General features: G+C 44.8%; 1 protein-coding gene across 2 annotated transcripts; it reads right to left on the reverse strand.

The window, feature by feature from the left end:
* Nucleotides 1-526: 526 nt before the first annotated feature.
* On the reverse strand, nt 527-56701 carry LOC144133510 (retinol dehydrogenase 11-like). Of its 2 annotated transcripts, none has more exons than XM_077666657.1 (7): nt 55265-56701; nt 21543-21750; nt 17630-17866; nt 11292-11384; nt 10581-10772; nt 5313-5422; nt 527-3562 (listed from the first exon to the last, which is right to left on the reverse strand). In XM_077666657.1, exons 1-7 carry the CDS (start codon nt 55337-55339, stop codon nt 3383-3385), a joined length of 1095 nt encoding a protein of 364 aa, XP_077522783.1. In that variant the 5' UTR covers nt 55340-56701; the 3' UTR covers nt 527-3382. The 2 variants fall into 2 exon arrangements, with proteins under 2 accessions (XP_077522783.1, XP_077522784.1); XM_077666658.1 differs by having other exon boundaries at nt 538-3562; nt 10587-10772; nt 55265-55479.
* Between the last annotated feature and the right edge of the window lie 15388 nt (nt 56702-72089).

Genomic DNA, 72089 nt, shown 5'->3' on the forward strand with positions numbered 1-72089 from the left:
AGAAATTAAATAAGCAGACGAGAGCAGGTTTGCAGAATGAATGCTTTAGAAGGGACAGACAATGGGGTTCGCTACTGTGTTCCGTGACGTGGTTTCAAGTTAGGAGCTTTTGCGTAAGAAATCTAGTCATGCGGTCTCTGCTAATGGAATCTTCAAACAATTGAAATGGGCCGGCGGGGACCGTGGGGATAAAAGATCCTTTTTCAAACAGAGGTTACGGTTGGTTTGGTTCAATGCGTGGTAAATTGTTTGGTAGAGCTCTAAGCGGAAAAGGCACTTCCACTGCGAATAGATTAATTTGTCCGGAAGCAATCGAAGTCATCTGAATAGAGTAGCTTAAGACTAGCGTGCTTATTTTCTGAGACAAAGGTGTCGCAGAGATGACAGGTCCTTAACGAGTCGTATTATCACCTCTTGGGCTCATGTTGTTGGAATTAGAACAGCATAAAGCTTACGCAGCAGTATTGAAACTTTTATCATAAAGGCGTTTGTTCTTGCCAAAAATCAATGACGCAGACAGGCAATCCACGAATCTTCAGTAGTAACCCTCCTTTTAATGCCGATATCGATGAAATGACGAGGGAAGCAACGGTGAGCAACACCGGTTTGTAGTTCCAGCTGGTCGGTCGAGGTGGTCCGCTGTCGTTAGTCATCGTCCTTCGACACCGCCGATAGTACAGGCACACATTAGAAGAGACCTTGCGCGGTGGCAGGTACGCACGCACGCGGTTCCCACATTCGCGACATGCTAGACACTTGTGTCCCAGAAAATCGCACGTGTCACCAACCCACTTGGAACGTATAATGCTCAAACCTGAATGGTGGCTCTCTGCAACATCTGCCTGATATGCTGTACTTATGAAATGTATAAAGAAATAGACTGATTCTGATTCGAATTCGTCTTAACAAAAACAGCGGCTCAGTGCTCAGAGCGCTCTCAAGACAGCAGGTGACTCAGGACAGCGATGCTTGCTGTTGCTGCAGTTAACAGGAAACAATCGCTGAACGTAATCTAAACCTATCTAAGGCCTCCCTTTCCCTTCCACTCCAGCCCACAATAAAAGGGGAAAAAACGCGGAAATTCGGGAAGACTGAGTTGGCAGCAGTACATAGAGAGCAATTTACCAAACGGAGGTACAAGGAGAATGAATGGGTAAACGAGTGTTTTAGGTGAAAAAGGGAATCGAATATTTGGAAACGGTCAGTGTTGTTACTGCCGCCATTTGAAGTTGTGGAATAACTTCACAGGAAGAGCTCCCCTGAGAGGTGGACGCTACTAATAAAAAATGTCTGTTGAACCATTGAAGTCTATTGCAACACTCTGACGCGCTACAGTTGAACGACACGCAGTATAGCTAGCAAGGCAACAGTTCGATCGGTTCAGGCCAAGTAACAACGAATGCGGAAAACTCGCCTGTGTTGGCTGATTGTGGACAGAGCAGTGCGGCACTAATTGTGCAGTTGTGAATTAACTGTCTATAATTATAGAGTACGACTATAAACAAATAAAAGCGATAATTCGTAACCACTGGCTGTCTGGTTATTTTTGAAGCAGTTGACGCTAGTACAGGAGAACCATTGATGAGCAATGTTTCTGGTGTTAGGAGACAACCAAGACTGCTCTACGAGGGTTTTGTGTCGGGCTAGTTGGTTTAACACTTCTTAAAATGGAACAGTGCAAGTACAGGACAAAGAGAGAAACGTGTTGTATGTTCCTCTCATTGTCCTGTGTTTGCGCTCATCCCTTTCAAGCAAGAATTCTATACTCTGCGGAAATTCTGCGCGCGATTGTCCCCGCTTTCTTACCTGCAGGTAACTGTGACGGGGTGTAATGGGTCTCCTTAAGACTTAAGACTGACTGCATGGCAACCAGACGATTAGCCCATTTCAGCGGGCTCACTAGAGGAAAAGAAATCTAGCCTTATACCGCGTTGATTACAGCAATCACGCGTAATAGCTGCTCCGTGGTTTCACAGAGGACATGCGTTCACTTAGAAAGCGAGAACCTTGCCGACAGTACCTATGCATATTATACGCAAAATACTGAGTGATGACCAGCGCCTGACGCCGTGTTTGCCATAATGGAAAATGTTTCTTTCAATCCCCTTTTTCAGAGCGAAAATGCTCGAGGACAGACGGCACTGCGAAGAACTTATTAACCACTTGATAAGCGGTGCTAGGCTCTGGCCTTCACACAGTGTTCACACAGTGTTCGTAAAGCAGTGTTCTATTAGAACTATACCGCATTCGCGTATCGCATTTCCTTGGGCCAACTTTTCGATTTGTGTTGAGACCTGTTCATACTTTCGGTCAATAAAGCCGGGGTGTATAGAATTTATAGCTCTGAAAAAGGCACTTGGCACCATCACTCTGACGCGACCCTACGGAACGCTCAGTGTTCGCACTGACTCGTCAGGTGCATCTTACGGATTACAGAGCGATGCATATGCGCAGGGAGTTCACCGCCTGCAGCTTTTCGACGTGGTTTTCGCTTGTGCAGTTGATCTCAAAAAAGGAGAACGACAGCTCGGTATGGCATGTCCAACCCGCGTAGTATTGTGCACAATGAAAGCGTATGCGCACTGAAGCTAGGGTAAAAGTTCAGGCGTGTAGTCTTCGGTGCACATCTTGCACTTTTCCTTTGAATCATTAGTACGTACTACGTGGTAACTGAACAAAGACACGGCCGGACTTGTTGCATAGGTTGTCATGACATCGTTTGCATTCTACCTGCCTACCCTTCTCCTTTCAAGAATTGTGAAGCAGCATGATAAAGTCACGTTTCCTTCGGCCTGTCCCCGCGCCTTTCCCTGTCAGTAAAGTTATCTCATTCTCTGTCTTCGCCCATATGTAACCCCAAAGCAGTGGCATAACTACCACGCGCTGTGCAAGAGTATGGTCTCTTCGGTTTCGCTTACTGAAATGCTGGCCAGCGGCTCTCACACTTTTCACGACTTAGCACTAGAAAACCCCCATGCTTTTGTTAGCATAAAGTACTAATTTCTCGCTAATCGCTGAAACGCACACGAAAGTGATCGACGGTCATGCAGCTAGCTTTGTGAAATAACATACTAGGTCTTCGTAGCCATGTTATTTCTGCGCAATCGCGGTTAGTTCGCCTGGTCCCTTTAAATTCAATTAAAAGTTCTAGCTCTAAATGCTGCTGGAAGACAAAGCTCTCATCTGGGGCTTTAAATCAAGAAGTTCATCTTTGTATACCTACGATGGCAATGCTGAATGTTTGCGTGAACAATGTTAAGCTGCAGATGTTCGTTATGAAAGGGGCTATTTTACACTCGGAGCGTTTTAAATCCTGTTTTTCGATCATGAAAAGCTGCTAGTTGTGGATGAAACTCAGCCCTTAAGATTCAGCGCGTGAGCGTCATATGCTGATGCCGGTGAGCTTTTCGCTGATGTCCCATAGCTTCTTCGCAAGCACCGGATCCTCGGCGCTTTTACTCGGCAGGGCTCTGCGGCAGTCCATGAAGTACTGGCCGGTCACCTTGACGACTTCGTCCGACACAGCGAGGTATATCGACGTTTGCGCCCCCTCCTTCGGAGTCTGCAAGAGAAAGATCAGAGTGGCGAATGAGCCCGAGTTTCACACTTGTCTATACACATCGAGGTTTCCTGGATTTTTTTTCTCAAAGCATGCAGTCCACTTTGCCAAATTCACGCGAACAAGAACTTGAGGTGTGATTGGCGGGTTTCGTTTGCATAATAGAACCAATCGTCGTGAAGTTGCACCGTTGGGCTGGTTGTCCTTATAAATATGGTCTATAGACAGTCTACAGACTTTTTATACACTTCTTATAGACCCTATTGCCTTCCTATAGATACTTCTTTTGTCTATTCATAGTCTATAGACTGTATATATACAGTAGTCAACTAAAAGTGTATGGCCATAAATATATAGATTGTCTTAAGATTGTTAGATTGTTCTCTAGAATTAGTCTATAGGGAGTCTACAGACTTTATAAACGGAAATCTATGGACAGTCTGTAGACTCTCTAAAGAAGTTTTTGTAAGGGTGAAACTTTGGTGGCCTGAAGAAGGACGTTCACGAACGACATTGAGCTGACGAAGGACATTGTTGGGGGTTGCTGACGGAGGATGCTGACGAAGGACCGTGACGAAGGACGTGACCACTGAAGAGGCGACACTACTGTGCACCTTTGAACAAATCCTAGTAGCCTGATTTCTCAGGGAAGCCCAGCAAGAGGCCACGGTTGTGAGGACAACAATAGTACACATATTCATAGAGGCGACGCTGTGTTAAATTATTCATTGGTCCTTTCAATAACCTTCATACCACCACTATTACTTTGGTCAAGATAGTGTTGGTGCTTCAACAGGATGATGTAAACTGCGCTCATAAGTTGCATTATGAATATGTATGAGCCCTTCCTGCAAAGCTCCTTATTGGAAACGGCAGTATGTCTGAATCAAAAACAAAGAAATAAATAAATAAAAAAGACAGGAAGAAAGAGGCTTACTCTACGTAGTGGGGTTGTCTCTGGACAGAACGTTTAAATGTAAACGCTTTGACAGGAGTTGGAGTATTTCCGTTTTAATTTCCTGGTGTCAAGTTGCGACCAAAAGCTGCCGCGGCACAAAAATGTGCAGACATTGCTGCCTAGCTCCAGTAAAAGACAAAGTTTATAGGAACCCATTAATCGAACACACAACTTAACAGTGGACTGATTGCAATACATGTTTTGCAAGTCTGCAAAACTGTCGGTTTGTTTGGACTGAGATGTTTTCGCCGCTCGTGAGCGAGCTGTTTCCAACGTCGCGGGAAAACTTTTGACCGGCGAAATTGAGCTTTGTCACGAACAGCTGGGTTCTAGGTCCAGATATTTTTTTGTTCATGCAATTTTGTTTACAGCTTACCTGCCAGAGGGTTAGGTACTCAATCAAAACTTCCAAAGTGATGCTCCGCGTTCCCGATTATTCTTCCTTGTGGCATTTAAGTGCGGCATTTTTGAAAAATAAAATGTTTATATGTCAAAACTTTCGTCCTTGGTAATGGTTGGTTGGGAGTGGGCAGCCTTTAGAGTAAGTTCATAGTGGAAAATTCAAGCGCTACAAGAACAACGACACAGAAGGGGACATGTTCTTGTAGCGCTTGAATTTTCCACTATGAACTTGTACCAACTCGTTTGATTTTCTGCCTTGTTGCTGTGGAGTAAGCAAATTACAAAATTTCTAGTCACCATATAAATGCAAGGTAACGATTGATCGTATGCTTCGCCCTCCCCGTCCAACGAGTGAGTATAACGGAGATGCAGACGGATGAGATCCAAGCGTACCTTTCCGAAAAAGTAGAAGAGCGTATTCATGACGATGTTCATGAATCCGACGTATGTGCTGTTGATGTCCGTCTGCACCGCTCCTGGATGAACGACGTTGGCGGTAACACCTGAAAAAGGCACACGTGATTTCAGCGAGGGACAGGCGCTTAACTTACAACGCGAGAATCAGGCAGCAGCTCGGTAGCATCACCGGGTAGCAATAGCGCCCACTGCAGACGTATGCAATGCAGAAGCATAACCGACAAGCAAGAGCTGGCAGAAATGGAACAAACTTAAAGTTAAAACGCATCACTACCTGCACAAGGAAGTGCAGTACAGTCCTCAGAACGCGGATTGCTTAGCTTAAAATAAAGTTTCTATACCGATAGCATCCAGAATTTAGCGCATAGATAAGTAGGGCCAGTAGCTACAATGGAAAGCACTGACGTATGTGAAATATAAAGTCTGACGAAAACTCGTCTGGTCGGGTAGAAGATTCATGTATGAAGAAAAAGGGGAACGCCGACCAAAAGGTTGTTGTTTAAAACGAAGACGTTTCGGCTTCCATACGGAAGCCGTGATCAAGGCTTCCGTATGGAAGCCGAAACGTCTTCGTTTTAAACACTGACGTATGTGCGTTTGCAATACGCTAAGACGAGTGTTTACAGTAAAAACTGTTAACGGTAACTTTTCCCTTGCCCGTGTCTAAATAATCTCATCATCCACTTTAAATGCTTTGCATTTGTTGTGTACCGCTGCCCTGTTATGTGTGCCGGGACTGCAACTAGTTTATCGCCATGTGAAGCGCCTGAAAAGTCAACCCTTTGTGGTGTCTACTCTGTCAGTCCTTGTTTTTTATTGTGCACTGTGATCAAAGAGACATAGTTCTATTTCGATTCTGCGTCTACGGGTTCCGTACTATAGCCGCGACCTTTCATCCGATAAGTTTTCCGGCTGGGCGCGTGAGTTTCTTGTGCGTTGTTGCGCGTACAGCGTGTGTAAGAAAGAAGCTAGGGTGCTTAAAAACGGAACAAGACATTTCAGACTTCAGTGAAAACATTGTGATCCGACGAACGGTGCAGTCTAATGAAACATTTTATTCGCAGATCGAAATCGATTGTTCCTTTAGACTGTAGCAATAACAAAGCGTTTCTTCAAAAGAACCCTGGCTTTTGTTTCAATATGCGAGTCCTTTCTACTGCTTTAATGAGCGTCGTTCCGAGTGCTGCTTCAGATGGCTGTACTTCGTATCAAAGCGACTAATTGCACTTCACGCTGTGAGTGACTTTGCGCTACAAAAATTAGATATCAAAAGCGTCCCCTACTTTGCATACAAAGGGACTGAGTGAACGCGGGATTGGTATTGAATTCAAGGTCGGCGAATGAATCTTGCCGACAGCAGAGAGAAGACAAGCTACACAACGTGCGTCGTAAAATGCTTTGCATTTCAATGAGAGAGAACCTTCGAGTGCAGAGGCACTTTCTACCGAAGAAATGAAAATTGCAGAGACATCAGCCGGCAAAAGTTTATGGAACGGAGATTAGCGTAAAATAAAAACAGCTTCATCGCAGTGTTTCGACGCAGCCTGGAATAGATATATGCAGCCTAGTTTGGAGTGGGTAAATTACAGAGCGCGGCAATGCGTCTCGGACGATGGGTCCTGAAAGCGGTAGCAATTAAAATTTCTTGAAAATGTCAGTTTCCACGAATTTTTGTCAGCGGATCTACATCCGCGAAACGCTGGGCGATTTTGTAGGAGCAGAAATGCATTCGGACCGGCTGAGCATGCGATTCGGTACAGATTATTGTTGTCGTTGTCCTCAAGCAAGATATCGCACTTGTCATCGTAGAACGGATCGCCATCCCTTCCCCAGGGTCTTCTATTGACGGGAGCTCTAATAGTAACCCATTTATTCCATCGAGGATATCTAGCAGGAGGCGGCAGAAAGTTAGGTGCGCGGATGAGATTAAGACGACTGCGGGGATAAGGTAGGCGCAGCTAGCACAGAACAGAGTTAATTGGAGAGACTTGGGAGAAGCCTGCGTCCCGCAGTGGACGTAGCCATGCTAATGATGATGATGGCGATGATGATCTTCTCCTTTTACGTCTCCTACTTCTCCCACAAGCGTAACCTACTTTCTTCATGCTGTCGCGAGCGAACCACACAATTTTGAAGCCGTCCTTCGGGAGACGACCAGAGTTTAACCGCCTACAGATACATCAAGGCAGCGATGTTAATTAACGTGATAGCATTGGAGGTCCCGTTCCCGAGAAAACCCTGCATCCGTCAGTTCCGGTCACGAAAAAGCGCGTGACCCACCTGCCATGGTGGGCAGGTGGGCACGCTCTCCCGTGTTCCTGCTCATATTGCTCTCGTGATAGTTCGTGTCCGTTTCTAGAGTTCCCCTCGGTGCGCAATGTAGGATATGATGAAGTCTGTGTTTTAGTTATGCTGGCCAACGGGTTTGTTGCTGACTAACGCAGTGGGGCTCTTATAGCACACCGGACATGGCTAAGTTTTGATGGATTGAGTACGAGAATGTCACTCGCCATCGAGAGATTTAACGTTTTGATAGAATCGATAAAATAAGTCTTACTTAAACTGTGCAGCCCGGAAGCAAACTCCAAGGCCTTAGAATTTATGACCAGGGCGTGTGTGTCGTAACGCCATAGACGGACTCGGGTCATACGGCTACGAAGCGCCAGTGCCCTTCAGCTATTGTTGACTATGGGCCGGGGCTGCTCCGCAGACGTAACGAGAACACTGGCGATAATAGCTGTGAAGCTCCCGATACTGCAGTTCGACGGGTACCAAACTCGGAGGTCTCGCCATTGTCTTTCCACGTCGCGGCATTCACGCGAACCACACAGGGCTGCTTTTAAGACATGCGCTCGGTAGAGAAGTACCGTGAAGCCATCAGCGGCGTTTCAGACTGTTTATTACGAACTGTCTGCAGCATTTCCCGAGATTTCGATTATGAGTTTCGTTACAGGGCTTGCTGAAGTTAGCAGCCTATCACGTTCTGTGCTGCCGCCACTCGGTCATTCGCTTTCTCTTTCTTTCTTTCTTTCTTTCTTTCTTTCTTTCTTTCTTTCTTTCTTTCTTTCTTTCTTTCTTTCTTGCTTTCTTTCTTTCTTTCTTTCTTTCTTTCTTTCGTCACGGCTGATGTCAACGAGATATTTTTGAATGTTCAAAGCCATGCACCGTGTGGAAATGAACAACATGGTTCGCACTGTTAAAATGTAATCGGATGGATTTAAAAAAAAACAATAATGAATAAGCTAAACTAGCGTTTTATTTTCGTAGCCAGAAGGAATCAGATACCATTATCGCCATGCTTTCCTTTAAAAAAAGCTCTCGCAATTCCTTACTGAACACGCACACACGTTTGGTTTCGAAAGAGAAACATTAATTATATGCCTCTAACTTATTTGAATTCTTGGCGGACACTTTTTGCCTATTTTGTGCCAGCCCATGTCTGGCGTTATGCTTTTGTCAGCCACTTAATTCTGTCTTCCGAGTCCTGTTGCCGTCTTGTACGACGCTGCAAATAGCTCGTCGGTTCTCTTCTTCGCCTTGTGTCAAGCTGAAGAAATAGCCTTGTTCTACCCGTCTCCATAATTAATTGGCATCAATTATGCACAGTGAGATTTCCTTTGCCCTATAGTGTCATTTGCTATGCTCTACAGCTTATTCGTGATTAAATCGGCCGGCGCTTTATTGCCTCCTCGTCTTTGCTGCTTCTCATTTTATATTAGTTTCTAGTTTTTTGTGTTTTATGCTCGAACATATTAAAAAGGGTGTTTTGTTCTTTGTGTCGAAACAGGAATGGTCTCGAATTCTTTTACCCGACACGCCGGATTCAACAGTTCAATTAGGATGCGTGGCTTGATCCTGAAACTAATGGAGAAACGAAGGTCTCATTATTTCTATTCTCTTTATATGACCTCGAAACTCGCGTAATGCAATCGATGTGAAACGACTTCTGCTGGCAATGAGTTGCATCCCGAAACGGCTGAATTTATTTCTGTGGGCCGGTTATTGCGGGAACAACTTGACTTCTGGCATGTTATAATGCTTGATAATGGTCTTCATTATGCAAACAGGTCGCTTATTTTTGTTTCGTATATCTCCACCGATCTTGCTTCAGTGGCATACATCTCTGCCGTCTCCAGTAGTGTGCTGCATGCTGACTCTCACCCTGCTTAAAGCTCCAGGAATTGCTAACAGTTCTGTCTAAATGATCCGGTGATTCTTTGAGCTGGAATACGTTGTTACGGCGAAAAGAATGCACGTTCTGAACATCACGCTGATAGCGCCACATTTACGAAAATACACGACTGGTGAACCAAGTGGCGCTCTACTGTGGCGACATTTTTGACTAATCATCAGTGTCGTGCTAGAGGTATTCCTCCTGGTACTAAATTACTCATCACGTTTGTTCAGTGATAGAAATAGTAATCCATTTTCCACAAAACAGCTCAATATACGAAAACAGAACAATGAAAGTCACAAATCGGGCGCTGAACTCTCAAGCGAATTGTACTATCCGTGGTGCTTATTTGCGCGCATGCCCCAAAGGAATCTGACAAAAAAAGAATAACACAGCAGAAAGAAACAAACAACTCAACAACAACACCGATAACGAATTGTGATGTGGTCTACTGATGCCTTTAAATACGAGCACCCCAATTTGTTATTTTGGCTGACTAAAGCACAGGTAGCTACAGTCTCTTCTGTGACATGTACCACTGCCAATGAGTATATCCTGTGTCTATAGATCTTATATCGGGTCTTTTGTCCGCTCTAGTTTGGTGCACTGCTAACTGACGGAAAACAATGGGCGAATTAACGTGGACAAGACAGAACGGGCGCGGATTACCAACCTTTATTTTTCACTAAACAAGCGCGATAAATACCCCTTCACCACGTGGGCCAGTTTGAGTGGTATTTATCGTGCTTGTTTTGTGAAAAATATACAGTTGGCAATCTGCGCTTGTTTTGTCTTGCGTGATCCCCTCTTTCCTGCGTTATTTCGTGCAGTGGTTTTCGTCATTTAGATCTTATATCTGAGGGCATATTAGGAACACTCTCCAAACTAAAAAAAAATTAGGCACACGTTTTTGCCAAACTTGCCCTCGTGTTCTGCGTTGTTTTTGAGTCAGGGATTGCCAACAACTCCCAAAACTCTGCTCTAGGACACATGAATAGTTACTTTTACAGCGGCATTTCACTAACTGGTGCCCGTCACCTGTGACGTAAAGCATAAGGGAATCAACGTACTCCTACCGGATCCTAGCAGCCTCCGCGCGAGCTCCTTGGTGAAGAGCACGTTGGCCAGCTTGGTGTCGCTGTACACCTGCATGGGCACACGGTACTCGGCGTAGTCCAGCCGAACGGGGTCGATGCGGCCGAAGTGGTGCAGCAGGGACGACAGCGTGATGATGCGACTCGGCGCGCTCGCCTTCAGCTTGCCTGAAGCACAGGGACACAGATGTCACTGACAGGCAAGCGTATAGATTCTGGACATATAAACAGAAAACTATTTAACCATGCGAGAAGAAATATATATATTGCCGAGATAGTTGCCTACCAGCACCCCCCCCCCTCCCCCCCCCCCCCCCCCCCCCCCTAGAAGGCCTTCTTCACCGAGTAGGAGCCCACGCAGCAGAGGATAGAAAATGCGACGGCAAAATCGAATTCAAGGACCCAGTTAGAAAGACAGCTGATCTCCATAATTACCGCCCTTCAGCCATTTGTCCCAACTTCACCCCTCCAGCCTCGGCTTAGCGTAAAACTATTCAGTGGAGTAAAACCATCGGAATAACTTTCGAGGCTAAATCCAGCTGATTTCGCAGACTTGTTGCATCAGATGTGTTCTCGTCCCGTAATTTTATTTTGGAACGTATGCATGACACGGCTTCATAACGTTGCATTCCTGAAAAAAAAAAGCACAACTATTCACATTGTGTTGCTGATGCTAAGTTCACTTGCCCAGAAGCATGTTGGTGAGCAGGAACGGTCCTAGGTGGTTGGTCTGCAGGGTCTGCTCGAATCCATCCACGGTTTCCACGCGGTCCGGGAAAGCTGCGAGAAAAAAAAAAAGGGGATCAAGGTTTTGTTTGTCGCATGCCGCACCACAAAGTCAACTGAACAGGGAATGACAAGCTGTGTCGTTTTCCGTCAAATTACGTGTACTAACGATCAAAACGAACTTGACCAGTGTCTTCGAAATGTTCTTGATTGGTGCAGTGAGTTTTCCATGGTTCTTAACACTGAAAAAACAGTTTCGATGCAAATAACACATAAAAAGAACCCAATTAACCACGTGCATACACTCGGATCATCAACACTAAAGCAGGTTAATAGCTACAAATATCTAGGTGTAACAATCACAAGCAGTCTTTCCTGGAACTCACATATAGATAACATATGCTCCTCTGCATTTAAAAAGCTTTGTTTTCTGAGGCATAAACTAAGAAATTCACCTTCTCACGTAAAACTGCTAACGTATAACGCTTACATCAGGCCAAAGCTTGAGTATGCTTCGGTTGTTTGGGACCCATTCACTAAACTTAACATATATAAATTAGAAAGGGTTCAAAGAAAAGCTGTTAGGTTTATCTATTCCAAATTTAAAATCGCCGACTCCCCCACTGACCTCATGGCGGCTAACAATATTGAAACACTTGAAACGCGAAGAGGAAAATATCGCCTTGAGTTTCTTTATTCTTTGCTTAACCATAAGTTTGCTTTGGATCCTTCACAGTACATATCCCCCTTAACCACACGTTATACCCGACATCATCACATTCACTCATTGACACCGTATTTTGCGAAAACTGACTGTTTTAAATATTCGTTTTTTCCGCGGACAATATCCGATTGGAACCATGTTATGACATCGTAATATTTTGCAAAATTTGTCTCCTCATTTTTATGTATATTTCTTTTCATTGTGTTTTGTATCTTTTGAGTTTTAAGAATATATGCCTGTCCTGCTTGGACCCTGAAAAGGGTCTGCAGTATGTACTAAATAAATAAATTAATAAATAAATAAATAAATAAATAAAGAAGTGGCTGTAATGTGGTTCCTGGATGAACACTGGTGGACGACCCCCATGAGGAAGTGAGTAGACAAGAGGAATGGATAAGAGGGACTCGTTATGACGTATTACATAACGGAATCCAAGAGTAACTGGAACGAATGAGCATAGTGGATTAAAAAAATAAAATTTTTCATCGGTGCGAGAAAAATGAACTAATTATTTTAAAGATAATTGATTAGAAAGCAGAAGAAAACACATCTACATACCGCTGGTGGGATTCGAACCCATGACCTCCGAATTTCGCGTCCGAAGCTCTAACAACTGAGCGAAAGCGACGGCTGTCCAGGCTTCTGCTTTCCGGGAATTTATGTGTAGTGTAAACTGTCGAGTCCACACCAGCGCCACTTTCGTCCATATCTTTAAAAAAGTTACCCTATTATTCTCCCAACTATGAAAAAAACATGTTAAAAAAAAACCCGTATGCTCCTCGCTTTTGTTGGCTGTTGGCTTCCGCCACCCATAATGAAGCGTTTAGAAAAGCGGTTTGGTTCTCGCAGCGAGGGACTTAAAACGTTTCGAAGCGCTGAATTTGGATGACAGCGGCTGAAAATTATGAATGTAGCTTGCTTATCATTCTTGCTTATTTTGTAGCTGATATTCGTCAAACTGCTAAAACAGAAGCGAGTAGAGTAGTTTTCATGTTCAACTGTTGGTGTCTGAAAAGCTGATTGGTACGCCAAATTTAAATCCTACACACTCGCGTACATCAAACATTTAAAATTATTACGAAACCAATAACTAACATGACAGTCTAAAGTTCTAACCTTTAGAAAGCGGCGTATTTTACAAATCGAAAAACCCATACTGTTGTGTAAGGAAACCATAGTTAACAATAACCTTAGAACAACTTAGCAAACAATTAACGAGTGGAAACTTGTATGGAACTAAAGAATGTGTCCTATTTTATAAAAATAAATGAATGGCTAGAATTTGCAGGTCAGCAGTTTTAAATACTTGCACAGCACCTGTCTGGTCCCTTCGAATCAAAAAAGGCGAGAACTGCTCAGAAACCATGTTTAAAATAAATGTGCTATGTGATGTAGCAGTTTCTAAGCAGTGTCTCATTTTAGGTGATTCTAAAAACAAATGATTTCCTAGTAGCTGCGACTGTATACGGTTCTTGCTATTTTTTTTCGCCGACAATGTTATCGAGTCTAGAATACAGCAGCATCTTTTGTTGTAGAGAGGAGCAAATCAATATAAAATCTCCGCTTTTCGAGTCACGAAATCAGTTCAACCGTCATGGCCTCGTAAAGCAGCTGAAACTCCTAACATAACTTGTTTACATTACTGTAGTTAGGAACAGTAATAGCAATGACGAAAAGTGACTAAAACGCTTAGAGGTTAATCGCTTGTGTCAGTTAAAAAAGGACTTAACTTCTGTTTGTTCAATATGTATGCAGACTGTTCCAGGCACAGACTGGGGGAGTTGAGCATGAGTCCAACTCTGTTAACGTTGTCGAGGTGATCGTAGAAGCTAAAAAAAATAGACTGGAAAAGACCGCATTTGGGAAGGGGCAATCTGTATGAAATTTTCTTGTCATAATAATAATAATAGCTTTCTTTGCTAAGTTGTCAGGGACAAGCTAAAAGCGACTACGTAAGGAACTTGCGCAATAATAATAATAATAATAATAATAATAATAATAATAATAATAATAATAATAATAATAATAATAATAATAATAATAATAATAATAATAATAATAATAATAATAATAATATAATAGTTGGTTTTTAGAGGAAAGGAAATGCGCAGTATCTCTCTCATATATCGTTGGACACCTGAACCGCGCCGTAAGGGAATGCGTAAAGGAGGGAGTTAAAGAATAAAGGAAGAAAGAGGTGCCGTAGTGGAGGGCTCCGGAATAATTTCGACCACCTGGGGATCTTTAACGTGCACTGACATCGCACAGCACACGGGTGCCTTAGCGTTTTGCCTCCATAAAAAATGCAATGCAAAAAATGGAAAATGCAAATTCACGTCAACTCCTTCACAAGAAAAAAAAAAACAGGCTGTTTTTGTTGCCAATATTTCACTGGCCGCCAAGAAAAAGAGGTAACTTTCAGGGGTAACACCTTTATTTTTCGCTGTCAAGACTTATAAGAAAGGTCGAGCGCCGCGAAGAACGATCAGGAGTAGAGGCGTGACGCGAGAAAAGGGAGATTTTTCATTCCTTATTTTTTTTTAGCAGCAAGGCCTTGTCTTACCGCCCGGAGCCTTATCAACTGCCAGGCACGGCAGATCGACGTAGAGAAACGCGGGGATGGTAAAATCTTTCTCGACAGGTGTCGAGTGCTGTTAAAAATCAGGCTTCCGAGCGTAAGCTTCGCAAGCTTCGCAAGCAGCGCATGAAGTAGCACGGACGCATCCATAAGTGCCATCGTACACAAAAACTTCCGAACGTTCTTTGACTGCTTCCTGATTTTTTGTTCGCGTTCGACAGGCTCAGTGTATATCAGTACGGAAGAAACGCCGAAAATTTAGACGAAACATATTCTCGTCAAAGTGCTGTTTATCAGTTTTGTTGAGAAACTTCACTTATGTCCAGAAGGGGCACGCCGACCGTGAAAATGCTGTAAGTATTTTTGCATTTTGTAGAATTTTTGCAATGGCCTACATTTTTTATTCGCACTGCAAATGACTGGAATGACTTGCCCAACGCCCCGTCGTACTTCATTCCGACCCATCATCATTCAGATCATCAATCGAATAAACCATGTGCCTTTTGAGGCTATAATAAATAAATAAATAAATAAATAAATAAATAAATAAATAAATAAATAAATAAATAAATAAATAAATGAAAAAAATAAATAAATTTACTTCAGTAACAAGGCGACAGGCATGGGCCTTCTGTTGTTTTGTGGAACTCCAATTCATAAAGTGTAGCGGTGCTCTGGCGGCCTATCGGATCATTAAAGAGTTTTGTCACTGCAGCACTAACTAATTCTCGAGAACGAGAGACCGTGAGTTTACAAATTTCATCTACTATCACCGAGGAATTAACCTGGACAGTGGCGTAATACTTTTAAAGTACTAGCCAGTAGCAGCAGTATATCCGGTGATGTCACGAATACCAGGCCAACCCAAAGCTATGCATACTGTGCGGTCTAAGGGTTCAATAACAGAAGGTCCAAAGATAATTCAGACCTCAAGACACTAGTTCACACGTGTGCGAAATATGTGAACAATAGTCCAAGTTAATTTGCACTGCTCAAGCTCACTAAAACCAGGCTTTAGAAGCAGGAGTTTCTTTTTAAGGCGCAAGCATTTCTTGGGTCATGAGTGGCGTGGACGGAAGTTGTCCGCTCGAACTGTCAATCATAAGTTGTATGATAAAGTAAAATTTCAAAGTTGATTGAGCAACAGTTAATAAGCAACATCGAAAAAAATGCAGAAATAAATTTAAAATTTCGAAAAGAACGAAAATGAACAAAAATTTATATAAAAAATAAAAATATAAAAGAGTAGAAACAAAAGAAAAACAAAAACAACCAAACACTAGAGAAATTAAAAAATAAAAATGGAGGGAGAAAGAGAATGTTCGATAAACTTTAAAGTGACAGCAAAAAAAGCATACTAAAACCAGAAAAACAATGGTTAAAATCAAATTGTGTGCCCCTTTACTTACATTCAAAAACTTGACCACTGATTTTATAGTCATCCGTCTTCAGTAGCGCAATTAGAGCAGTTGTAATATTTATATACGTTTTAACGTTTCTGATGTCAACGTTCTCGCATAAATATTTTACTTTTCCTTACGGCACCCTGGCGCCATGTCTGCAGTACTCGACGAGGCAAGCCTGGATGCATTGGCAAGGAGCCCTTTTGTGGACGCGTGAGTTTTGGTTTGTGCTCGCTAATGAGTTTACTCTGGGCAGTACAGCGTTGGAGCAATTCAAATAACGCAAACTGCCGGCGCAGGAACTCTTAAACGGCGAGTAATTGGTTTCGGGCTTGTTCACTAATGGTGGCAAAGGACAGCGGGGAATAGATTTCCTGCGCGCAACGCTCAGCCTCGGCAATCGACCCGCTTGCGGAAATCCGTTTAGCCGACGAGTCACGCGCCCTATTAGGCCAGCGCCGAGGCTTTGTCTCTTAAAAACACTGCGAGAAACGTTATCATTCGACTGAGGTCACGTTCGAAAGAGGGCGCTGCAATAGAATCCTTGTTACGTGTGACCCTCGTTTCGGTCTGACGAGCGTTGTTTCTCATATGAACGACTGAACGTTAAGATCATATGTAATTCAAAGCACACGTTTTTCTGGCTCTGTGGTCCTTTCTGTCTCTGATGCTACACTGATCGCTAACGGGTTGCTGACAGAGCATTGACCGTAGCTGATGTTATACGAGCTTTTGTTTCGGAGCGTGTGTAGCTCGAATGCGCTTGTTTGCGTTCTTTAGTGAACACTACGAGACGACGGGTCTAGCAATGTTTTGGCAATGTTGGCAACGTGGCAGTATTGTTGCCACCTTTTCAAAATGTGTTTTTTGACGTGTGATATTTGACTTACCTTGTTTACCTGCTATAGCTTCAGTGCTCAGAATGTTGTATAAATATTGCACATAGTGTTGCAAATTAGAAGTAACGTGTCTGTTCGAAATATATTACGATGTTGCTGATACTGCCAAGCAACTATCTTATTGGCCTTAGTCAAGCTGCACGAGCAGCTTTTAGCCAAGGAGGCCCTCCAGGCATTTTTTGGAAACATAAACATTCAATTGAAATTGAATTGAATTGCAGTTCATATGAGACTCGCCTTATCTGCAGTCTCTTTCGCTTTTTAGATTCAGGCCCAAGTCTTTGCTCTTTGACACCAGAATTGTAAGGGAAGGATCAATTATATAATGTCACTTATTTATTGCTATGTAGAGTACCTGTGCCTAAATTCAGTTTGCTTCCTTGTGTATAATATGAGTGTAACGTTTCCCTGATTATGAATTGTAAATTACCTTTCTAAATGCCTTGTAATAATCCTCGGCTATAAACTTTCGCGATAAAGCGATTACAATCAGCCATTTTCTTCATTTATGATTACTTCATCGGTTTGTTCCTTATTTCCCTTTTAATCCCTTTTTTTTTCTCTTTCCCCAGCGCAGCGCAGCCTTCAGTCAACCTCGTGTGTCCAACCTCCACGCGCTTTCTTTCATTCCTATCTCTTTCATTCCTATCTCTCTCTTTCGAAAGCACCGCGTCGAGTGGAGTGAACGCGCTCACGGACGATTCCGGCGTTGTTGATGAGGACGTCGAGGCGCTCTTCGTTCCTGACGATGTCGTCGGCGAACTCGCGTATCGACTTGAAGGAGCACAGGTCCAGCTTGCGCACCGCCACCTGTCGGCCGGTCTCCTCCAAGATCTCCTGGGCGGCCGCGGCCGCCTTCTCCGGGTTCCGGCAGGCCAGGATGACACGGGCGTTGCGCCGCGCCAGCTCCTTGGCCGTCTCCTTGCCAATGCCTGCGCATCACCATCATCATCAGCCTGACCAGCGAAACTGACTGACCCGCTGGACTTACAACTGATTTATTCCGATGAATCAGTTTCGCTGCTTCCACCACCTGTGCATGCACTCTGAACTTTCGCTCTTATAAAATGGTATACTGGGGGCAAATCAGTTTGGTCCATATCCGCTGGTCACCCTAGTATAATCAGAAAGAGGCTACATTGAATGAAAATAGAGCTGTTTCAAGTGAAAGAGAGGTCGGGAAATCAAATACAGGTGCTACCACCACAGGCCGCTTCTTCAAGCAAACTGCAGTGACGTCAGAGCATGTTTTGTTTACGGGCTTCCGAGGCTAGGATACTCTGACATTCTCCTCTAAACGTTATTCACGTAGTCATGTCCGATTTTAACGTGACGAGTTCGAATCCAGTGACGGAGAAAAAAAATGATCCATTTTAAATCTCCTTTTACCTGCAATAAACGCGTTTCTTGACGGGAAATGAAATTAGACAAGGATTTCAGGCTGTGCCGCCTGCAATAAGAGCAAAGTGCGAAGTTTTCAGAAGCGCGTGAACAGTTGTCAGCTGCCACCAACATCAGCGCTTACACTACCTTGCTGTCTGCTGCCCAAGCGAAACAAGGCACGTCATTTTTGTAATCAAGACAATGGACACAATCGATTTCTGATCGGAAGCACGTGGCGCACGTGGCCCTGGCTATTCGGCATCCATTATCCTCACTGCTCTGATTACTTATCGCCACTGCCGCCGTCATCGATTATTCCTGCGAAGTACGAGTGTTTTCTTCGTTCATCGACTTACAAGTACCGTATCCGCCGAAAGCATCCAGGCAACGGTGTCTGTATTTTGCACGAGAGCGTTAAGCTCCCATTCCTCGGAGAGACCGGCGCAGTTGTTTTTGCCAAATGTAACTAGGTCGGATGGTTTGCTTCTCAGTCGTTTAGCGGAGCGCTTATGGCAGCCCTAAACCACATAATCTCTGTAAGGTAAAGAGAATCATTGTCCTTGTCTTTCCAGGTTTTTTGGATATTTGGGGACGCCGTAAGAACTACAAAATGCGAGTTGTAATCTACCCATGAAGCCTAGTATAGTTTTCGCAAAAACGGTAAATAGTGCTGTTTCGGATTCGTTGCTTTATGTACTGAGTTCCTTTCTTTTTTTTTTCATTTAATTCAGAAAATCGCTAACTCTGCAAACGCTTATAACTGCGCTGGTTCTAACCCCTCATGTAAAGCCCTCAAGGGCCCTTGAGGTATCTATAATAAAAATTAAAAAAAACTCCACCACGCTTTCTTTAGTGTTTTGCCTCGCTTGGGAAATAGTAATAAGGAAAGTGTGCACAGCCACGCTAATGCGTTGACGTCTCCTCTAAAAGGTTGCGCTTTTAGGCGCTCTGGACAGCTTGCACTCGAGATATGTCACCCGCAACGCGCAAAAACAGTCCCAACAGCTCCGCAGGGCACGGCGCGCGTATAGAAAAAAAATCGATAAGGCAGTAGCGTTGCCAGCTGAGCCGATAAAAGCTCACATTATTTTGTTTCTGACAAGTACTTAAATCCAAGCAAAGTATGTGGTGGTTGACAGGAGGCTTTCACGGAAGCTGCGTTACCACTGAGCATGCTTTCTTTATTTTTAAATGGAAGTTGGGAAGGAATCTTTATGAAGATTGTGAGATATTTAGAAAGAAAGATGGCAGCGACAGAAACTGACACAGCACCGTGCCAGAAACTGCCAACTTGGTAAGGATGGTCACTAAACATAGAAATGCATCGCACTGAGGGCAGAGGATCAAATATGGCCAAGAAATAGTGACGCCAAGTATGGACAGGAAATCGAGTGGATTGATTTTCCTCGTGTGGTTTTTTCTAATGTGACAAGAGCGACGGTCAAGATAGGTAGCTTACAGGTTCCCATGGACAAGAATCTCTCGTTTCCTTTACACGAGGTATTTATCTATAGATAAGATACCTCAGTAGCTAATGTCACTGTGGCATTATCTTTTTGGTCAACAGACAATCGTGCCTTGGCTCTCGTGATATCCGACCGTTCTGGCAATGTGCAGGACGCCACAGGATATACCTGTCGGTGTTCTTAAGCCTACATATTTCTATAAACATCGTACTACATCCTTTTGAACTATCATATCGTCTTCCTCTTAGGGAGTACGGTAGAAAAAAAACTAGCGCTCTAATCTATGCTTCGCCTAGAGTACTACACTGCAGGAATGCAATTCAATTAGATTAAGTTCTATTCTGCTTATTTTAACAGATATTTCTGGAAGGTTTTCTGGATAAATGCTACTTAGGCAGGTTGACTAGGTCCATGACAGGTCCAGGGCACGCGCAGGAATTCATGTGTGCTGTTCATTGTTTTTATCTCATGCAAACACCAGGATCAGCTCGAGGAAGGTTGTCAGTACAGACAGGCGAAAATGTGGCCGTTAAAGGTACTTGTGCATTAAAAATAATGGCGAAAGAGGTTGAGGTTGTTGTAAGCTACTGATGAGGTTAGCCTTGCGGTTATTCTGCTGGCGATTTCTCCTCCGCATCGGCACTTTGATATTAATTAAGGTCTAAAACTTGAGGTTCAGATCTATGACCTGGCATCAACCGTCACCACACACATAATCGCCCGCTAAAGTCATAAAATGATACTGTCACCAGGTGGCAACTTCATTCCCAATATCAACTGCTCACAAGCACGTCTTGCTGCTTTTGTAAAGTATGCTACCTTGTAATTTGCTGCTTTTTCTTTCTTGTAAGACATTTCATTAGTTAGCAACGAGTCATCTCGGAAAAATTAAATGTAACAACTTTGTTAGGCGTAGTGCTACTCTATATCTTATTATTTTGTCATACTGCTTATGATTCCTTTCTTCCGTCACATTCTTTTTGTTAGAATACTGTAACGCGTGCTCGGAACCTCTGGCTAAAAAGTGTGCTCCATGAAACATAGCTTATTTTTCTGAAATAAAAGCAGTATAATTAATCGGCTATGAAGCGCATGTTAATATAACTAAACGTCGACTGCAACGACTGCAAACCACCTATTTCATTTCCCGACGCCGATGGCTCTCTGCTCACCACTAGTTCCCTAGTTCTCTTGTGTTTTGGTACTTATGCCAAAACGTACTTTTCCCAATTAGTTTTGTTCTGCGCAATCGACATGCACAGGTCTTTTCCTTTATTATATTCTATTCTTGAGCTTCATTACGGAATATAAAAAATAGAAATATATGCTAATCATAAATTAAAGGTTATCAACATTAAAAAGACATGGACGGATGGATGGAAGGTAGGAGCGTCCCCTTGAAACGGGCTGGTGGCAGTTGCCATCGTTCTCGGCTTTTTTTAATTTATTTTGTTTAACTATGTTGTAAATTGTTATTGAGATTCGCCATTTTCTTTAAGTACACTTTCCTATACTCTAACTTTATGTCACCTCTCGGCTTTTGAGCCACCAATTTTCCAATCGCTTTTTGCTAACTTCCACCGCAGATTTATTTACGTGACCACTGTTATCCCTAAAGCCTAGGGCCTCAGGAAGAGTTACTGTGCCTGCACCGACATCCGGATGGATACCATCACATTTGAGTATAAAGTACATATAGGTGCCAGCAGCCCCCTCCTCCCCCCCCCCCCCCCCCCTCCCCTTTTGTGGCATGACGCACCTGCATTGGCGCCTGTGATGAGCACGGTACGTCCGGTCATATCCTTGTTGGAGGTGCAGACTCCCAGCGTGAGCCGGCTGTACACCTTGCACACCAGGCACACCATGGCCAGGACGGTGAGCGCCGCTGAAGCAGCCCAGCTCAGCAGCTGGGACAGGGAGGCGTCGTGCAGCCGGATGGCCGCGGCCTCCACCAGGCCCGGCTCCGCCTTGCGTTGGAGGAGGAAATATTTATGAACGCGTCAAGGCCGCGATGTATCAATAGGAAACGTCCCTTAGTTCAGCGTGCAGGCGCCTCAAAAGCTGAACGATGCTCATGGGAAGTGTGAAAATTGCATAGCGGCGTCCTACAGTAGATGGAACAAGCATTGCAGTGAAAGCGCAGGCAGTGCATCCGGTGAATAGGCTGCGATGGCCTAAGGTTTGAGCATCCGCCTCATTTTCGGGAGATGCACGCTTCGCCCGCCAGAGCCACTTGGTACCCGCAGGTGCACTAAGGGGTGCACGGTTTCGCCAGGCATGTTGCTGAGCTTCTAATACGGCAAAATGCTTCGAAAAAGTAAAAAAAAAATGTGTGACATTATAGGCGTTGCGCCTTAACGCCAATCTGTCTTAGTGCATACAAAATCAACTCATTGTCATCATCAGATTTGGCGGTTTCGTAGTGTACTTTTGTTTCCTTTAATTAATTAATTTATTTATTGTGGTGCGCCCACTAATCGCCATACGCCTTTACTCTGGTGAACTCAGAGCAGTTAAAGAGAAAAGAGGGACGAAAAGAATAGGAAGAGAGTAACAAATGAGCAGTCAAAAGGGGGAAGACGATGACAGTGACAGCAAATGATAAAAACAGTTAACAGTCAAAAGGTGTTAGAGTCGCAGTGAGCACAGGTTTCTCCGTTTCAAATCCTGGTCACATATATCAGAACCACATGGCGCCATGACGTTAACCGTACACATCATTCGTACAATGGTGTTTATTTTGAACGGTGACACGTCAAACACGCAGCTTTGTCGCACAGACAGTCCAGGAAGTCGAAGCTTGACCAACGATGCTAGGTGCAGGCAGTCCATGCGTGCATGTGAATTCTTAAAGAGGAAGAGAAGATCCCGTGACTGCCGTCTAGTTTCACAAGTCGGTCAGTCCCACAGTGCGCAGGGCAGTGCTGTAATCGTCTCGGGGAGCAGATAAGCAGACTGCACGACTCATGGCCTTCCTCACAAACCTTTTCTGCACACATTCGAGTTGATGCGAAGAGATGTGGCAGACCGACTTCCACACAGCAGAAACATACTCAAGTCTCGGCAGGACAAGCCTCTGGTACGGGGCAACACGGCATGCATGCAGTACTGAGTACAGCCCTGCATACACTAGTCATCCCACCAAGCACGCGCAGACTTCTGCTGTTGACCTCCACAATGTCAGGCGAAAACCGCAACTTAGCAGCTATGTAGACACTTAACTCCTGAACAGCAGGCACTTTAATAATGGCCTGCTCGGAAACAGCTGTTCGGTAACGAGCCCATGACGACGTTGCGCCGACGTTTTAACGGATTCTGGTTGCGTGCCGTTGAAATTATCGCCTCTGGGCAAAAAATTACCGCCTGTTGGGAATACCGGCTGCTGACGACACAAGGATAGTGTTCCGTTCGGATGTTACATCTTGTTGTATCGATGTGTATCGATGGGGCATCGTACGGGCTGTACAAGGCAGGTCAGAAAAGACAGCCCCTCCATACTTCCACAACGGCATATTAAAACTACTTTACCAGTGGGGGACGCGCAAGGCCTTTATTAAGAGAATCGATAACTGATTTATCCTCCGGAAAAGGAGCCCATGCTTAGCATTTATTTGAATGCAGGACTGTAAATCTTCCCCACCACTTCTTCCCTCTGCGAAAAAAAAGCACTGCAATTTATTTATCGCACAAACAGGAGGCAAGGCATGGTAACTGATCTGCAGAGCAATTCCAATATCAGTATCGAGTACCGACTAGAATTGCGCCACGGCTAAAAATGCTATTGAGTATAAAACATAATAAAACAAAGTTGAAATTCCAGAGTTCCACGCAATAGAACACAATGCGCCACACACAAAACAAACATGAAAGGACCTTTTTGATTCCCAGACTAAGGCTTACTTACTCTTAATATGTTCAAGCACCAGTTCGCCTCAGAACCAGCTGACAAGTAACATAACAATGTCATAAAAGGAATCTGCCTTGTCTGCTACTTCTTCATTGTGTAACTAGTATGCAGCATATCTTCTTTCCTCTTGTTCACTTTGTTTGATTCACTTTGGATAAGTTAATTGCAGTTCCCTTGTTCAAATTCTTTTGGTTGATTCGAATGATTTGTAGCATCTTTCCCTGGTCCTCATTTCTAGTTATTCTTGTCCTTTCGCATTATGTACCACTCATTTGAAAGGAGTAGGCGGTATTCATTAAGAAAATAAAAAGTAAATAACCAAATATCGCCTCTTGAAAACCACGCGCTCATTAACTCTGCGCAAGCCGCGAAAGACAACAAAATCACGGTGGAAGCAAGAAAGCAACGCATCTTCGCTAATGAGCTTTCTTCTCTAGTCGTAATCCTTCGTTCGACCTCCTTTTCCCCTCTTTCTTGCTTTCCCTCAAGGCACTGGCTGTCGCAATCAAAACGCCGAAGTCCAGTTTCTCTGTGTAGCACAGGCACAATGCCTGCCGGCATAAATCCTTCAACGTTGATTAGTAGCCCACGGGAGGAAAGCCAGCGGTGAGCTGCGGATCCGAGATAGACGCTCTCGCAAGGGCGAGGGGGGGGGGGGGGGGGGGCGCTAATGATCTCAAGAAAATTCATGAGAGGTGGAAAGCTGCGGCGCAGGCTGTGAACACTTTATTAATCTCTCGAGACCTATTAAACACGGGCGCACCAAACGTGTTGCGCTTGCGTACACCTAATACTTAATTGTTCATCTATTTGCGGCGCGTAGTGTTACAAAGATAAGAGGCTTCCTAAATTGTTCCCCTAAGCCTAAAAGACTCGCCGTGATTGCTCAGTGGCTTTGTCGTTCAGCTGCTTATCCCAAGGTCAGGGGATCGATTCCCAGCTGCGGGGGCAGTATTTCGGTGGACATGAAATGCAAAACAGGTCACGGGTTGTGCGATGTGAACGCATAATAAACAATCTGAGTGCTCCCGAGTGCTCCCCTACAGCGTCCTTTATTATCCTTTAGGTTGCTTCGGAAAGTGAACCCTTACATATTATTACAGTTAAAACTCGATCTAGCGAAACCCAATTTTACGAAGTTCACGATCCGAGGAGTAAAGTTTGATTCCCCCGGCCAGTACCCATAGGACTCAATGTTCTCGACCACTAAACCCGATTTAATGAAGTTTTCGTGGGCATAAAAGAGGACTAAAATAAGGGTAGTTTTCCAGATTTTTTTTTTTGCCCACAATGTGATGCAGCTTGTTGACAGCGTGTCAGGAATAACAACTGCGTGTCCAAGAGACCCGCCGCGGTGGCTCAGTGGGTAGGGCGCTCGCCTACTGATCCGGAGTTCCCGGGTTCGAACCCGACCGCGGCGGCTGCGTTTTTAAGGAGGAAAAACGCTAAGGCGCCCGTGTGCTGTGCGATGTCAGTGCACGTTAAAGATCCCCAGGTGGTCGAAATTATTCCGGAGCCCTCCACTACGGCACCTCTTCTTCCTTTCTTCTTTCACTCCCTCCTTTATCCCTTCCCTTTCGGCGCGGTTCAGGTGTCCAACGATATATGAGACAGATACTGCGCCATTTCCTTTCCCCAAAAGCCAATTATTATTTTATATTATTGTCCAAGAGAAAAGTCTAGGGGAGAGAAGGAAAGAAAAAGTCTAGGAGAGAAATGTATACAACAGCTGTATTCTTCCAGTACTCACATACGGAGCAGAAACGTGGAGGCTAACGAAAATGGTTCAGCTAAAGTTAAGGACAACGCAGCGAGCTATGGAAAGAAAAACGATGGGTGTAACGTTAAGAGACCGGAAGCGGGCAGAGTGGGTGAGGCAACAAACGCGGGTTAATGACGGCCTAATCGAAATCAAGAGGAAGAAATGGGCTTGGACAGGGCATGTAATGCGAAGGCAAGATAACCGCTGGTCCTCAAGGGTAACGAAGTGGAATCCAAAGTAAAGGTAAGCGTAGCAAGGGGCGGCATAATATTAGGTGGACGGATGAGATTAGGAAGTTTTCGGGCATACGGTGGGCGCAGCTGGCAAACGACAGGGTCAATTGGAGAGACATGGGAGAGGCCTTTGCCCTGCAGTGGGCGTAGTCAGGCTGATAATGATGACGACGATGTCGAAGTCATGGTTTTGGTTTTGTTCTGACAGGGCTGCAAGCTGCGTTACTATGAGGAGCAAAGGAATCGGCATTTGACGGCGCTTCCCTCCTTGGCTTTGAATCCGTTTTACTAGATGGCGCTTTCACGCACAAGCGATTTGGGCCACTTTCGCATACTTTTCATACGCGCAGACGCAGGTAGTCCGCAAATACGATGCCGCGGTAGCTTTTGGGTGCCGCTATGTTACGAATTCCGATTTCGAAGGGCAGAAAGATGCCTTCCTCGATTTTACGAGTGTCTCGATTTAACGAAAACATTCGCGGCTGCTGTTCGCTTCCTTAAATCGAGTTTCAACTGCATTTCTAGGCCTAAAATATGGAGCGAGATATTCTGTCATTTTACAGGCTCTCCAGCTTCACCGGTTGATTCACACCTGGTACCAATAGCCAGTACCAATAAGACAACTTGTGTAATGCGCTTCCGACCCAGATTGGTAGCGCTCAGTACCTTCGGAATTTAACGGTCAGGTTTAAAAATAAATCCTAAATAATCAGTATCAAAACTTGTGCCCGACGCGTCTCACCTAGGTATTTAAGATGTCAAATTAGCAAAATAAATGCACAGAACCTAAGACAAACTAAAAAATAAGAAAAATAAGAAAACCAAAAATAGACAAACCTCATCACCACCTGCGTCTCGTCCTAATTGAACTGGGCTCTGTCGCACAATTTTGAAGCGAAAAGCTTCACTACGCTAGGTAAAGCAGTCGTCGCGTAGGACCTTTTACGACCTTCAGCCCAACCGCATTGACCGTGTATGAACATATGTGGTACAGTTATCGTGTCGAACCATTGACCCCTGACCTTCACCCACGACCTTAAGTTGACCTTTGACCTCTGACCTTGATTTGACCTTTGACATTGGGTGACCTTTGGGTTTATTTTTGACCTTAAGAACATCGCATGGCGTGATATGAAGCCACGTGATGACATCCAGTGGGGGTGTCGTAAGACCATGTGATGCACGTCATAGTCACGTGGTCGTGTAGGCACATATAGAACGGCTGTCGCGAGCGTGTAGCGGAGCTGCCATGGACATGCCTCAGACGCTTAGCAAGCGCCCTTGCTTTTCGCTGAATCCCAGGGTTAGCCACGTTAGGCCGCTGAAAATTTTTTTCTTCCAGTTTTGTTTTGAGCGGGCTTGTTTCTTAGACTCCGTCCTTCCTGATTTGTGTGATCAAAGTGGTAGAGGGAATAGTTAAAATAGTAAGAGGAAGGCAATCTCAGTGCAAAGTGCTTTTGCCATTACAGTTGCAGGCCATCGAAAGGTTAAAACAAATCAATTTTTATTTTCATATTACAACGCGCGTGACATTACAACGTGTTCAGCCAAATGCTATAACATGGTAGAACCTGCTCCAGAACACGCAACACTGAAACGCGGAGAACTCTACGCGATAATCCAGGTGTCCGACGTTTAGAGTAGAGGCTTGTTGCAAGTTCCTGTCAGCTGCCTTTTTTTTCCAATTCCGTTCTCTTTATTTAAAAGAAATTTTAGTTCATGGGTCATATTTTCCTTCCTTGCTCCCCTCCTGGCCCCACCCTACACCATTTTCTTTGAAAGAAAAAAAAGCCGATATCTAAGCTGGCCTCACAAAACACGCAGAGTATAAGGCATCCAAAACATAAAGTGCAAACTAATTCTCCGCGTCAGACAGCAACCAAGACAGTTTTCGATAGTCCGAAACGCACAGCACTTGTGGCATTTTTTTTATGTCACTCACCCTTTATGATAATTTCATTCAAATCCACCGCCTACACGTGCAAGAGCGTAGGAAACCTGATTACAGGTGCCGAGAAGGTACTGCGCATCATCGGCATCGACAACTGCCAAAGTCATCGAACACCATGGATAAAAGAAAGTCCCAGTAGCACAACCACTGAAGACGAACTATGTATGACATGACCTCCAGCTTCGAGGACGACAGGGGCTGAGTGCGGTTGATAGCTCATCAAGCACCACATCCAGCGTAAGGGTTACTGCCGAGAGTTATGCGGACAGGCAGTCTATAGCAATAGTGTGATACTTGGCAACCAGAAAATAAAAATAAAGCGCCCACACTAACCTTAGCTTGTTACTGGCGGCAGACTCTTCTGTTGCGGCTTCAGCAGCTACGTATCAGGCAAGCATCCACCTGATAATTAAGTTAAGAAACATTGCGAAGGGCAACTGCTAGATCTGTTCTGGAGGGCGCCTCGAGGCTCGGTGTTGCAGCATTGCGTGCTTGCGTGGTAAATAGGAAGGGTAAACAATTTGAGTACGTGTGGCGTTCGAGGGTAGTTTTCGCATTTTCCTTCTTGCAGCTGTGTTCTGGATGGAATCGCCTGGAGAAACTTGTCTTCGGCGCCTAATTATCACAAGCTTGTCCCCGCTCAAAGCAGTAATTGCTCTGACAAACAAATGTTAGGGAGGAGCGTAATTTTGTTGTCTTGACGAAAAAGTTCTGGATTCTCCTTATGAAGTACAAGGCACACAGGTTTCGGAGTTAGTGTTAGAACAAGTTAATCGCGTCAAGATGAAAGATATTCTTATGTTAACAACTCGTTAGGGACGTGAGGACAAAGTTTCTGTTCGTCTGTGTGGTGACAGTGATCTCATACTGTAAAAATTTATATTAAATTAGGAAACGTCAAAAACCTAGCTTTTTGTTTTAAATACTTGCAGCAGAAATTTCAGTGTGGCAGCAGGACAGAAGTCGTTAGGATGGGTTTCACTGCAGAAACACAGATACGTACTTAGGCTGAAATTCTTTCATAATATATACCATTCTAAAACAGGCATTGACCATGACCATTATTTATTTCCGCCAGACTATATATCTGCCAAGAAGGGACCACACTTTCAAAGTAAAAGAAATTAAATGCTGAACTTATTTACTACAAATGTCATCTTTTCCAAAAACAATAAAGGAATGGAATAAGTTGCCCGAGGAAGTCATTTCAACAAAATACAACGGATCGTTTACCGCGCTGCTGTAATTTTATGACTGTATTTATTTTCATCAAATTATGCTGCAATGTATTTTGTGTGAATACTTTTTTCTTCTTGTCCTACCACTATGTCGTATGATTATGTTGTAACTCCCCCCCCAATGTACCAAACAGGCGCTGTGGGTATTGTGATAAATAAAAATAAAGAAAGAAGTGTTTGCTGCGAGCAATACTGGCTCCTAGCATAAAAGAGCAAGAAGAGAACTTCTGTGCATTGTTTCGTGGAATAGGATAGAAGTGGAGTTTTTCGGACTGAGTAGTTTCTGCTGCTAGAAACCGCAAATACCTTCCAAATCTACAGTTCTTTTGCTTCCTCGTAAAAAACACCATTGCACTGACCCACAGAACTGCCGCCGTTGGGCAGCGACAAAGGGGCTCACTAGGTAGGTAAACTCTTTTATTGCGCCCAAAAACAGGGGAACAGTCAAAGGACCGGTTGCGCACTAGCAGATGCCTACGATAGCTATTGGTCGAGCTGCGCTACTCAACTCAGTCGGCGGTTGGGATGTCTCAGGCAAGAAAGCCTTACCTAAGTGTCTGTTGTAACAAGTAATTCCTCCATCTCTTGAAAAGGTGGCCGGCGTCCATTAAGTGGTTTCATTCCCGTGAATCAGGACGCTTTCTGATATTCGTTTTATCCTTCTCTCCTTTGTGACCAGCGTTTTTCGCACAAAAAGAAACGAAGCCTTGAAGTAGTGAAGTGCCCGTCTACCAGAACTTCAGGTTCGCGCTTTGAAATTTTTACCTTTTTTTCCTCCGTTTACATAAAATCAAAGGCATCGTAGGAAACTTTAGCCTTCGATCAGCGAAAAATCGAGACAGGCAGCATATTTTTTCGAAGTGTATGCAAGAGGAATAAGGTTAATGACATAAACGTTCTCGGACACGATCGATGCTGAGTGCGTGCTCGAGTGACCAAATATTTAAGAAAGAAAAGGGTTTTAAATTCAGTTTCTCGAACAAGGAGAAATATCGACTCACATTTGCGTTCTTCTGCTTATTTCTTTCATGACTTAGATCCTATCGAAAGTTTCGATCTCGATATAGCACAGTGAATCAGCGGCTGTCGAAACTGACTTCCCTGTGCAAACACTTTTTAGCTTTACAGCACACGAACAAAGTTCTTGTTTTTTCTCTGCCATACGAGAAATTGTCGTATTTTGTGGGTTTCCATTAAAATTTTTTGGCCCGAAAACAGTGACGTTTTAACTGTAACGCGATAGATGAAACTAAACGTACTAAGACTCGTTTTTAATAATTTCAACTTTGTTAAAGTGTTTTAAATTTATTATCCCATTTTATACCAGAAAAAAATGTTTTTGCATAAATATTTCAACAAAACTTGCAAGGATAAGCTTGTAATGAAAAGAAAAATTTGAGCAGTCTTTGCATGTATAAATTGTCTTCCTACCCGATAGCACATACTTCTGAAAAAAATTAAGTTTTTCGCCAGAAAACATTCACCTTAAGCCGTACAATTGGGCACGCCACTGGGAGAAATAGTTCGATGAACGCTTCCTAACACAAGCGGTATCAAATCCTTCCCAAATGGTGTGTAAACCCTACAGATTAAGCAGGTAACAACCCCCGTGACGTCAGTCGTTTTTTCAAAACGGCTGCTGAGTAGAGCAAAACGAGCCCAAAAAAGAAAATAAGGCGCTTCCACCTACATTCTGGGCAGATTCCTCGGGTCTTCTACCTCTGAACTTAAGTCGTTTGGTAACACTACAGCAGCAGAGTCAACGCAACCTGGACCGTCGGCAATATCTGCCGTGTATGCAGCCAAATCACCATATTAGTCACGTTTCATTGCGCGTGCCATGCTGGCGGAGGCGACCATTCGCAGCCTCTATTCTTCGTTATTTTCACAAAGGGTTCAAAAATCTCCACCACAGGAGAAAAGTACAATGTAAAGTGAAAAACTAAACTCTAGTTTTATAGCTTCAAGTTCGATAAAGCTGCATGTTCAGGAACGGCACGGAAGCGTTTCAAATTAGCATCCGTATCCATCGTTACCTCGGCAATGGGCTCGGTAGTGAAAGAGTTTCAATGACACAATGGACAAATTTAATTTAGCCTAGATTGATGAATTGCTGCTTTGCAAATACAAAGAGGCTACTTTCACTCCAGACTTTATTCTAATAAACTTGAAGATAGCTAGAATTTATTGACATGTGACTCCACCGCCGGTAGTTTCCACGAGTACACTAAGGAGACGTCGTGAAGTTTTTGCATGAATAAAACAGAAAAAAAAATTATGTGCGATGTACCAGAATATTAAGGTAATAGTTTATTTTTTACTGTTAAAGTACTGTTATCTCACGAGTAAGACGGAACCATAAACTAAACACCAGGAGTTGAGTGGAGCGAATACGTGATACGCAACGTCATAGCTTTACCTCCAACGTCAAGAAATTGTGGCGGCGAAAAGAATATACTAATGTTCACTCCAAGTGATTCCGCAACTAACGAGCATTCAGCTTCCACACTGAAGTAAACAGAGCTATGAAAGACCGAGCTATCGTATTTTACTGTGAATAGAAACCTGGCGTAACTGTCCTCAGTGCTCCTTAAGACCCGGAAATCGATGACTGACCCCGAGAGGAAAATGAGCGGTTAGCGGAATGAGCGTGAAACGATGGAAGTGCGTGTCAGTGCTTGAAAATAAACCCAAGGGTAAATAAAGAATAACGAAGGCTTATGGTTTCGGTGAAGTGGAGCACAGTAAAAGCAGAATCTACCGCTCATTAGCGCCCACAAGTCCCCGCTTCCGTTCTTCGACATTGCTTTCACGGGTTCATTCTTTTGGTTTGTTCTTTTGGTATCCGTGTGCTGTTAATATTGTATAATTTTATTCTTTTGGTTGTGTAACAAAGTAAATTCATTCCTGCTTGGGCCAAGCAGTGGCCTGCAGTATTCTGAAATAAATAAATAGACGTGGTGGCTCTCAACTTTTTCTTCTTTTTATAAACTGTTTCTGAACTCATCAGCGCAGGATTTTTTTAGGGTGAAACTAAATTTAAAAAAAACAGTGCGCTGAAAAAAAGAACGAAAAACGAGGATTTCATAAAAGTTTTCCTTTTCTTTCTGTGCCCTGTATTTTAGTTTTTGGTTTCTATTTAGTCTATAAATCATATATTATTATTATGGGTTGATATGAATATACCGGGAAAACGTTTCACGTCGAATACGCTACTATCAGACTTTGTGCTAGAATTCGAGTGGGAATGTACAGGATGTTTCAGCGAACATGTTCAAAAATTTAAAAAAAAAGGCTTTTGGAGATCAAAAATATGGCTTTTGCGGCCCAGTATTACCAGTGTTGGAGGGCACCAGAAAACCAGTGAATGGTCTTAAGTAGTAAGCTGGTTAACTTATTTTTCATGATTAACTTTTTAGCTAGTAGAGTTAGGCGCCTAGTTGCAATTAGTGGTTTGTAGCCAGCCGTCAGAATAGCCATGCCAATTTTTAGGATTTCGAAAACACGATTACTCTCGCCGCTGTGGCTCGACAAAATCTGGTTGTATCGGCGAAAATGCATGCGCTTTTAAAGCATGCAGGCAGAGTAACCCCTCCAGTGCACGTAACTATTCGAAAGTTCACGAGTCACTACCTGCCGGTGTCCATAAAGAGGAAAATATACAGTAGTTTTATCTTGCCAGTACTCATCTATATCGCGGAAAATTGGGGGCGAACCAAAGGTCTTGAAATTATATTGAGGACAATGCAGGGAGCGCTGGAAACATAGGAATAAGTTTAATAGAGAGAAAGTAATCATATTTGGTAAGAGAATAAACGTGAAAAATTATATCTAAGCTGAGGTCGAGACGAGGAAAGGAAATCGCCGTGGCGCGTAATGCGAAAAGAATTAAACGGTGGTCGCTTTGGTCAAAGGAGTGGATTCCGAGGAAAGTAAAACGCAGTAGGGAGTGACATCTGGTGCAGGACGGGGTTAATTAAGGACCGCTGGGAGAGTCGTTTGTACCAGAGTAGAGATAGTAGACTGATGATGATTATAATGAAGATGAATATATTGCAAGAACCGATGCGAAGGTGATGTATGCAGCCTTCATAACAAAAGGTGTGTGTAATATGTAAGCTACAACGAACGTTCAAGGACACAGAACGAGTGGCGATATATTTGACATACATAAAAGAGCACTCGAATGCAGCTGTTTCCCTCATAAAGAGCCGAGTCGACGTACACGAAAATTGAGGGCACACCGTGCGCTACAAGGGTGCATTCAATGGGACGCTATTGATTTGGGAGATAAAGTCGTGGGATGGATACACTATTAGCCATTTCGTGTTGCTCTGAAGAATGCACATTTAATCTCTGTCGTGCGCCTTTGGGGAACTTGCGCTGAAGTTTGCGGTGCCGACTGCAGTGCCATAACACACTGCCTAGCGAGAAGAGCAAGCAGCTTTGGGTAGTACACTTCGTACTTTTCCGCGCCACCTTCAGGCGCTTATTGTCGTGAGCCTCCGCGCTCTGTAGAAGACGCACGTGCCGTGCGTCAGCTATCTGGGCTACGCCGAGAGAAGCTAGGCAATGAATGCTGTCAGCCAAACGCGGGTATCTAATCGCGCAGAATGTGTTCTCGCACTTGCAGCGGCCCAAGCGGCTGACAAAAGCAGTTTTGAGTCACCGAATGGAACAATTGCAGTGCTACCTTGCCAGCGCAGGCTCCGCATTGGGCCCGGAGCCTTCATGCGCGTTTTAATAGACTGTTGAGTGGTGGCTGATTCGTCACTCTCGTACACAGCGCGAATAAGCTATAGCACACGAAGTGTGTACACAACACACAAAGCAATATTAATTTTGGGGGGAAGTAAAAACCGCAACAATTAGACCCCAAAGCAGCAAGCGTTACTGCGTTGGCGGTTAACTGCAAACGGGACATCAGCCACTTTTTTTCTCCCCGCAAGCTAAGCCTTTTTTGCTAGGAATAAGATTTGTCGGGCAAGTTGGTTCATACAAGAGAAAGGAACACACACGCTGCTTTAGTAAGTGTCGTGTGTGTTCCTTTCTCTTGTCTGAACCCTTTCACGCAGTTTACCCTCGAAAGGGTAACTGGTGCTTCTATTCCCACTTGACATTTTCCCGGTTTAGCATAGAGCGAGCGTTTCGCTTTAAACTTCAAAGGCAGAGTGAGTCATAGATGATGTCATCTCATGTAGCGGGTTCACAAAAATCAGCTCATGCGTAAGAGCCCTTGGCCGTCATCTGGCCATCGCGGCGGGCTAAGTTGTCACGACTTTTGGCAATCGATCATTGTCTCGGTTATAGCGCTACACCCTGCCTGTCGTGCCTGGACAAGTCGCAGAAGTTGGCCGTTCGCCAGCCGTTATTACGCTCGAACCGTTACTTGAATTTGCTGCCTCATTAACTGAAGCTAGCCCTAGCTTACAACATCTATTCATGTTATTAGCTGCAGAAAAACAAGGAAAAAGGAAAATTCGCTGTGGCGCTAACACTGACCTGATGTTAGGCGTAGTTTTTGGAAGACAAAAAGATGATGTGAGTCAGGCCGTCGCCTTCTACTTCAATTTTCGTACCCTTAAAAAAGCGTAAATGCGTTTTTTTTTATTACTTAGTAGAAACAGAATAGCACCTTTTGTTATAAGCAGACCATATCTCGGCTTTATATCAGGCGTTTTTGTGCATGCACTGTATTTTTGCTCGTTTCGATTCCTCCTTTTTGACAGTTTTTCTTTTGACCAGCTCTGTCATTCACATCGCAAATAGCAACGAACATTGCTTGCTTGCATAAGTCCTGACGTCACAGGTCGTAGCGACCAATGAATGCTGGCGAATAATCTATCGTAGAGAAACTGCCAAAAAACAACATTCCGGCACTCACAAATCTTAAGTTAAACAGCAGTCCATCGTAGCCGTTGATGCGACAGTCCAGGAATCACCGGTGACGACACGCAGACACCTCTACCGAGTGCTTGATTAACCTGATCACGCAACCTCTCCTAGTTTTCTATGCACCTTAATACACTCCGCTGCGCAGACTGTCTGGTCCTCCATTCGCTTACCCAGCTCGTGTCTGACGTCACGGCTTACATCGCTGATTCATTAAAACGCACGGCGGGCTTCTGGCATGAAAAGACGGGCACGAGAGGCCACTTTTCGGGCGCCTGTCGAGGACAGGTGCCGCCGCTGCAAAGGACAGGCGAGTTGCGATAAGTGGGCGGAAGGTTCAAACAGATCCTTCTGTCGCGCACGGTGGGATAATTTGCGCTCGCCGTAGGCGTTTGCATGGTCCATTAGCCGGCACGCTATTGAACGAATCCTCAGCTCCCACTTGGACCGATGAGAGTATTCAAGCGCAGCCTAATGCTCGAAAGTTCTTTCATCTTCGTGTGGGGTAGTTTTTTTGCTGTCGCAATTATGGCTGAAAAGAAGTGCTTTGTGTTGGGCGTTGAGTTTATCTGTCTTATTGAGATGGATAATATGCAAGAAGATGAAAGTAGAAAATTAGCAGAAGGGGAAACAGAAATATAGGAAGGAATAAAACTGGTAAGAACTCTTAATGATGCATAATCGATGGTACTGCTTTGAGAGGTTTCAGAGCTAGGAGCAAAAATTCTTGTTCTCGTAGGAGCAGTTGAGCATTAAGAGACTTCCTATACAAATCCCATAAATTCACTGACGTATGTCATTATCTTTGTGTCATGAAATGCATAGAAACATGATTTTTTTTCCTAGCCTGTTATGCAGCTTCTTGGCGGTCAAGTCGACGCCGTGATTTAGCATCTTAAGGCGTTCGCTTTGATTCGCACAAGTGCTACAGTTTGCTCTAATCGCTACCATTTCTTGCCACCGCGTCTATAGGCAGGCGTCCTGGAGCACTTGTACTGCCGCGCTGAAGCTCACATTGCGTAATTACTCAAGCTACTTGCTCGGGAATTAAGTTACCGACAGCGAAAAGTTTATTGTAAGCGTTTCCCGGCTGATGACTGGAAACGTTTTGTTAGAGCCCCGTCTATGCCTACGGGGGCACGTAGAGGTAATATCAGGGCTGTTGTCAAGATTTCTTTTTCTTTTTTAACCACGCGACAAGGTCTTCTTGCGCACAGGAGGAATCTGCATGCGCGGACAACGTCTTGAGGTAAGCCGATCGATGTTCAGACAAATTGGTGGAAATGACGGTGGAGAAGGTAATTTTCGAGCTGATCAGCTCATGTGAAAACTCTGTACCTAAGCTCATGTGAAACCTTTTGTACCACGCCTGCAATGTCCCAATTCATGGTATAGCATTATTTGTAAATAAATAAATAAATAAATAAATAAATAAATAAATAAATAAATAAATAAATTTCGTGACATGCCCTCTTTTAGAGGGCATATCCTCCTTCGTCATAATATTAATTATCCCTATAAACAGAACAATCATAGCAGCATCATAATCAGTGTGATGGTGATGAATTAATTCGCTTCAGACGAACCATTATTTTCTTTTGAATCATCAGCAGCAGCACCATATGCAGCGTAATTGTTTTCAGTGATGATTGGATGATAACGGCGATTTACTGTGCTACCTCAGTTATCAGCATTAAGACCGCTAACACCGTCATGACAATCAATATCATGTGTATGATTACTAGGATTATTTACTTCGAGCCCATATTTACGCGAAGGTTCGACAATGTCCTGCTATGCTCGCCGTTTCCTTGGGACGGCGATATGGACAGGGGCTAATAATGACGTCCAGTACAGGAAGAGTCTAGTTTTCTCTTCGTAATAGTGAGGAATTATGAGCAGTATACGCCATCTTTGAATAAAGTACGAAGGCGTTGGCCTTGCAGATTGACTGGGAACGGTAATTATACTGCGGAACACAGGGGAGACTAAAATTATGGTGACATTTTGTGAAAGCAAAATTAAGTTCTGCCTCAAAAGTAATGAATGCGGTAGGTGAGAAGCATGTCCCACCGTTTTATTCGTTTCTGAAATCTTTGCAGCAGTTATTATTAGTATATGTATCAGGAAACTTTGCCATTCGTTCAACTCATACCCGGTGAGCCCAAAAATAGACGTTCACAGTCTACAGTTCGCATCAGAACGTACACTGAGCTTTACTTCGTATTTAAAATTTTCAGCTTAATACCAGTGCGAAGTTTTAGGAGGCATCGTTATAGAACCGGGCGCATCTTGGTATACGGTATAAAGAGGGATATTTCAATTAAGTCGATCACGTTGCGTGTGATTTACGCGAATTTCATTAGGAAAAGATGAAAAAGAAAAAAGAGGTACGCGAAGTATATTTAGCGAGAAATTGCGTCCACATTAAGCAACCTCGGCCAAAATGTCTCCATGATAGTTTCGTTTTGTACAGCCTTGCAACGGAAACGCATAGGTTCCCTGTCAAATTACCAGCCGCCCCCTCTTATCCACTTAAGATGCTAAATTAGCATTCTTTCAAATTTTTTACTGCTATCGCTCGAACTGTTGACGATGCTTTGTTTTTAATTTCTTTATATAAGCTTGCACAGCAAGACAAACTTTTCAAAGACAGCGTTATTACAGCTTTAGATTTGCTCCCTGTCACATTTGTGTACAGGCCGCTGCAGCTATAGTAAATAAATTTATGGTTCTTTGTTCCGCTGGCTCATTGTACTCTGTTCATGTAGTTATATGTGGACCCATTTGCAGTTTCCACTTTTGGGCCTCCTGCTGTGTATATTTCTGTAACCATCTAATGTGCTACAAATGCGAAGTAAACTTGTTCTTTATGTGGAAATTCACATTTCTAGGAGTCGTTGACAGCAGAAGCAGAGCCGTCCAATGTCTTGAGCCTTTTGAGCCCTCGAGTTCTCAGTTTCCGCAGACAAGTCTACCTCGGCAAAAAAAAAAAAAAGGCAATGCAGTGGAAATATAAGTTCTCGAACACATGTACATTCAGGAGCCAACGTCCCCGAAAATGTAACTGGGTGTTGTCACACATGGGTCATTCTTCTATTATGCTATCTTAGCTAGCGAAATTAGTTATCGATGTTCTGTCCTTTTTGAAGCGAAAGTTTCACTACGCTAGGTTTTCAAGAGGGCAGTGTCAGTGCAGTCACGTGACAGGAGTCACGTGGCAGGTCATGCGACCTACTGACGTCATCACAATCTGCCCACCGTGGCAGGTGGCAACTGCCCCATCGGGCATTTCATCAACACTTTACAGACAATCCGTTCGGTGATGTGTGTGGTGTTTGTGAACGTAGCCATGCAAAGGAAGCTTTCGCTTCTCACCAGGATTAACCAAAGTTTAAAACACAGTCATTTTTTTCTTTCACTGTCCTGTTGATGGAGCTAAGGTCATCTCGTTATACATATTTGTTTGCATCTGTTTTTCTGAAAAATTATCCATAAATTAGCCTCCTATGGTCGCATTAAGTTGGTTAAATTAGACCTATGTGAGCTGCACGTTGAAACCATGGTCTACAATGTGCGGATCTTGTATAATGAATTAGGATGCATTAGGATAATACCCTGGTGATCCCCGTCAATTTTTCTCTTTCATACCCAATGAAAAAGACCCCTTACTGCTCCAGGCTATGGACCTCCTGCATGTTTGTAAACAAACGAGGTGGCGCTGCAGTCGCTAGCGAGCTCGTGGTAGGCAAAAGGTCGGGGAGTGGCGTCGCGGATAGGTGTTGTGCGCGGGTTTTCAAGGCTTGTAGGCGCGTTTCCAGTTTCTGCGAATCACAGCAATGGTCGATGCTTCCAACTTAGTAATTTGTCGAAGTACACGAGCTCGCGTTGTCCACGTGCGGCCTATAAAGAGAAATAGTTTGCCACTGTGTATTGTATATATGGTTAGTAGTAAACATGTAGAAAGCGTTCCTGCCGTTTATTTATGCGCTAGGCATTGAATAAAACAAGTTTTGACACTCTGCACTAGCCGGAATGATTTTACTTCGGGACAGTAGTGAGGGGAAGTGCTGGCGTTGTTTCGCCGGAGCAGACATGCGCTCATCGTCTGCTGACATACGTACGTGTCGCGCTGCGCGAAAAGTGGGGACAGAGTCGTGTCCCCGATCTCCTGTCTCGCTTAGCGCTGTTTTTAGCCGCATGACCACGCACCAGCCAGGCCGACTTGTCCTCTTGTTAAACTGGTCGATTTGGTGAAAATTTTTGATTTCTAGAATTATTTCCTTTCCTAGCCCTGAAGTCTAGTTTCGTGACGAAAAATTATAGCAAAATATTGAGTACAAATTTATAAATTACTCTTTTTAGAAGTGTGGTCGTCAAAAATTGTGAGGTAATTTCTTTGATTTCAGTGCCGCATTTCTTTGACCAAAGTGAAAGCGAGGATGCCATAAACGAGGGAATAAACTTTAAGGTTCGTTTTCTGACCTCTCACATTTTCTGCGACTGGATCACTCACCTTCGTAATTCGCATGAAAATCAAATGATTCCATTTGTCGCAAACTATTCCTGAGACGTTGAGGAGCGTAATAAATCTCCCGATTTTTTTCCCTACACGTGCAGTATTGTGTTAGTTATTTTTTGTAAGAAACGTTTTCATGTAACTATGCATGCATAAGTACTGATCATATAGAAAAACAACTAATCGCGTCATCATACAGAACAGGGCTTTATGCACATGCTGGCATAAAAAAAAACTGCGCACTATCTACTCAATTATTTGAGACCTAGCTTGGGGGGACTTGACGACGGTGTTAATTATAATTACCCAGAACTGCGCCAAGTATAGCTATAAATAAAAGGAATGACTGAAACTAGCGTAGGAATTTCATATTTGCACCAAGTTTAGTTACATATCGCATGCATGAATAACGAAAACACTTTTCATGCCGCGTCCCCTCTCAATCTCGCCACGTGTCTGTTAGTAGCACGCCTGCGGCTGCTTCTTTCCAAACAAGCTTCGCGATCATGTATTACCTCACAAAACATGACACATGCATGATGCAATGAAAAAGCATATGGCGTTTAGCACACTTAAGGTACGCTATTCTAAGCACACCAACGCGACCGCGCAAGATTGACACAACTTACCAGACTTCTTTCTACTCGAATGAAATAATTACGTCGTCATATCAAGAAACAGTTTCAAGTAACTATTAAATGTCACAAAACGCGCCATTTAAACATGGTGTGCTATTAACAAAAAAACGCATTCCTTGGGGGCGAGTGAACCTGTCGGCGCCCCGTGCACTCCGGCTCAAGGCGATAAGTACGTGTGCAGCTACATATGTCTTTTTTTTCCTTGAGCAATTATCAGCCTACTATTCTGAAGTTCAGGTGAATGAACGCAGTAACTTGCATGCATTAAGTGCATTGAGTGGCAGTGCCTATCGACTCCCAGACTTCGCGCTTTACTACCGTGGCCCAATGCCTGTTAGCCAGTTTCCGAATGCGGCATTTATGCGCGAGAAACCTATCGAGGCTAATTTAATATTTTTTTATGCTACTACGCGGATCCAGCAGTGACGCAGCTGGTCAATATATGCTGTTTCTGCAGTGCACAGGCTTGAAGCAGCCGCCGGTAGCTGCGGCAGCTGCGGTAGGCACGGGCAAGCGGAACCTGTTTTGCCTACCATGCGAAAGTCGCTGCTAACATCAGCGCCACCGCATCTTCGTGACGTCGCGGGGTGAAGGAGGTCCATACAGACATCGAGAAACTTTCCATTTATCCTGATTCTGTACATTCACTTTAGCCCAGTTTGAAAAAAGCTTCGCTAGCAACACTAAGAAGCCGTGATGGTTTGCAAACAATGTCGTTTTTTCTACAGGCTTGCTTGGGCAGGCAGTAAAACGGAATTTTCCGCCAAACTTGACGTCCTGCCAGGATCAGCAAATTTCCGTGTGGGTTGGAGTACTTCTTAATTAACTTTAGAACCGATTCTAATATAATATGAGCATGTACATACTGCGAAGGACAGACGTAAAGATAACGAAATAAATGGACAGCGAAGCTCTTGGACGGCGTTTAGAGAAACGATCTTTAAACAAGCACCAAAGCGTGGGCTGCCATTATTTCCTCTGATTGGCCACATTACAGTGAAAACCTTTGCGACGTTTGATTAGCGGGAGAGGGTAGAGAACAAAGATCGAGTTGAAGCTAGGACAAAGCTAAAAGCAAAAAAGTCAGCAAGAGCTTACAAAAGTTCATTCAAGCACAGAAGAAAAACAAAAGGAACTAGTGATAGGTCAGGCGAGGAAGGCCACCCATCAACCAAAACTATATCTTTTCGTTTTCAGTTTTTTTTTCTGCAAAATTCAAAGTTTATGAGAACTCTCAAGGAAACGCTAAGTAATGGCGTGGGCAGGGGCGGCTGGACGCTGAGGGATTACTGACTGCTATAGGTTATCAGAGGAAGAAAACTGGGGACGAGTTAGATTCGTCCGTGACAATGGCTGAAATCCTTAGGCCAACCAGGAAGCCGCGTGTTTTGTACCTCTGATATATGGGAATACGACTGAAATGATAGCGTCCTTTACCTCCCACACTCTGAACTGCAACGTCACATCAGAGTCGATGCGAGTTCCTGGCTACCGGACAATTAATTATTGCCCCCTCGGGAACCCCTTGGTGCACAAAAACGCTTTCGCCAAAACTGCGCACAGACGAGGAAGTTGCAGCTGGGGCTGTCTAATTAGGGCTCGAATGCGCGGACTACAGGAGCCAATTTCGCGTGTCAGCTGCTTTGTGAAGCAGGCGCACTTTATTAACGGTCGGGAGTTCTAATTTCTAAGACGCTCTTTTGGGACCGGGCGCAAATAAAAATGAAAAAAAAAACCTGTTCTTACAGTCCGTGGGAAGCTCTCGATAAGGCGGTCTTAGCTCAGTGTCGATGTAAATACGGATACACTTTCAATTTCTGCTCAATGGGTAAATACCATGCACAACTTCAATGCTATTTACTGCATGTTTACGGGAGGTATTCAGAGGCTTGCACTAGAGAGCAGTTGCGGATAACAGTTAATGAAGAATACCTAAATAGTCTGCGATTCGCTGATGAAATTGGCTTGCTAACGCACTCAGGGGATGAAATACATAGAATGATCAATGTGTTAGTCAGGCAGAGGAGAAGGGTGGGTCTAAAAAATATTATACAGAAAACCAAAGTAATGTTCAACAGTCCTCGGGGAACAAATGCGGGCTAATGATATAGCCAAAATCAAGGAGAATAAATGGGCTTTGTCAGGGCATGTAATGCGAAGGCAAGATAACCGCTGGTCCTTAAGGGTAACGGAGTGAATTAAAAAAAAAGGCAGGCGTAGCAGGCGGCGGCAGACGGTTAGGTGGGCGGATGAGATTAAGAAGTTTGCAGGCATAGGGTGGGCGCAGCTGGCTAAGGAGAGGGTTAATTGGAGAGACATGGGAGCGGCCTTTGTCCTGCAGTGGGCGTAGTCAGGCTGATGATGAGTTGAAATCAAGAGGAAGAAATGGGCTTGGACAGGGCATGTAATGTGAAGACAAGGTAATCGAAGGTCCTTATAAGGGTAACTGAGTGGATTCCAAGAGAAGGCAAGCGTAGCAGGGGGCGGCAGAAAGTTAGTATGAGATTAAGAAGTTTGCGGGGATACGGTGGCCGTAGCTGGCGCAGGGCGTGGTTAATTGTAGAGATATGGGAGAGGCCTTTGCCCTGCAATGGGTGTAGTCAGGCTCATGATGATGATAATAATGATTATGACGAAAGCACCTGATTAGGTTTATGGTTTTGTGGGGTTTACCGTCACAAATCGACTCAAGCTGTAAGGGACGCCGCACGGGAAAGACCCCGGGCAATTTCGACCACCTTAGAGTTCTTTAACGTGCGCTGACATCGTACAGCACACGGGCTTCTAGAATTTCGCCTCCATCGAAATGCGACCGCCGCGGGGTTGATCTTACCCGCGACGTCGGTGTACTGTGAAATGTCAGCGCACGTTAAAGATAAGTGGTCGAAATTATTCAGAGCACTCCACTACGGCGTCCCTCATAGCTAGAGTCACTTTTGGTGGTTAAAGCAGCAAAACTTAATAAAAGGAGACATAATCCTATTAAATGACCCGTTCAAACCTATACACAGTTTTCAACAGGGTGGACACTGCTTATAAACGTGAAATAACCGGAGAAGTGCTATTTCTAAACCATGTAAAACAAGGCACTGACAATACAAAATGTGAGCTTAGTTGAATTGAAATATTTAAATGCGTCAGTAAAGTAGGTGAATTATAGAATAGAAACCGCTTAATTTTACGATTAAGATTATTCCATAATTATTGTTTTTGAGGCAAGTGTAAGAAGTATTGTCGGCCGGACGTAATCAGAAAACTCGTGCTTGAGGCAGTGATAATGCTAAAATTCACTATTACTCGCCTGGCTTGAAACTATTTGCCATATATGTAATTTACAACAGTTAAGCGAAGTACTATCGACGACAATTGCCCTAAAATAGTGCGCACAGATGAACAGAACAGAACGGCGAGCACAATAATATTAATAATAATAATAATAATAATAATAATAATAATAATAATAATAATAATAATAATAATAATTGGTTTTGGGGGAAAGGAAATGGCGCAGCATCTGTCTCATATGTCGTTGGACACCTGAACCGCGCCGTAAGGGAAGGGATAAAGGAGGGAGTGAAAGAAGAAAGGAGAGCCACCGCGGCGGGTTAACATACTCTCACAGCAAAACCAGTTTTTTGTGCCACATAGCGAGCTCTTCGCAATCGAGACTATTAATATTGAAAGATTGCTGCACTTTAATGCACGCCAGTATTTAAACTGGCTGTGGTTGCATCCATCATAATCATCATAACCACCAACGTGCAGGCCAGAACTTGTGGCCTGTACGACAGGCTGTGACTTTATCGAATGCTTGATGACTTGAATTTCCTGCTGCTCTCTTTCCTCCTTAATTTTTTTATCCGCTCACGCCTTTCCCCCCGTGCAGAGTAGCAAATCGGTTATTCTTCCGGTTAACCTCTCTGCCTTTCCTCCTCTTCCTCGTCCTCCTCCTTCTCCTCGTCATCGTCCTCCTGCCCGAATGATCTCTATTATCCCTTTTCCTATATGCCGAAGGTTATTGCAATTAATCGCTGGTTGCATTCAAACAACAGTCGAACGGCAGCACGTTTGAGAACCACGTTTCTCCAAACTAAGCATAGATATAACGGTTGCTAGGCGCTCGCGATCATTCATAAGTGACACGGAGAACTTCAAAGCGCTCTCTTCCCGCCCATCTTGCTCCCTGGAAACCGCGCAGGCGACAAACCGGCTTTAACCAGTACGTTCGAGCATACAGCGTCTTCGTGCCTACCTTGCTGCTTAAGTGGGTCAAACCCGGGAGAGCTCTACAGCCGGATTTAGAAAGGGCTCTAAAGGCAGGGAGAACGCGTGGGACTGCCTGGATGACACACACGACAAAAAGAGGGCGAGAGGGAAAAGGAGAAAAGAGTATGTCTCCCTCCTCTCAAAGAGAGCCGTGCATGCGGCCACGTTGTCAACGTCGTTGTAGTTATAGTGGCTGTCGCTGTCGGTTCCATTTCGAGGGCCTTCAAGCGTGTGACGTATTTGGGACGACGATGGTCTGCGTGCCACCCACGCCCTCTAGCGCCGTCCTCTCGCGTTCTGTGTAGGAGTTAGCGAAAACATTCGCACTGAAGTTGTCCGTATACGCCGTCTAAGTTAAATGAACTTGCATGGTCGAATTGGAGCTGCTGGGTTCTTTAAAACAAGGGCCTATTTTTGTTGTTTAATGCGGTGCATTTATGGGATCAAAATTAGCATCTTTCTCCTGGGCACATTTTTAGTGGGAACACTGTTGTTTTGGCAGAATGAAAACGTGTATTTTAGGTGACAACACACTACGTAGGTGGTAAAGACGCCGTTTTCTGTACGGGAGGAAGCTGACCAGGCAACCATAAAAAACGCACTTTATTTCAGGCAGCAAGCTTCGCGCCAAAAAGATATACAGCACGCAGTTATTGTCATGAACTGCTGCCGATGGAGTGATTCTTGACTGCAATATTGTGGTCAAGTATCTTCTCGCTAACTCACGATTAAGCAAGCTGATAGCGCATGCCTCAGGGGCACTGTTCTGGACCAGAGCGCCAACGAAATGATCCTGGAAGATAACTCCTGCTGGATGCTTCCCCATAAACATATCGCTCTGTAGAACAAATTATTTTATGCTCTTTTTCCACAAGTGCACTGCTTACTCTGCACATGTGGCCGTTCTTTATAGCCTCTTGGACGACGAGCAACAAGTCACGTGATTTTTAGGCGAGCCATAATACCCTCCCATGTTGCGACAACTGTATAGAAAGACGAAGTCATCACCCCTGACATCCAGACAAATCTCTCTTAGGTCGACGCTTCAAGGCACGAGCAATGTCTATCTCCGGCCTCGTTCTAAGACCCTTCCCTTACAAAAATTTCTTTAGATGGTCTATAGACTCCATAAATTTCTGTCATAAAGTCTATCTAATCTTTATAGGCAAACCCTAGGAAACCGTCTGCAGGCAACACAAATGCTATAAGACTATAAATTTATGGCCGTACACTTTTAGTAGACTTTTTTCTATAGACAGTTTATATACTCTAAATAGACAAAAAGAAATATCGATAGGAAGGCAATAGAGTCTATAAGAAGTCTAAAGACGCACGATAGACCATTTTTGTAAGGAATTGTTTTGTGCGCTTCGTATCCCCTAGCCGTACGAGTAGTTCATCGCAGCGGCGGGCCCCGCCAGAAATCATTGTAACGTAGAACAGGCAGCTCAATCAAGTGTGTAACGGACATTCTGTGCCATCAAGAACCATGCAACGTTTCGCAGGTTTGGCCCACCGTCGTGTCTTATGGTACCGAATTGACGGAAGTGCTCGATTAAAAATAAATGGTTCACTATTTGCGAGTGTTTTGCACGCGCTGTCGTCGCACGTCGCAATTGGCTACCAAAGCGGCCAAAGGTAGTTCTCTTAAACGCGAACACTCTATGGGTTCATTCTTTTCTTGCGCGTACGAGCCGCGGTCGCTCAGTGGTTATGGCGGTTTGCTACTTAGAAAGTTTCGGGGGCGAATTGCAGCTTCGGTGGCCATACCATTCCATGCCATGCCATGTCATCTCATGCCATACCGTACCGTATATCATACCGTAGCGTACCATACCATATCATACCACAACATACCGCACAGTACCGTATATGGTACTTTGCCATGTCATACTACAGCGTTGTTTCGTTACGTGTAGCGCTAGCCCCATACAGTCCACCCCACTGCACACAATTTGGTGGCATAGGATATAAATGAGTCCTGTCGCACTCCGGCCGAGTAGGCAAGTGTCGCCATGAGCGAAGATTGAAGGCATAAGGCGGCGCCTTGGCTGCAAAGATCGAAACAAAGATTATTTTATGGCTCGGCGTGCAGGAAGCCTCCTGTATTGCCGACGCGGAAGCGACACTACGAGCCTGTCTCGAGTGAGCCGTCCAAGATCAAAGGCCGAAGCGCCTGGCTCTGTCAGCTCGATCTTTTTTTAGGTTCTTGAGAGGCATTACCGTTGGGCCGAAAATTTTAACCCGTTGTCTTTTCAGACCTTCCCAGCTAAAGCGTGTGGAGGAAAGTAAAAGACTAAGTTATGCCTTCAGAAAAAGTAAAAGATTTGCGTAAGAGGTCAGGAGGAAAAGAGATCCTTATAAGAAGCCGGCGTGAAGGAATGTAAGGATAGTTGGTTGCATTTTTTTTTTCGGAGTGTTGGAAAGAGAAGCAGAAGGACAAAACTGCCAGGCAGTTGTGTCGCTGCACAAAAAGGAACTCAAAGATGCTCAGGGAGCACGAGGCCAAACAAGCATTGCTGAAAAATCTTCAATTCAAGACCTTCTGGAAGTAATCCGAACCGACTGCTGCACACACAAAAAATATGAAAGCTATCGGGCAGAAGCAAGAATAACGAGATTTGAGAGACATGCTTTCTCGAACTATATCAGTTTTATTGGGCATATCCTTACTGCTCGACGTAGTCGGTTTTTGAACTACTGCGGCTTACGCTGCCGTACACCTTCTTGCACTACTTTTATTCGTATTTATTTGCATGCTATAGATGCTGCAATTCCCATTGCATGACTAGAGTTCAGCACAAGCGTTCATGAAATCGGACGCAAACAAATGTGGTTCATGCCTGCCTGCGCCTAGAATATCCTGTGATAAACAATCTCTATTTTGCACACTACCTTCGCTGCTAAACCTATTAAACCGCAAATATTTTGATCCTACCAGTAACCAAAACTACCTCCTCAAACGCTTTTGCCAACTTGTTTTTTCGCCGGACTAGTATAAGGCTCCCATTTTTGTTCCCGTTCTTATTGACCGCTGCTGTTTATACTGTTAAGTATTGTACCGTCATTTTTGTTTGTTTCGTGTTTTGCCACTTCCAGTATACAATGGTCCTTTCTCTTTTCTGCTTCTCTTTTACTGTAACTATACCGTGTATGACTGCCCGTCATCTTCGTGTTGACCAACTTGTAAGGGATCGGAACCTCGTCAAGCCCTATGAGCTTTTAGTCCCGTACTCCTGCTGTTCAGAAGGAAATAAGGATTGATTGATTTATTTGCGCCTGGCGGTCTAAGCAAAGACACTCGCGCGCGTGGGTATTTCGTATTTGCCGACCAGTTTAGAGTGCGAGCCGCCGCGGTGGCAGAGTGGTTACGGCGCTCGGCTGCTGGCCCAATAGACGCGGGTTCGATCCCGGCCGCGGCGGTCGAATTTCGATGGAGGCGAAATTCTAGAGGCCAGTGTACTGTGCGATGTCAGTGCACGTTAAAGAACCCCAGGTGGTCGAAATTTCCGGAGCCCTTCACTACGGCGTCTCTCATAGCCTGAATCGCTTTGGGACGTTAAACCCCCCATAAACCATTAACCAAAGTGTAGAGTGAGACTAAATAGTTTGCAACACCGCAACTTTAGTTCGAGTCATTCGTAATTTGCTGCGACTCCTTTGAAAAGGAGCAGTTTACCCTCGTATCAGAACTTTTTTTTTTTGATTAGCAAGAAATGTTTAGCGAATCCTCAATGCTCTCCCAAGATACCCTGAAGGCAAGCGGTGTATAGACACCGTCAATATAAAGAGCTACAATAAGTTCGCGCCCTAAACCAAATTCATTTCAGCTGCTCTGCCCAAAATAGAAAATGTATCATGAAACTCAATGCAAAACATTATTATCACGAAGAGTCATAAAATGTGTCTTAAACATACCCAAAAAAACTCCGGACAAGACCACTCTTGCACGGGAAGTTACTTATGAACGCAATTGTTTTGCATATTATATATTGCACCCTAACAATCAATATACCCAAAAATCATCTCTTCTCGGGATGCTTGTAGTTTTCTGCCATTTACTGTTGTCGAAAACGCGCCTCATTGGTTTTCTATGGCACTCTTAACTACTCGGTACGGGCACAGGAGCTACCTTAAAAGCAATATTTTGCTATTGTTTGGAAGATTGGACAATTCCCGCGGATATCTTCATAACAGTGTTTAGCAATAATCCACTGTTGCCTCTATTTTGATGCGATGTGCGAGACAGCTGAACGGGAATGTTTGATAGCTTCTACAGAGGAAAAGAATCTCGAAAAACACAGAAAAGATACTTCTCGCTCATTTCTAGGGAACCGTCTTTAGTCACATGCTAGCGAGGCATTCATATTACATTGCTTGTCCCTGTAAATGAAGCTCTTCACATCTCTCCTAAAGGACTTATTGCTCTTAAAAATATGCCTATTCGCTACTCATAGCCTATGCGGCTCTGTTCGAAAGTACGGTTGACACGCAAGAAATGCAAGAGTTGCTGGTCTTATCCTGCCTAGCACTCTGGCACCATCTCTCATTAATTTCGAAGTGAACCACGCAATAAGTCGCTGTACGTCTAGTGTCTCTTGTCCCCTTCCGCCCTTAAATAAGTAGGGAGGGGACACGGAACCGAAAAGGAGATATATATATATATATATATATATATATATATATATATATATATATATATATATATATATATATATATAGCTTCCTCCTTGTACAGGGGTCGAGCCCTTCACGCTTGTCACCAAAATGCTGAGAGGAGCGACACCTTGAGGGCCTTTCCAAGGCAGCCCTGAGGTGGTGGGAAAGAATCTCCCCTTTTTTATATTTTTATTATCTTAATCTTATTATTATTTTGTTATTAAAAAAATTTCGGCCCCTTGGGAACACCTGCATTCAGCTTAGGAGACGCTTTCTTAGATTGTCACCGATTCTCTCTGGTCCTCCAGCCGAAACGTCGTGAATTAAATCCTGTTGTTTCTTCAATTTTTGGTGATTTTATTATATATATATATATATATATATATATATATATATATATATATATATATATATATATATATATATATATACCGAGCTAGGTCTGCTAAATACTTCAGACATTGGGACTGATAGTAATTGTAATGCAATTTTCCTCTAAACATATGGTTCCTGCCTCTTCCTTAAAGCATGCTTCGTACAGAGCTTTGGTAATTACACCGAAGTTTACCAGGTAATTTCATTATGCATTACTAAGCTAGCAGTGGTAGAAAGGAATTTTTCACTTTACTTATTGCAATGCCATTTTAGATTACAGCCATTGTACTAACTCTGCCTTCTGTTGTTGTTTCTTCTTAGGAGTCATATTTTACTCCTCTAAAAGGCTGCAAATTTGCAAACAGCTTCTACAAGAAGGCTGTTGCCAAGAGTGGCAGTCGTCTTTCCGCGCCCCCAATCTCCGAACGTTAAGCCGGAATAAAACATGTTGCGCACATACATACGAAAACAGAGCCCCGCGCGTAGTGTCAACAAGTCAACAACAACAGGCGCCTCAGTCACGGCCACTCACGCGGGCGCCAGGTATTACCAGAGCGACGCGAATCACGTAGCAAGCCGGGAAGATGTGCAGGAAGTCATGCGTTGCGTGAACCCCCCTTGGGCTTCCTGGCTTCTTTTTCCCCGGGAAAGGGAAGAGCTCAGAAGCTGCGTGATGAAACACAAAGCACAAGGGAAGAGAGATGGAGAGACTCGTGAGTCTAGAAAGGAAGGATGGCGTAATTAAAGCGTTCGGTCACATAGCGTGTCATGCCACGGGCTCACGAGAAGCGGCTGGCCACGTAATCGACGCGTAATTCACTGTAATTTCTCCTTTTTTTTCACGAATGTGGCATTTGCGGCTTTTGAGTGAATGGCAGACTGTTTAAAGTATCTGCCTACTTTCAAGTTACTCTCAGTATGGTGACAGGTACGGGTGCGAGGCGCCGGCTTGCACAAGTGCGGTGCTCTAAAAAAAAAAATACATGATTTTTACACTCCAATGGTGCGCACGGGAGGCGCCGTAATGGAGATGTGCAGTTTATGTTCGATCTCGTAAGGCTCTTTAACCTGAGCTGGGATCGTACAGCACGCAGGCACCTTATGTATTTCGCCTCCATCGATATGAGGCCGTCGCGACTGGGATCCACCCGGCGACGTCGGGCTCAACAGCCGGTCGTGTAACCTCAGGGCTACTGCGGCGTGGGCGGAAGCCATGCGTAATTTTTGTAGCGATAGCTACATTGCGGTAGCATTCCGAGCCTTCAGCGTGGTTGATCACGTGGTGCGGAGCAGCTGCCGTCGGCGCGGCGCCGTGGCTGATCGCGTGGTTCGTCACCTGGTTGGTCACGTGACCGGTCACGCGGTGCGGAGCAGCTACTGCTGCCGGCGACGAGCCGGCGAAACCGAGCTGCAACAGCTGCGCGCATGCGCCGTGTCAAGTTGACGAAGGAACGCCCAGCGAAAGAGAGCCACGAAAGACTGACTTTGCAATTCAACTGAGCAAGTTCCGCCCGGCCAACTGTAGGTACCGCGTCACTCCAGGTTTAAACAGAGCTAAACCACCGCCAATTTTATTTTCTTCGTGTTTGCAGAGCACAGCGCAAGAGTGGACGGAACACATGAACAAAGTGGACGACAGGACGGAGCGCTGAACTAACAACTTTGATTTTGAAAACAGGCGAACCCGTATTTTAAACGTCTGATGCGCCTGAAATGCACGTCTTAAATACGGGTTCACCTCTTTTCGAAACAAAAGCTGTTAGTTCAGCGCTCCGTCCTGTCCTCCACTTTTTTCATGTGTTCCATCCATTCTTGCACTGTGTCCGGAAAACACCAAAATAAAGGGAAGGGCGCCAATAAGAACGTCGACCACTGCTACATCATACGCCAATATGACGCCACATGAACATACCGGCCTTGACATTCTAAGGAAACGTACTTATAAGATTTCAGACAGCATAAATATTGGGGCTTTTTTTCAATGTTTCAATGTCTTTTAAATCTTTTGAATGTTTTCTATGTTGTTCATAACGCTTGGCTCTAACAATTTATCTTTTAGCAGCTATTAATTCAGCGGATGCTGCTTTCAAGTCGGACATTTCAGCTAATCACAGCACACAGACAACGTCAGTTACCCATCACGCCGACCAGCAGTCATTATACCATCCACGGGGGTGACTCTCAACCTTCGTCCCGCAGTCCTTGCATTCAAGGTCTTTCTATAACTCACTCAAACCACCCTCATGAATTAAACAGGTATATGAATTGTTTCATTCTATCCACTACATAATTTTAATTGAGAACGCCGAACTAGAGAGAGAACGGCACAATTATGAGCGGGTTTACTACCAATCCTCAAGTTTATTTATTATCAACTGAAAAATAAGTTAGCCTGTTCTAATTAAGATGTAAAATGAATTTCAGTCAGCGTAATCCACTGAGTATTATACCACAACCTGTATAGAGAGCTCTTCATGAGAAGCTGTAAACCGATTATCGTCACGGGAAAAGAAAAGCGTCTCGCTCACGGTTATATTGCGTTCTATATAAGGCTACGCACGCAGAGTGCCCAGAATTGGCGCTTAGCACCCAATATATATCGCTTTTTCTTTCTTCCTTTTCCCCGTTCCCTTTTTTGGCCATCGTCAGTGCAACTTCACCGGTGAGGGCGCCGTACATACTGCCCTACGAGCGCATTCGAGTGTCCTGCAACGGGGCGACACACACCGCTTAATAGGCCACTCCCGCAGGTCCACTCAGGCTGTTACGTTACACGAGGAAAGCGCGCTTGCCTTTCGCGCCGAACGTGATGCAGATCAGGGAAGATCAGAAAGAGCGATTGAACTGAAAGAGCAAAAGACAGATAAAAGGAAGGCACCAAGAAAGAGCAGAGTGCCTCGTGAAGTAGCAGTGGCTGTTTAGGGAAGTAAGCGGTTCTCTGTATCGCGGTTACGAGACACATCCAAGAGATGCGCTGATGTAAGATAAAGCGTTTGGAGCTTTCGCAACCTCCGAAGCAGGTCGAACAGCAGTGGTTACGAAATAGAAGCTGCATCGGGAATCCAGGCGAAGCCGCAGACATTTCTTCGTCTCTTTCCTCTTTTCTTCGTCCTAAATTCAAGAGGCTTGCGTGCGGAAGACGAGGAAGCGCTTTTCAAATGCGACTGGAGTTGTTTCGGTGGTTATGCACCAGCCACAGTAATTAAGCCACCCTTCAGGTTATCTCTCGCAGTGTTCTCGGAGTGTTGCCCAAGTCGTTAGAACTGACATCAGCTATTCAAGGTTGGGATAACCCGGCAATTCCATCTCACTTTGATCTTTTTCACTACCTCTTCGTTGGCTCAGGGGAAGCCACTCGACCGTTGTCACTGCGTTTAGCCACTCAAAAAGTCAGTTAATAAGGGTGAATAAAATGGACAAAGAATGAAACATGTTATCGCTATCCACCGCTACGCTGCTTGCAAGCAAGAGCTATTCACGATCATCCGCAGCACTAGCCGTTATGTACTTACATTTAAACATCGTGATCGGCTGCTGAACAGACGTTGGTAAGTCGCGAACATCGTAATCCGCTAACGACTGCGTGGGTTGTATTGCGAGTTTTGTGACTTTTACAACTTTTTTTCCCTTAGTATTTCGTCGCGCATAAATAATTAAGGGCACTCTTGATGCCTTCGTTTCGTAACACAATCTGCTGGGCACTTCATTAAGCATAAGAGCAGCCCGCACACAGCCGAATCTTCTCTAACCTTCATGGTTCAAATCTGATTGGAAGATTGGAGGATTAGTACTAACGCAATCTTCTGAATACGAACTTTTTTGTTTTGTCTGCATATTTGTTTCTTAGCTATGACTCTGGGCTAATACGGCCTTGATTTGAGCCTTTATGCAATGGTTTCAGGTCCCCCCCCCCCCCCCCCCTCTCGCGACTACATCAGACCAGGAGATTTCCCAAAATAATCACTCCGCATAGCTCTCAGCCGCCGCCAAATACGTTTCATGCTCCTGTCGTCCACTCTAACACTCTGTTTGAACATTCCTTGTCAGTTTAGCCGCCGCGGTGGCTGAGTGGTTATGGCGCTCGGCTGCTGGCCCGAAAGACACCGGTTCGATCCCAGCCGCGGCGGTCGAATTTCGATGGAGGCGAAATTCTAGAGGTCCGTGTACTGTGCGATGTCAGTGCACGTTAAAGAACCCCAGGTGGTCGAAATCTCCGGAGCCCTTCACTACGGCGTCCCTCATAGCCTGGGTCGCTTTGGGACGTTAAACCCCCATAAACCCAACTATTCCTTGTCAGTTTATTTTCTGTGTCCTTTTTACACTTTGAAATATTACACCCTCAGCTCGTTTTTGCTCTATAATACACGAAGAGCCTTGAGGGATAAATTTGTCAAGAATGACGCGCCAAGGCCGGCGTGTCACTTTGTCACTTTCTGAAAGTTGTTGCCAACTCCGCTATTTCTATGGCAACGTATATTTGTAACTTACTTGAGAAGGTATTTTAGAACCTCTTAACTAGCGATGCTTCATTATCTATGAATTGAGAGAAGATTCTTGCGTGTCCTGCTTCAGTTGAGCTTTAGTAAATAACTGCGACGCAAGTCGTCAAACATACGTTCTTATTATAAAAATAAAATCTTTACCAGACAGGCGCTAAAATTATGCCGTGATTTCTGCACCGTTGATTACTGACGGGTTAAAGCCATCTTTGCTGACAAGATGAAATGCGTATACTACGTGATAAACTCGGGTCCTTTAAATAGGATCGAACGACTCAAATGTGCATATTTAGCATCCCAAAGTTATGCTGACAAGCAGCCACTGCAATGGATGCCCGCTCGTGTTCATCCTTATCAGTAACTCTCGAAAACTCATTAGGCATGTTGGGCATAAACACGCAAAAAAATGTTTAAGCTGCAGTTAAGAGCCAAAAAATGGCACTGAAGTTACTGAAAAGCATTTAAAGATAACAAAAGCTCAGTGCTATCGCAGTTCTTTAGGTTTTGTTCCGTTGGTACTCGTTCACGGTCATTATATGTTTCGTCATAACTCTATTTTACAGCATTCTCAAGAAGACAGTTTTAATATAATAAGCAGCTTCAAAACCGCCGCGTGTTCTCCTAGGAAAACGGCTATTGATAAATAGGAGGACCCTGTTGTGGAATGGCACAATGACACTCATTATAGCTTCATATATGTCAGCGCTGCTCGCTTAATGACTGCTTAATCACTCTCGGAAAGTCACTCATGTCCAACAATCTTGGACAAAAAATTTGCATATTGGCAAACTGTAAAGTACTTATTTGAAATAATTGAAAATAATGGCTCATTCTTCCGATATGCAGCCAAATCATTCTTTTAAAGTTTTTCCATCGGTCACATAGAACAGTTAAGACAGCCGTAGAAAACCAATGTGGAACGCTTTTGACGACAGAAAAAACGTTAATACAAAGAAAAATTGAAGCCTGCCGACGGAAGATCTGCGGATATATTGATTGTTACAGTGAAATCTTACAATATATGAACAAATTGCGCTCATAAACTCTCGTTCAAACAGTATTTTTCTCGAGAATTGTTGGATATGTTAAAAGAAATGACGTTTAGTGCACGGCAAAAGAAAGAGCGCCGTTCACTATTGCTCACTAAATTTCCGCCTCTGTTCCCACTACGCTGCAAATCCGCGTGGTCGAAGCAAGCTAGCAACACTGTGGTCGACGCGGGTGCTAAGAAACAGCAATTGAGAGGACGAAGCTTTTTGCCCAGTAAAGCCGGTCAAGTGCGAAGGAAGGTAAATATTATAGTTGTTACAGCAGGTGTCGTTTATGATTCCCGCCATTTCCATAGCACAGGAAGCCAGACTGTGCGGGACAATTTGCACTCTGTGCGAAAAAAAAAGAACTCAACGCCTAGAAATCTGTACTGGCATGGTGAAAACAATTTTCTCAGGTAATCAGACGAAAACCCTTGCATGCCTTTATATAGATCCATTTTGCGTTGCGCGGGAATCTTTGCGGCAATGAAAAAGAAAAGAATGGCCTTACATGGCGCACGAAGTCTTCGGCGGGACAGTAGTCCAGCTGGGAAGGATCGCCGATTCTCTGGGCGAAGAGATCCATGGCTGGCAGATTTCTGTGGTTGCCTTAGGAGGAACAGGGGACCGATGAAAGGAGACCTTTGCGGCTGATGCTGCTATCCAGATGCGTTCGACTAGTTGCACCCTAGGCTCAGTTTAGCGAACCAGAGAGGGGAGGAAGAAAGGAATGCAGTCCTGGCGACAGGAAGGCGTGGAGTGCTTGCAATGAGGCTCTTTGAAGTGAGGAATGCCCGTTAGACTAGAGGGCAGGTAGCGAAGGCAAAGTTGACTCTAGGAGCATAAAATAAGCTCTCCGTATGCTGAGTTTCATGTCCCAGTTGACTTCTGCTGAAGAGTGTGAGGCTTCCCAAGCAAACACGTGGTTCTGAGCTGGTTCTGGCTGGTCTTTGGCACTTCACAGCACTGGAAAGCTTGCGTAGCCTGAGAATCACTGAATGATGAACTCCCAAAAGCCCCCGCGCTTCCAGTGCGTCAGACGTCTAGCAGATGACAACTGTTAGAGACCGGGTTACTGGTGAAAACTTTGCACAGCCGTAAGCACTTCAGGCTTTACAAGGGCAGCCCTTCAGGATAATAAGGACTGACAGCTCCTTCAAGTCTTAGCCTCCAGAATGTTCACTTCTTGCTGAACATTTCAGCTAGGGTGCTTTCAAAAAGCAAGCACGATGAAAAACTTCACAAGGGCACTAATTCCGGCAGTCGTACGGCCAGGTGAATCTGATGCTTCAGTTCCGGTCTCCTCGTTTGACGCCTTCTAGGCGGCCGGCAGCGATGCTTCGACTGTGCCGAATTCCAGATGTAGAGCAGAGGCGATGACGTTTGGCGAGCAGTCGGGTCTTGGATAACCACTTCCTTTTGGTTGCTGAAAAAGTCACCCAGCGTTCTCCTTGAGGCACACCTCACAGGGCTTCTTCCGAGTACATCGATCTGGGCACTCCTCGGCAAGTGTTTCCAACGGTCCCGTCGCCGAACGCGGCAACGGCCAAACCGAACGGGCAGCAGCGGCGCTCGCACCGGGCCCTAGGCGTGGCACGATCTGACAGGCGGATGCCCGGCGCGGGCCACGAGGAACGCAGCGAGAGACCACGAGGAAAAAACTTGAGCGCCCAGCGAAAGTACGCCATGGAGCTCGCAGGAGGGGAGAGGGGGGAAGGTTGAGAGAGGAAGGAGACAGGACGCGGTCCCGGAACGGCGGGAGGAAGTAGGAAGAGATTCTTTTTTCGGTGGGGGCCGCTTCCACCCGACGAAAAAGGGAGAGGAGGTGGTGACCTAACTCTGTCCGGTCGCCGTCGTGACTCGTACGCTCCCCCCCCCCCCCCCCCCCCCCCCGTTCTTAGCTCTCGCTTTCGAACGGCCGATCCCGCCGCAGGTTCTACCTCATGCTACCGGCGCGGCCGAGCGAGGAACTGATATTTATATACACACGCAGCCCTCTGCCACGCCGCTCTATCATGCACGCCACGACCAAGTTTGCCCGGGGCGTCCGTGTAACGGCGGCGCGTTCCCGTGTTATGCTCGCACACATAGTATGCGGCCGCTTCTCTATCGCCATGCGCGCCTTGGCTTCACCAAAGTGAAAGGGCTTGCCTGCTGGCGTTGCCCAAAGCGGAAGTTGAGCGGTTGGAAGAAGAACAGAAGGAAGTTTAGCGTATGGTTGGTGGGTAACGACGGGGCGAAATTACAGGTTACGGTCTTTTAAGGCAGGATGAAAAATAGCATCAGGCCTGACGTAACTTTCGTGGGAAGCTTGAAAGTGTCCATTTCCTTAGGCAACAAAAAGGTACAAGACGTCGGGAAAGCGTGCCTCGGAGATATTATAGAACAAGGAGAGTCGGATGCTCTTCTAGAGCCTACGCATGATGAAGAGAAATGTTCGTTTTGCACGTTACGGAAAAGAGCAACGCCGAGCATTTGGGCGTTTGAAGGCAGTATTTCACGCGCGAGGAATCATTTTGGAAAAGACGAGGTCTAGCTTCTTCGTCCAGCAAGAGAGTTTAAAACGTTTTAAAACGGTATTTCATTCAAATCATGATAATGACGGTTTATGAAGCGCTGCATTCTGTGCACCTGCACGCTACTTTCTTTTTTTTTTACGTTTCCGCCTTTTTGCTCCTAGCGTTAGATGAACAGCAGCCTCGATTAAAGAGCTGAAACAGCCTTTCTATGTGATGATTTTTTTCCGCTCTGCCTCTTTCTTTCAAATTTCGATGGATATTGTTCGGGATTCATTTTCTCAAGCTCAGCCGGAGAAAACATGACACGGAACGCCTATATGCTTTTTGACCTGTAATTGCTTGCAAGGTTTTAATCACCACGTCAAAGCACCTCAACTAGTCTGGAGCTTCAACAGCTAGCGTTATAGTATTGACGCAATACTATACCGTAGTACAATATCAGCTCCCACACGCTTCATCCATGGCGTCTTTGCTGTTAGATCAGATTCAACTACTGCTGCTCTTTTCTTAGGCCCTAAGAATGAATAACTGGCTCATTAATGTTATGCCCGTGTCTCTAACTACCTTAATTTCTTCTTTTTACACCATCTCTAGGAAATATTGATACGAATGTCACAAGCAGAAGATCTAGCAAAACGATGAAAGGTACTGTTAATATTTACAGGCCTCTCTGAGGTTCCCACAATTATTTCTCTAAACCTAAAAAGCATGATTACAAATCACGTGTTGGCTTCATTCAACATGCTATGTATGAAACACTAGAAGTGTGTGACCGAGAATTCCACACCCGTTATATTTAGGCGTCTTCGTTTTCGGGCTTTAATCTCTTCAGTTTTTGGGAGGGGGGGGGGGGGGAGCTTAAGATAGTGTGCTTTCTTTCTGGTCCACGTTAAGACACAAATCGGACTGCTCAGAAAAAAATAAATTATAATTCTGGTTTCTTTGCTTTAATTTCTCCAGCAGAGATATATTTCACCTTTATGCGCTCAGTGTTGTGCGGTAAATAAAATTCTCTTTCTTGCCTATAATTTTCTAAACAATGCAGACATTAACGATTATATCACAAAAATCTTAAGTAAAACGCGTTTTATTTTGTTATGGTTTACCTCAGGTGAAGCTCGCACCTCAATATCCTTCGTATGTACTGCGGTTTCTAGACCTATGTATTTTGTTGGTGTAGTCCCCCCCCCCCCCCCCTCCACCAAAAAAAAAAATTATTCAGCACCAAAGCGGCAATTTTTACATGCACAGCCGCCTTAGAGAATCTTCTCGCCTTTTTTTTTTTTTTCCTCTTTCAATCTCTCGTTCTTTCTGATAGCCCTGAGGCGGGCCGTCGTTCGCACAGTGGTGTTGGACAGGCACCCGGTCTCTACCTCTGTTCCGTCCTCTCGCTTATAAAATTCACTTTTCCAGCCCATCCTCAGATTAAGACAAGCGAGGGATAACAATCGTATAAAAAGCTTAAAATACATACCGACTGAAAACAGTGCTCTAGAAAAAGTACCTGACATCCACAGTTCCCTTGTGGTGATGCCCTAAAATTTGTGGTCTGACAAATTAATTTTCCTCGCTTATAAAATTCACTTTTCCAGCCCATCCTCAGATTAAGACAAGCGAGGGATAACAATCGTAGAAAAAGCTTAAAATACATACTGACTGAAAACAGTGCTCTAGAAAAAGTACCTGACATCCACAGTTCCCTTGTGGTGATGCCCTAAAATTTGTGGTCTGACAAATTAATTTTCCTGAAAACGCCGGGGCGCGTACTGTCGGTCAACATTGGAGGGGGCGCTTGGCAGGCTGGTCCTATTTGAACTATGTATTTCTTCAGCGAAAAACTCATTTCGTTGCCGCTCTTTCTTCCCTTTTTTTCACTTTGTTCCCCTCCCCCTATGTATAGCCTACTGAGCATCGCATGGTTAACCTCCCTGCCTTTCCGTTCTTCTGTTTCTCTCTCTCTTTTGGACTTCTTTCGCCGAAAAATGGGTTCAGCTTTGTTTTCGTATGTAAAATTTCTCGCCCGGGGTGGGGTGGCGGTCCCGCTCCCTTCGCGCCCACCATAAACTCGTCCCTGTGAAGAAGTATCATTGTCGGGTAGGAATCAGGTTTAACCCATTAAACTAGAAATCTGCTCGGAGAGCAAGAATATATTACGGCTCGAGAAATATGGGTGCGACAATCTCAATGAGCTTTGGCAGCGTCGACGCAAATTTCCTATTAAGTAGAAGAATTTAAACATGTTACATTCCAATTAAAAATGTTCCATGTTTTCCAGCAAAGCATCTATCTGTGCTTTTTCTAGTCCCCATATGGGGCTGTACAGCTTTTGCGCCGGTGACCTTGTCTCTATATACATACTTCGCGGCAGAATGACACCTGCTGTTCTGCCTCACCCACCGTGCAGCCCAAACTCCACCCAATTCAACTTCCGTGTAACGTCCTAGATAGAGGAACACCTGAGGGTTGCGTGCTTGGCGTCTGACGAAGAAGTCGTCAAAGCAGCATGATCGGCAGCCAACTTCATTCTCATATTACACCACGCAAAGATGACTGCACCAGCGGCGGGAGTGTTTCCTCGCTGGTGAAGACAATGTAGAAAGAGTAGATGAAACGCACAAAAACACATCACACATGAAAAGAAATGCACGAGACAGGCGCTGTTTTTGTGCGCTTCATCTACTCAAGCTATGAACCAACTTGTCCAAGAACGTGTTCTACTGAAATACAATGTAGAAAACTGACGCGCTTCTAGTGAGCAGGGCATTCTGAACTTTCATTCGAATGTCACATCTCTCACTTCGCTCGCTTATTGAAAAAGTTTAAGCTTCCTGAACACTTCTCGCAGGTCTTTTTCCGAAGTTTTTCCACGGCGAAGTCCTCCACGTGTGGCGCCTGCATATGTCAATATTACTACAACAGCTGTTGCAAGAGCGCCCAATGGCGTCAGCCTCGACAAAGTGACGTCAGGACTGCTTCGTGCCCTCCGCTTCGTCTCTACCTTCATCCTTTCCCTCTCAGCAGCACCGGTAGATGTTCTTTTCGGGCATTAAGGACCGCGTCCTTAAGCGATAGCAGACTGTCGAACGTGTAGGAATATAGCGAAAATATAGGAAGAAGGATGCGTAATAAGCAGCGAAGAAAGCAAATGCGAGCGCGTCCTGCGATCCCGTCCACATCACTCTGGAAGAATCGTGATCACGCGCGACAACCTTAATGATGTTCAGCACCATCCGCGATATGTATACGCTAACTTATATGAAAACCTGCCAGTAATCTTTATTAAGTAGATTGAAGATAATACAGACATTCTGATCTCAGCTGCCACGTCGAGCGAACTTGCTGTTATCGCCGCCGCCAAGTTGCTGCCTCTTCGTGGGCGCTAAGTGTTCACGCTAATGAAGAGCTCATGTCCAAACTGCGCCACTCCGCACATTACTCCTGCCCACTCTTTGTTCCGTGCCTGTCGTGACAGCCAAAGAGCTCTGGTAGTAAGGAAGCAATTACTCATTATCGTGCATTCAAGCGCAGCTGTACTACCACAAAGAAAGCTATATTGCCTTCACAGAAACCTCCTTGTATTTAAAAATCCCTCCTGCTTCAGGGTTCGAACCCGGGACTACTACCGCCCGTCCAGGGCAGTCGTTCTACAAACAGAGTTAACGAAGACGTTTATTTATTACTGCGAGCCCAAATAGGGCCACGATAAGAGTTGTTCCGTAAACCTAGTATCAGAAAGGGAAGGGAACAAAACATTGCAAATCAGTGCAACAAAACACCGTGAAAAATACATAAACAGGAGTGGTTTCATAAAACCTAGATGCTAACCCAACCAGGACGAACTTTTTTTTTGCGACTGAAAAAGTTTTTTGGAAACTGTATAGCTCTCCTTTGCAAGCCGTATGGCTGCGCTTGGGTTTATGCTATGGAGTAATTACTCCCTCATTACAAATCTACTTCATCTTGGGCGATTCCTTAAAACCATTGACCTTAAGAGCTTTGAAGATAGCGAGGTGACAGGTTGTAAGTAGACATCTGCTGCCCACTCTAGCAACTGTACATTAAACGGCGATCGCTGCCCTGATTTTCAACCTCTTTCTCGTCCGCACTTCAAGGCCACATTTTTGCGTCTGCATTTGTGGATCTCCTATCTATATCAACAAAAACCACCTAAGATTTTTTTTTATAAGCGCACACTGTATGCCTATATCGTCGCGACTGGAACGCACGCATAAGGCTGGAAAAGACACCATGTCGCACTAACACCTTTCCCTATTAATTCATCCGAGGCATGCCGATAAATTCCAACCACCTTCCCTATTCTATTGCTACAGTTACTGAGGTTTTATGCTTTCGGTGCGTGGCACATAATGTGCATAACAGATTAATACACCGTAATAACGTAATTCTTCGAATAAACTTCATATCTTCTTTTTAATTATGCTTAAATGTTTATTACTTTTTGGCTGCTACAATACATGATGTACCAATTAACATGCAACCCACTGCCTTTGACAATGAGGTTTGCCTTGAGCTTATAAATAATAAAAATAACTGGCGATCCTCGGCGGATCGTTGGGATGCGTCATTATATCCGAGGTTGACACAGTAGAGTTCGTTATATGTATCCAGGGGGTACACTTAGGTTCTTTATCCGAGGTGAACAAGCGAAAGTTCGCTATATCCGAGGCGTGGCTTGCTTAGATTTGTTAACAAACTAAAACTCGGCGTGTTCAAGGTGGCATACTGAAGTTCGTTATGCTATGCGTGACGGCGGTCGCCTTTTCCGCTTGCACAGACCTTTTAATCTTAACGCTAAATAAATAAATAAAACGACCGGAAACTGGCATTTAAAAAAGAAAGATAATCTGCATTTCAGCAGGTTGAAGAAGAAAAAGATGCCTTGCACAGTTTTATAAGTTTTAACGCTCTTCCTTATGACAGAGGATTGTTCTTGTTCCTGCGCCTTTTTAACTTTTTATTTTGTCCTTGTTTCTTCGTCGGCTTTTAGCCACGTGTGTTCTTAATTTGTTTTAGTCTTCCATATATCACTGCTACCATTTCATACAGGTTGCCGCTTTACACCTCCCTGTGTTTTTTTTTACTTTTTCCTCTTGTTACTTCCATTATTCGCTTGGCCGGATTTTTTAATCGCGTGTTTTCACACATTGGTTTGTTTTCATCAATTTCTGTAAAAAAAGAAGAAATAAACACATGATTTCAAGTTGTTCGCGCTCTGTGACTGGCTGAGCCTAATTGAAGGAAAGATTAATGAAGGGTCTGGCCTTTCAACGTCATAACAAATGCACGAGCTTGCCCACCATTCCTGTTTGCGGCTTCGAAAGCCATCATCGGAGAATGGACACATCGTTTCAAACCCTAATTCGACGCTGGCAACGGAAATCTCATTTCCTTCCCTGAAGTGCCGCACATTTCATCCCAATCGACTGCGGGCTGCCTGCCGAATGTACACGGACGCTTCCGCGTCGACACGTGCGCCCTTGCATACTCCGGGGGTGCAGCCACAGTTGCGTGCAGCAGTGCTGAGGGCGCGCGGAGGCGCATGGCTGCCATTGCGCGAACTGAAGTGGCTTTCACTTTCGGTGACAGCCGCGTATGCGGCGCGACTAGGCGGAAAGATGGGCGCCCTAGTTCACGGTCGGTGACATATATTAGCGTGGGTGACAGCGCGAACAGTTCCGGGAAATAAAAGGCGGGAAAAGTTGCAATGTGTGCAGCAACCGCTGGCACTAAACAACGTTCCTTCGCTATAGGCCTGCACAGAAATGAAATATCGGATTTATACTGGGCGTTACAAGGAAGACTGAAAAATTTTCAAAAATAGGATTTTTGAGGCAGAAGTATGGATTTTGCGGCATGGTATTGCGAGGGTCGGCGGACGCCAGAAAACCGGTGAATCATCTTCACTAGAAAGATGGTTAACTCTTTTCTAGTAATTAACTTTTTAACTATTATAGTTAGGCACCTGGTTGAAATATTAGAGATTTGTAGCCGGCCGTTAGTAACCGCCATATCAGTTTTTGGAATTTCGAAAACACGATTACCTTCGCCGTATGTGCCTCGACAAAGTCTGGCTGCATCGTGCGAAAATACATGCGCTTTCGAAAGCAAGCAGGCAAAGCAACTCCTCCAGTGTACATAGCTAGTTGAAAAAGCTAAATGTTGTCGAGCGACAGCGGTGAGGGTAATCACGTTGTCGAAATTCCAAAAACTTATACGGCCGGCTACAAATCTCCAATTGCAACTAAACGCCTGCCTAACTCGAATAGGTAAAAAGTTAAACTTAATTTCTGAAAATTAGTTAAACACGTTAATAGTTAAGATGATTCACCGGTTTTCTTGCGTCCGCCCACCCTGGCAATAACATGCCGCAGAAGCCATATTTTTGCCTCAAAAATCCTATTTTTGAAAATTACTTAGTCTTCCTTGTAACACCCGGTGTACGACGCTATAGGCCAATCGAGGCAGTTTTTCGAGGGGCCATTTCGCATTTATTTTCGGTCCTTGTTTCGGCATTGGCATCGCAGTACCATCATGCAGACGCACGCAGAGAAGTGTTGGTAACTTTCTTTGCCTTTTATAATGTTCATTTCGGACATTCAGAGTGGATTCCAAGCGACAGAAAACGTAGCAGGGAGGGAAGAAAGGTGTGGGTAGGACATTATGATAATTTACGGGGATGAACCCTGATGCCGGCGTCTGGGGCAGGAAAGGGTTGGAAAAAGGGTTCTGCCCTGAAATTGTGAATCGACTGGAGGGTATACTGTTAAATACAATATTCTCGCCGATAAATGCGTCTCTTGCTTCCAGACAAGCGTGAACGTAGCCAGAAAGAGCCAGACAAGCAATTTTTGCTGACAACAAAAATTGGCTGCGGTTCAACCCGGCTGAACCTAGTAAGATGAGCAAAAAGCTCGGCTACGTCTGGTCAAGCTAGGATAGACACGGTTTTGCTTGGTTTTGCTTCGCTGTAAGCGCTGCAGTCTGTACTCTCGTTCTTCATCTGTCTCTGTATCGTACGCCATACGTGCTCGCTGTGAGCTAAGTCAGCCGGATGACAGCACTCTGCTTACCTTCGATTGCAAATCGTCTGCCGCGAGAACCCGGCACGTTGGTCAGCCAAGATGTCCTCTAGCGAGGCTTTGCCTAACAGCCACTTTTTATTAAGGCGAAAGCCTTTAATGGATCATTCTCCCGTCCATCCGTCCGTCCGGCGTTACATCCAGCGCCTGGGGTGACTCATCGACGAGCACAGCTATCAAAATATTAAGGCGAAAGCCTTTAATGGCTCATGCTCGCGTCCGTCCGTTACGCTCTTCAACTCGATAATAAATCTTTGTGCACGATGAGATTCGATCCACCATCCTTCCGTCCCGCAGCCGAGCGTTCTAACGATTACTCTACTTCCTGTCAACGCACATGTAGTTCTCCTTGTCTAGGACGCTGGAGAGTGTTTGCGGAAAGGCGCCGAATCAGACGGATGCCTCCCAAATGTCCTCCACTCTCTCCAGCATTTAGTATTCGCAAACAATTGTGTACTAAATTTTTTTACCCTCTCCACTCTTAGCACGTGATTCGGCGAGCGGTGGCGCAGGCGTTACTACTCACGGCGAGGGAGGCAGCCGCGAGGAGCGAGGCACGTGATTTGACGTCACAGCCGCACCTCCGCCACTCTTGCTGGATGATGGTCACTGTCAAGCGTATTTGACCTTGAGCTTTGCATGCGGAGAGTAGAACTTTTCGCTTCAATAATTTGTATGGAGCTCTCCTCAGGGTCCCTTTTATAAAGAAAGAAAGCCTAAGATACTTTGTGCCAGCAGGCACACTGTCGCAAAAAAAAAAAAGGGAAAGCAGAACAGAAATCAGCCTCGGCTCGTCGTTGCTGAAATATTGTTTCACATCGGAGCTGCCTTCTTTAGACGCATCTTTCTTTTGTGAGGCCCGATAAGCATCAGCGTGGTTTACCAGGTTTCCGCGTAGCTCACAAGGCGCCCGTGTTTTTAGGCTTCACAGCACTGACGTAGGCCATGTGGTGAATTTTTTTAGCCCACTTTTTCAGTTACTCCCTCATCCATTCCACAATGGCAAGCAGGAGCGCCAGCAAAAGCTAGTTGTTAAAAAGGTTAAAAGGCGTTTCGACATCCATAAGGAAACATTGTGCAATCTCTTCTCGTAAACGCCTTTTTAAACTTTTTGACAACTCGCTTTGGTCGGCGCTCTTGTTTGCATTTGTTACATTAATTTGTTATCTGACGAGATGAGAAGTCGTCTAACCTTAAATTTCACTTATGCCCCATTCACTTCTGAAACGCTCACAGCGAGCCTCTAATAAGTAAACCGCAAGCCCCGTCCTGGGCGCCCTCAGTCGATTGGTTCAGTGCCTCGAGCCAAGCAGTTTTCCGCGCAACTGTCCTCCTGTAGAGAGGAATTGAGAAGCACTGCTACATTTCAAGAACCACAATCGAGTGGCGGTCGCTTTCATACCAACTGTGGGCGTCAGTTTTCTATTGTAGCTTTTAACCGTCACAATGGACCAATGGCCTTTGTCAGGTCGCATGGGCAGAACAGACGGAGCATTTCTCCGTCTCTCTCTCTTTTCCTCGGTCCTTCCCCCCTTTATCTTTCTCCTTATGTGCAGGGTAGTATATACCAGGTTATCAGGATTGCAAGATTTATTACGCTTAAAATCTGAAGTGGGCACTGTGCCTGATTAACCTCCCACCCATTCCTAAACTTTTTTTTCCCCCTACGACCTATCGACTCCTTGCCTGAATAATTCATGCAGTAATTGATTCACGGATTCACTCATCTACTAACTTACTCTCTCATTGGCTCTCTCGCTCACTCACTTACTCACTCATTGGATCACTCACTCACTCACTCACTCACTCACTCACTCACTCACTCACTCACTCACCCACTCCGTTAACACAGTCACTTATTCACATATCATTCAGCGTATAACTTTCAATTCATTCACTCCGTCACAGCTTCATTCATTCATTCATTCATTCATTCATTCATTCATTCATTCATTCATTCATTCATTCATTCATTCATTCATTCATTCATTCGCCTGCTTGGTCGAGATGCTCCGCAAGTTTTCGCTGTACTGCACGGAACTTGTCTACTCAGGAACGGTGGCACGCAGAGTTTATCTGGGGCTTCCTCGTGGGCCATGCACCGACAAGCAGACGTCAGCCCACGTCGAAACTGATGGGCCTCAGATATCGCTCCTTGCTTCTAAACTATACTCCTCCACAGCGCGGGTGGGACGCGATTTTTTTTTTCAAAGACGGCACTCTTAAACCGCTTGGCAGCGGAAATACTTTTACGGCCAATATATTCGGCAGTCGCACAGAGTCGGATAGCTCCGCTCTAAATATCGATGCACAGGAATTTGGGCCTCGAATGGGGCGCGGACAGGCCGTGGGTGTGTCGGAAGAATCTTTTTTTTTTCTGTTTCTCTTTTCTAAACACTTCGCGACAAATGATCACTGATGTGCATGCGTTTTATCACACTCCTCCTCTCTTCCCATTGTCACCCATCCTGCCCCTCTTTGTTCCCATATCTCCTTCCCCTTCCACAGAGTAGGGTAGCAAGACAGAGAATCATTCAATACCGATTTAAATTACAATTTTATTTTTAAACTTGTATAACGCTCATGGCTGCCCTGGCAAAAAAAGCTATAAGAACCGCTTGACAAAGCCAGAACATCAGCAGTTGGCAGAACAGCAGTGAACAGCGGAGGTTCAATTATCAAAAATTTAACATCCTATATGCCACGAAGGAAAAATGAAGTAGCCCATCTATTTTTTACACACATATAATAAAAATGTTTTGTAATCCCGTTTACAGAGAAGTTGACCACATAAATTATTCAAAAGAAATAAATACCGCGTTAAATGGGACATATCATGTCCACGCCGCACGCAACATCACTGAACAGTCAACACTCGTAAAAAAACATTATATCCAACACCTCCATAATTGCCGTGTGGATTTAAATAGGGGAAAAACAATCTTATAAAAAAATTAAACAAATCAATATGGTAACGTGCGCCTAAAGGTGTGGAGTCGAGCAGCGGTAAAGTTTTGAACACAGCCGACCTCTGTGCCTTTCTCTGTAAGCACACCTCTGATGCGACAGGTAGGGTAACATTGCTATACTCTATAGTTAAGAAAAAGCGAGCATTATTCTTGTGTACTTTTATTGCAGTTAGCGTTTGCACCTTCCTGTAAAGTACCTACATCTCGTTACAGCTCAGACCAACATTGTGAACTGGAAATTCAGATTGATGTGGCCGTTCTTATGCCCACGCACGCAGCACCGCTGCCAGATAGAAAATCAAACGGCCAATCAAATGACCAAGCAAATCTGACTATCGTAACTGGCACCTATGCAGACAAATCACGGCTAATAGCAAGGCAATAACTATTGCAACGGACCATTCTTCAGGGCATCAAAAGAAGTTGCTCATGTCGCAAGGTTAGCAGTTGTCCGGTTATTGAGAAAGTTATTTGCAGCACTCGAGCAATATTTTGAAATATTTGATCTCAAGTCCATCTGACGATGCGGCGTCTTAAACTATAAACAATAGCGCTTACCACCGAAACGTCTTTCGAGGTCCTTTTGTAGCGATGGCTACTTTACGGTAGCATTTCGAGCCTTGAGCGTGGCTGCGCTGTCATGCCGTGGCTGCGCCGCCACGCTGTTACGTGGTTGGTCACGTGGTGCGGAGCAGCTGCCGGCGGCGCGGCGCCGTGGCTGATCACGTGGTTCTTCACGTCGTTCGTCACGTGACCAGCCACGTGGTGCAGAGCAGCTGCTGCTGCCGCGGCGACGCGCCGGCGAAACCGAGCTGCCACAGCTGTGCCCACGTGCCGTGTCAAGTGGGACGCAGATGAAGAAGGAACGCCCAGTGAAACGGAGCGGCGAAAGACTGACTTTGCAATTCAATCAACTGACCAAGTTCTACTCGGCCACCTGCAGCTATCGCGCCACTCCAGGTTTAGCCAGAGCTGAACCATTGCCAATTTTTTCACAATATCCAAGAAACGAAGTAAAGGTATATCTCTGCTCTTTATTCTGTTTGCTACAGAAAATTTATTTCACTGAAATTGTGGAAACTTCTAATCAAGTTATGCTTGAACGCAATAAGCGTACGTTTTCCTGGGGCAAAAACAAACGGACGTTTGTTTCTGCCGCACGGCAAAGTTTACAAGGAATTATGTAACCGTGTTTACTCTTGAAAAACGATGCTTAAGTATTGGTGATAAAAGCAGTGCTCTTTTTGTCAACTTAAATACGTTTCATTCTCTCAATCGTTTCTAACAATGTTAATGGTATAAGCTCTATATTTTATACTTGGCGAGTTTTGTTCAAAATTATCTGCAGCAGATTGCGCTGTACACAGAATATCCGAATATCCAGAAAATACGCCATGCTGCAGTAGAGGCGTTCAGGACACTGCACTGTGCTGATTCTACACGAAAAAGGCAGTTTTGCTTACGTATGCCAGCGCTGTTCAAAAAAACGAGTTTTGAAACTCCGAATCAAATTCTGGGCATGACTCGCGGCCAGTTTTTGGGCGGCACGCCGCGCAACATGCCTCATGTTTGTTTACGTCTGACCACCGGACTCTCTGCGGAGCGGTCATTTTGGTTACTGAACAAAAATTACTCTCGGAACTGTAAAGTGTATTCTAAAAATTTGTAATTAAATCCAAAAGATATTTTCTTTATTCGAAATTTGCATGTGTTGTTTTTTCAACCAATGGTGAGTGCGAGGCTGTTCTCAATGGCCCTTGAGATTCCAATGGCCATTCCGGAACCCCATTGAGTCGACGCCCATCGAGTTCAATCGTGATTGATAATCACCGTGTGGCACAGGCTGATCGCCATTGAGTTCGATGCCCATTCACACAATGTGCATTGAAACTGCCCGTGTGACCGGGGTATTATACCGCTTAGTACAACATATTTCTAACTACGCGAGCGCGAATGTTGCTTGACGGGTTCTTTTATAGATGATGTACGTATTTGTTTTTAGGTTTCGCTGTATCATATTGTTTAGCAATTACGGAATAGATGTCCACGGAGTGTCATTCCACATAGCAAAGTCAGTGAGAAGAAATTAATAAAAGAATCCCACTGATACTCAGGAACTTTGAAGAAAGTGGGCTGCGGTTCTTTCCTGTTTTGCGAAGCTTCCTTGGGCGTGGACTCACACAGGGCACTGTCGCTTTCCTTAAGGTTGAAGTGGCATATTCCAGAAGGCTGCCGTTTTGTTGTGGAAAATGCTAACGTGTTGTTCTACGTAAACATTGCGCATTACAAATACTTTATTCACGCGCGAAAGCAGCATCCCACAGGGAACTCTCCCGAGCATCGCAAACATTGGGCCCTCTCCTGCAGAAGCACAGGAAGAGAGGTGCTCGCTGCTTCGGGCTCAATGGCACCATCTAAACTGTTCACTGTTGTGCAAGATACGCGAGGCGCATAGAGTGTAATCATGGCGAAGGGAAAAGTAACTCCGGGTTTTCGCAGCTTGACCCGCCGCGGTGGCTCAGTGGTTAGGGCGCTCGACTACTGATCCGGAGTTCCCGGGTTCGAGCCCGACCGCGGCGGCTGCGTTTTTATGGAGGAAAAACGCTAAGGCGCCCGTGTGCTGTGCGATGTCAGTGCACGTTAAAGATCCCCAGGTGGTCGAAATTATTCCGGAGCCCTCCACTACGGCACCTCTTCTTCCTTTCTTCTTTCACTCCCTCCTTTATCCCTTCCTTGACGGCGCGGTTCAGGTGTCCAACGATATATGAGACAGACACTGCGCCATTTTCTTTCCCCCCAAAACCAATTATTATTATTTTCGCAGCGCTTACACGGCGCATCCCATGCAGCACAGAGCACCAGCCCAATCTTGAAAATGTGTGGGCAAAGACCGGTACTTTGCTAGGGATATGTCGCTTATAGAGCTCGACAACTACATAGAGTAATGGACAGTTTTCTACTGGATGTGGTTACGTTGAAAATAAATTATTGCTGCCTTGTACCCCTCTACCCAGTCTGCCGGTATTTTGTCCCAGTGAATTGAGCGTGCATATTCATGCTTCCAGGGCCCGTACTTTGTAACTTTATAATTGGTTACGTTTTTATCTGGTTCTGATGCCAGTGGTGACCGAAAGAAACATGAGGTGGAGAAGCAAAGAACGACAGGTACGGCCGGCCTGGACTCGGCGCGGTCACGTACAGTCCGGCCGTGCAAGAACGGTGCTCTCCCACTGTACACGCGTAGGCGTCGTTCCATCGTTGTCACATGGGAGTGGTGGCAGTTTATTCAAGACGGTTGCATCATGGACGCGTTTCTTCAACGGCCACCGTGACGTAATCTTCCAAGACCTGGTCACCTGTAGTAGCGACCAATGGCAAAGGTCCCAACGAAAGGAGCTCGAAGAGAAATATGACAAAATATCGTCACAGGTATTTTATAAGCCGCTTTGCGTGACCGCGCGCAGAGATTTTTTTTATCGATCAACTCCCAACGCCCTTTTTTCTTGTAAAGACTACATCATGCATGTCTCTTCGTACAAGTTTCAACATCGACCGTTTCTATTCCGGAGAGCAGATGGCGCACGTCATAGCGATGCATACGCTGGCGTGCAATGGAATGCTTTGGTTGCTGCGCAGTTCAGGCTTACCTTGATTGGGTCACGGAAGCTGCCTAAATTACACCGGCGGCGCCATGTTAGCGACCCTGTAAGCATCTCTGGCTGTTCTTACTTCGTGCTGGGGAAGATGAGTGCGGAGTTCGCTAACGTTTCCATCTAGCACCGGGTTTAGACGCGAGTTTTCATATCCACGGCGCGCGTCTAATATGCCGTGCGTGTATGGGTGGAGCGCACGCCATCTTTATTCTTTCATGCGACGTTCCGCTCTCAGTAAATACGTGCAGTGTTAAAGAAGCTATAGAGCCCCAGTCAATTATCCTGACTGCCGCGCTCACAAAGCTATCCGAGCTCTTAAAGCGCGGGTTACAAAACCCGGGTTATTAATCGAGAATCGCATGCTATCGAACGATGCGTGAGTCAAGCATCGTCCAGTCGTGAATGGCTGTTTGGCGCGTACAAACAGCTTTTTAAGTTCAATAATTATTTTTTAACTTTCAACGTCACCGTTCTTGAAAGCGAATAAAAGAAACAAAATGGTTTACACGCAGCTTGTCGTGGGACTCTCTAGGCTGCGTGTGGAGAGTACCTGTCCCGTCTCAATAGGTCGTTCATAAGCCCTGGGTCCGTATTCCGAGTTTGTGTCATAATAAATTTAAAAGCGTCATAATCTGCCGCAGCGGCCGCACCTGATCGGTCGAAACGCCGGAAGCGGATGTGGTGGTTCGGATGCAGCGGAAAGGGTCGAAGAAACCGGACGGTGACGTCAGACACATAGCGTACGCTCCCCTAGCAGCAGAGGCTCAAGGACAGCCAACATGGTGGCGCGCAGTGTAGCGAAGCCTCTCGCTTCGAAGTGAACTCGTCGGTGTTACTGCGTTTTTCGGCACGTGAACTGGCTATAAACAGGGTACGGGACTTTCGCTTCGCCTTATCTTGCGTATAACCAATTGGATGAATGATAAATTTGGTCTGTTTTTTTTTTTCGTTGGACGATTCGCTAGCTTATAGGCCTAACGAGCACCTGTTTGCTGTATAAATTGTTTTTTTCATTCAAACTGGATGGCGCCACTATCACCGAAGTTTTCTCGTCTTCGTATGTTGAATGATGTAACAATTAACATAATTACCCAA

Source organism: Amblyomma americanum, chromosome 5 (assembly GCF_052857255.1).
Source record: "Amblyomma americanum isolate KBUSLIRL-KWMA chromosome 5, ASM5285725v1, whole genome shotgun sequence".
NCBI classification, from domain to species: domain Eukaryota; kingdom Metazoa; phylum Arthropoda; class Arachnida; order Ixodida; family Ixodidae; genus Amblyomma; species Amblyomma americanum.

Bases quoted from the DNA above. Each gene is read 5' to 3' on its own strand.
- LOC144133510 (XM_077666657.1), bottom strand. From the start codon at position 55,339: ATGGATCTCTTCGCCCAGAGAATCGGCGATCCTTCCCAGCTGGACTAC. The intron at 10,773-11,291 runs GCAAGTGAACTT...CCTGTGCTTCAG, and splicing joins GCTCACCAACATGCTTCTGG to GCAAGCTGAAGGCGAGCGCG. The intron at 3,563-5,312 runs GTACGCTTGGAT...TTTCTCTTGCAG, and splicing joins TCTTCTACTTTTTCGGAAAG to ACTCCGAAGGAGGGGGCGCA.